The following is a 60,948-nucleotide window of genomic DNA, read 5'->3' on the forward strand; positions in this document are numbered from 1 at the left end:
GTGTTTTCCACTATTCAAGCACAAGATTCGTATGATTGATATCTGGCTATCGAACTAAGTGTTTCCGGGAAAATCTACGTCAATGAAACATCAATGGATGTGTACCTGTACGCGTAGCAACGCGAGTTTGAAGTAATTTTTTTTTTCAGGTCTTCTCTAATTGCTTTGAAATGTCAAACTTGCGAAAGCTACGCAATTTGAGTCAAACTTGATGTCGATTAAAACTCAGGTAACAAATTCAACAGTGACGACAGTCCTTTTCAACCGCTAAAGCCAATTCCAATGTTCAGCCTTTGCAGTTGCCTTTCCCTCGCACCAGATTTTTACTTTTGATTCCGGGAAAAGCTCCAGCAACCCGGAAGAAAGTACCTTTCATTATCAAAGCGCAAGCAAGGGGTGACTCCGTTTCCCAAACAGTGACTTTCAATCCTGAATTCGGTGATAGAAGCTTTGATCTGTCCACAACGAACAACTCATGGAATTTCTCATTGTCAAATTTTCAGAAGGGTTACCGTCACCTGTCAGCCATTCGTACTTCAACAGTGTTGTGTCCAGTGCCGGACTGGCCCTATGGGCGTTCGGGCGATTCCCGAAGGGCTTTTTGATTTTTGGATGGATAAATGACGACGAAGGGCTTTTTGGAAAATTTCTTCAAGCAACGCCCGAAGGGCTTTTTTGAACCAGTCCGGCACTGGTTGTGTCAAATCAACGACGATCAACAACTTCGAGAGTGTCGATTTGTAGGAATGTTCGAAAAGCAACCGTACAAACAGCCCCATTGCCGATGGTACGGGTGAGATGACCGATGATGATAGAAAATACCTGGTTGCCATGAAGGAGAAGTGAAGAGACAGAATGCTGCGTGGAAAGGAATGGAAACGTGGATTGTAGGTAATTTTTCCTGGCTGTCAGCTAGTACTTTGTGACTAATTTATTATTTGCTCTTGAACAGAGTTGGCAATTTACCGACCACTAATGTATTTTCGGTTGTGGCTGCGCTGTAAGTCTGTATGGGTAAGGGACTCGTTCAGAGTAATTATTATTGAATGTGATTATCATCAAGGTACGCGGTGCCAGCTCTTTTGTTGAACCTGAATTGGCCGTAAAATAAAGCTCAGCTCAATTGAGCAGCAAACTCTTTTCTCTGTGTCGAGGTGGCGACCAGTAATGATATAAAATTTTGCATGAGTTTTAGGCCTTTAAGAACAGGTGTGCGTGCATCTCACAGTGACATTGTCACTGTTTGATCAAAAATGGTCCTGTTCGGAATTACCTATCGAAAACTGTGTTACTAGATGATTGCAATCAGTTCAATGAGCAGGGCTGCCATTAAGTTAGAAAATGACGTCATTTAGTTACGTTAGAAAATGACGTCATTTAGCTACGGTAGGAAATGACATCATTTAGTGATGTTAGGAAATTACGTCATTTCCTAAGGTAACTAAATGACGTAATTTCCTAACTTATGTAAGAAAATTCCGCACCTTCTGCGTGTTACGATTTTCAGTGACATGGCCCTTACAAACAAACGTTGTAATTTCTCATGGAAATTGGAGACGTAATTGCTGGTGGGTGAACAATATATGCAGAAAGAAAATTATGAAAAAGGATAGACTCAGGCCCGGACTGGCCATATGGTGAATTCGGGGAATTCCCGATGGGCCTTTTGGATTTTTGTATGAGAATTTTTAATTTGTGGGCCTTTTTAAATTGAGTTGCATGGAGCCCCCGATGGGCTTTTTCGAGCCAGTCCGGTACTGGATAGACTTGAAACATTTGGTGTCATTTTTCGCGTCTAAATTGAAAATATGTTGTAAATTGAATACATCTATTGTCCATTGGCATTTGTCAATGGAAATAGTAGTGTATCTCTTTTGGATGATTAATTTTTGGTAATTTCGTGAAAGTGAAAGTGCCTAAATTCAATCGTTCAAAACAGATATTAAAAAAAATTTCATCGTCGAAAACCTTGGAAAAGTTGCGAAAAACCGCTGGTTTCAAAACTGTCACATAAAAAATATTTTATTCTGAATTAATGGCCAATTTAATACATCAAAAATACCGCTGTAATTCGACATTCAATTTTTAAAATTAATTTACATTTGCAGTGTAGAAATTAATTAATTGGGTGACGCAATATTAACTGTTTGAGCACGATAACAAACTTTGAGATCAAGAAAAGCTAAGTGCGATGAAAAAAAAAACTGTTCTGAATTTGCTATTATCTAAATATAATTCATGTTGTTTCCATAAATTTTGATTGAAGTTTATTCCAAACTTTAACATTTAATTCTTATTGGTCACAATTGTACGACATCAAAAACACTCAACCTGTAATCGCACTTCACCGTTTAGCAATCAATTAAAATGTTATTTTGAAGCAAAGAAAAATCTGCCTCTTTACAATTTTTTAAGCGGACTGGAGAGCTAAGCGGCGTAAGTACATGCACACTTAACATCGAGGCTTTACTTATTCAGAAATTTCTCTTCTAAAAGCACTGTCAATTTGTTAATGCTTTCAGTAAACTTTTGCACACAATCTATTAACACAGACGAACAATCCTTAAGTTCACCGAGTACATTGCGTAATTCGGTATTCGAGTCTCGATTGGGAAGGTCAGTGTCTGCAATATGACCAGTCGAATCGTCGTTCTTTTCGTTTGATTTCACCGTTTGATGATCGTTTGAAACAAGAGCAGACTCCTCTTCAAAGGACACTTCCGAAGTCGTTCCAGATAAATAAACTTGATTATCTGTCACAAGGGTCTCTTCAACGAATGTTCCTGCTTTGACTTTGGCTTTGTATGAGCCCCATACTGTGCGCCACGTTGCCCATTCATGTTTCGGAGGACCGATCTCGTTCAGCTGTTCGGCCAGTTTTTTCCATATTTTTACTTTCTCGTCGTTCGACAATGATTTTGACGGAGCTTTTTCCTTAAGGAGCTGAAGCTGTTTCTCGGTTCGTGGTGCAACCCGAGGCTTGTAGTTTCGAGAACGAGACTCATATTGTTTATTGTTCACATTATTTTCTTTGTTTGACTCAGAGTCACTGACTCCACCGTCTTCCACTATAATGTCTTCGAATGAAAAACTTGATGTTGCTATCTCCATCGTAGTGAGTAACGAAATGACAATTAATGAATCAACACAATAATCGATGCTCTCGAGCGTTCATACAACTTTATACAACTAAGCCGTCGGTTCTTACATGCCATCACATCCAACTCATTTTTTATCGTACAGAAAAATGAAAACAGACATGAAAACGCCTAATTTTTTACTAAGAGAAAGAATGGTTTCTTCAGCGAACCCACGGACTCTTGGCTTGTCCGAATTTTTATATTGTGCTTGAAAAGTACGGACAATTTTTTACAGAAAAGTTCAGACGTTTTCGGATAAACTTTTAAAGTGATTTTTACGTTAGGTATTCCGAACATAATGAGATTCAGAATTCTTGACACCGAAGGCATTAAGGATTTAATCTGAGGGAATGATTTCGCCGCAGACGACTTTTTTTTCTTTTTTGTTCATAAAAGTTCATACATTTCGTACATTTCGGGCATTTTTGTAAGAAAAATTCAGAGATGTGGGCTCGCTGTTATTTGTTAACCAAGAGGAGAAAGTAGGAACTTCCAACAAGAGCGAAAGTTTACTATTCGCTAGAGTTGGAATTAGCTATTTCTCCGCGAGGTGAACACATAATTTTCATCCGTGCGTGGTATGAATAACCGTTTTTATGCACACAACAAACACATCAATTTTCAAAACCAAAACATAGTGATATTTGCAAACAGAAAAACTCTTGTTCACCAAAAATTTCTCGCCTGAATTATCGTCAACAAAACGCAATCTTCTCACTGCATTTGAGTGGAGAAAATAAGGTTATTCACGCCGCACGGATGTAAAGCGATTTATTGCATCTCAATTCGTATATATCGACCATCCACATAGCCATAACCTCGACGCTTTCCAATACATTTTGTCAACAATATTGTTTGTTTATGTCATCTATGGCATAAACCTATGACCTATTGGCTTAATTTGTTCCGTGGACTGCGTATCGATAACACGTGTACCAACCGGAGAAATATTGTAATTGCTGTCAATTCAGTGTTATCAAATTCAATCCTTTATTCTAAACGTAAGAAAAATGTTTTCGCGATCTTCACGGCTATACTGGTGTGCCAAGTTACATGTTTTCCCGTTCGAGAAATGAAAAGTGAGTCACCCAAATAGATGGTCTGACTATTCTTTGATTGCCTGTGAAAATTGACCGAAAATGTACGGTCCAAACCTTTTTTTTTGTTTTGTTAAAAAGGCCGATAAAAAATGCATCAATTTAACAGTATCAGGGTTGTATCACGGTCTTACAATCGCAATAAATAAAATCTAATGCCAGCAGTCTAGATAAAATCGCCGAAATGACTTTTCCGACCATTATAATTCGACCAAAAATTGCAAATTTACGTGCGGATCAAGTCTTGAAATCCAGGCATAAACTATCGTGTGAGGTATGCCTGAATATGATTCAACGACAGATTATGCCTGGATTTCAAGATTTTATCCGCACGTAAATTTGCAATTTTTGGTCGAATTATCATGGTCGGGAAAGTGAGCAGAGCTACCCTGCTCGAATGGAGTGCTCGATCTCCAACGCGTCAGTACCATTAGGCTAAGACTTTAATCAATAGTAATTGATTTCATCTATCTCATAAGTGTCAGAGAACTGGTCAGCATAGTTGCCTTCCAGAGAACTCAACTTCAACGAAAATCAAAATCCTATCTGCGCTGTTGGAATTTTTTGAAGGTTTTGCTAATCAATTCTATGGACCATTCTGCGTACAACCTTGGGTAAGGCGTTTCAAAAGAAGTTTAGGCCCGGGACTCTTAAAATCAGTAAAATCGTCACGTTCCAACCGAACCATTCCGAATTCCATTCCATGAACAACGTAAACCTTATGCCAACACTACAGATCGACCGAATCGATTTTATTCAGATCGTACAATTCTAGAAACTTACGTCCTCCATTTTCCGTAACAGAATGTTATTCTTCTTGTTTTTCAGGCACAACAACTTTGTAGTTTTATTGTAGTTTTTAGTTCAGTTAGCGCGACAATTTTTATTAAATATATTTGAGACAATCACGACGCAACCTTTCACGGAAAATATTTAAGTAAAATTCTCTTTCAATGAAATCTGAACGAAAAGTGACTAATCTCTTTTGCTTTTTCACCCATTTAGTTCTATGCGGAGGTGAATATGTTTGAATTGACTTCCTGTGCTAAAAATCAATTCGAATATAATTTGATTATTTTCATATTCGCGCAATTGAGAGTTTCATGTTCTAATTTTAGATATCATTTGCATTAAATTATTATTAATAATAAGGCTCGGAATGCGGCACTTTATGCTAAACTGGTAGACTCAATAATATTCTCTTTCAATGAAAAATGTACGAAAGGCGACCAAGCTCTTTGCTTCTTCAACAAATTCAGTTCAAAGCGGAAGGTGAATATGTTTGAATTGTTTTCCTGTGCTAAAAATCAATTCGAATATAATTTGATTATTTTCGTATTCGCATTATTCGTATTCGTATTAAGCAATGAAAGTAGATAAGTAGGTATGGCCAGTCCATACAAGTCGGAGCACATACGAATTTGCATGGCGCCACCTCAAACGAACTCATTTCTAGTGGAAATTTGCACTAGAAATGAGTTCGTTTGAGGTGGCACCATGCAAATCCGTATGTGCTCCGGCTAGAACAAATTTGAACGTTTGGCCATACCTATCTATTTACTTTCATTGGTATTAAGAGTTTCATGTTCTAATCTGCGTTTTCATTTGCATTGAATTATTATTAACAATAAGGCTCGAAACGCGACACTTTAAGCGAAACTTGTAGAATCAGGTGCAATTTTTGGTATGCATTTATCGTTGGTTGCATTTCCAAGCAAATATGACTCTATTCAAGATTCAACATCATGTTTACGGTGCAGCCTCCAAGGCCTCAAACAAAACAAACATTATATTGTAATCAAAATAATCGACCACCGAAAAAATTATTTGAATTGGTTTTGAAATCTTTATCGTTAACTTTAAACTCAGTTAAGATCACTGCGCTAAATTGTAGACTGAATTGATGCGCAAAAATAATATATTTTTATGAAGCAATAAACGCGTGCGAATTCCACCGGACTGGCCAATCTAATCTGAACCAGGCCCATCGAGCCCATCTAATCGCAGTGGCCAAATTTTCCCGACATTTTTGTCGCGCGATACAGATCTTTGTGCTGGATGCGAGAAAAGTTGCCTTAATCATTCTTTTGCTCTTTCCTGGTTTTTACGAATCGGATGGTTATATTTGTGGGCGCTGTTTTTGGCTTCGATTGTGAACTGATAACTGGTACTTGTTTGACTGCCGTGAGAATTTTTGTTCGTCGGTGTGTCGGCCACACCTTTCTACCAGTTTTTTATCAAAGTTTCCCATAGACAGATCTGCTCACTATTCAATAGCTGCATTTTCGCAATTCGTTGACCGTCATACCGGTACTGATTTCCGTTCAATTTCTAACTAGATAATTTCAACATTATTTAGGGATAAAATAGCAAACAATAAATGCGATGTCAACAAGATGCATGTATTCATGACATATTAACTATGAGGTGCCGCTGTTAAACAAAATGTCGTGGACGAAATAATTTATACTGGGACTGCGGGTTGGTGTATCATTTTGTTCGGAAACGAACTCGGTCCATTTTTTGAGTGTATGGTAATTGGCGTTCTTCAGTAAATTTTAATAAATTTAACGTCTCAATAAAGTCAATTATTGCGGTTTAGTTTGTGCAAACGAATTTTGTCACTGGGAAATAGCAGAAAAGAACAGTCTCATAAAATGTATACACAACTTAATAAAGGTCTCATTTTCAATGCAGTACACTAGAAAAAACAAATTTCAGACCCCACCAGTGTATATTGTCACGACAGAGTAAAGTAAAACAGGCAGGAGTAGAGGACGCAAATACATTTTAGGGGGGGACCTAAATCCTGTTATTATCGTTTACGTATTCGTTTCACGCAATTGTATTAGCGAGCGCTTTGCACTGAAATCAACAGCTTACTTATGCATTTAGGACCCTCTTCAAATCGACTGCTACTCAGAGAAATGATAAGTTGGCACATCTCGCCACAGGCGTACCAGCTTACCATTTCTCTGCTGCTACTGCCTGGTTTATTTTGCTCTGTAGTGATTTTGTACAAGAGCAAAGCACCTTAAGAATCTCGAATTTTTTATTTTACAACTTAAAGAGTCCGACGGAAAAACCATCTCAATTCCTTTTTAGCCCCGTACGAAGTACAAAGGGGCTTATAGGATTACGATGCCGTGTGTAATTGATGGAATTCGAAGCAGACGGTAAGGGCAAAGTGTTTGCCTATGTTCATAGATGACGAATCCGCAATAAAAATTTTGTCTGTCCGTCTGTCCGTCTGTCCTTCTGTCCGTCTGTCCGTCACGTCGATATCTTGAGTAAATCAAATCCGATTTCAAAAATTTTTTTTCCCTGAAAGATAGTCAAAATAGTGAGGCTAAGTTCGAAGATGGGCATATTTAGGCCGGCCCTTCGTGAGTTAGGGCCGCCTAAGTGCTTTAAGGTCTTTTGGGGATATTTACGGCAAAAAAACGTTGGAAATGTAAACGAAACGGCAAAAGATAGGTAATGTTGATACCTATCCAGGAAAAAAAAGTTTATTAAAATCGGGTGAATGGCCTGTGAGTTAGGGCCCTAGAAGTGAAAGGCTACTCGGCCCTAAGTGTATTTTGCATATAACTCGAGTAAATTTCATCCTTTTTTCGTGATTTTTGTTTCATTTGAAAGGTAATCGAATACCGAATAGAATGTGGTGAGAAAAATGTTTGAAATTTGGGTCCTTGGACTGAGGCCGCTCCTCGGCCCTAAGTGTATTTTGCATATAAATCGAGTAAATCTCATCCAATTTTGCTAATTTTTGTCTTATATGAAAGGTAATTGAATACCGAATAGAATGTGGTGAGAAAAATGTTTGAAAATTAGGTCCTTGGACTGAGGCCGCTCCTCGGCCCTAAGTGTATTTTGCATATAACTCGAGTAAATTTGATCCGATTTTCCTAATTTTTGTTTCATTTGAAAAGTAATCGAACGAAGAATAGAATGTTGTTGAAAAAAAAAATAAATTTGGGTCCTTGGACTAAGGCCGCTACTCGGCCCTAAGTGTATTTTGCATATAACTCGAGTAAATTTCATCCGTTTTTCCTAATTTTTGTTTCATTTAAAAGGTAATTGAACATCGAATAGAATGTTGTTGGAAAAAAAAAATAAATTTGGGTCCTTGGACTAAGCCCGCTACACGGCCCTAAGTGTATTTTGCATATATCTCGAGTAAATTTCGTCCGATTTTCCTAATTTTTGTTTCATTTGGAAGGTAATCGAAGAACCGAATATAATGATGTTGAAAAAAAAAAATTGGGTCGTTGGACTAAGGCCGTAACTAGGCCTTAGGCCTCTCAATAAATTAAAATTTTAGGTCAACTTGAAATTTGTGTTACATTTGAAAGGAACGTCGTACGGGGCTTCGTAATTGCGCTATGCGCAATTTGTAAGATGTACACATTTCATAATAATTTGACTTCAACTAGGGTGACAGACGCACTAGGGTCACGTGCGCAATAGATGTACGGGTTCGTACGGGGTTCAGTCGCAGCAAACGCTCCGACTGTTCTGACGGCTCGTTTATTTATAAAATCTCCTCATCTAGGCAGTGAAAAATGTAAGTTTCCATAAAACTCTTTAAAACTATCCAGTTGCTTACTGCGAAGCTCAGGTAAATTGATACGATACCATCACACAATATGTTTATTGCATAAAAAAATCTGCAAAAAGAAAAGTCAGACACGACGTTGTAAATGAGCTGTCTGCAGTATCCGAGCAATCAAAGAGTAATTTAAAATATTTGTGAAAGAAAAAATTCCATTGACAAAGCTATGAAAACCTTTGCTGTAGAAAAAAAAAACTTTCTATATTATGCCAACGACGGTATATCATTTTCTGTTGAGCACCGTAAATTTTACGCTGTTAACATTCAGTGTCAGTCAACCATTCCATTTGCTTTGACACATAAAATGGAAAAGATTGTTACTCAGTGATCGATAAAATCGATTATATCAAGCGAAAATGCTGATCAAACGCCTGCATTAAAGGGATATCGAAAATATTGTAGTAAGGTAAGTAATCGCAGCGTTTGGAGAGAATTGATGTTGGTTCTGGTTATATTTATTAGTCAAAATAAATGAAGTAAAAGACGCCTGGAGAGAATTGATGTTGGTTCTGGTTATATTTATTAGTCAAAATAAAAGAAGTAACAGACGCGATATATACATTACGTTGCATTGGATATAGGTTTCGGAACCTTTCATTGATGGTTATTAAATTCAATTTCAAATCAAGAGAATTGTTTTCAGGCCAAGTACACTACAAGTATAAAAAATCAATTACCAAAACATTTACATATTTTCATCCATTGATGACGTCGGAATTTTTGAGAGCAATTACGAAACAATCAACTTGATTCAGTGTTGTTTTGCTATTAATAACTTGTAAAAAAACGGAAATCCTTTTTGACTTTTCATTCCATTTTCAGATTCCATTTAGTATCATCGATGCACCCTCGACTATACATAGTTTCGACTTGTATTACACACACACACAGGGCAAAAAATATGTTCATACAACTCCTGTTGTGTGCCTATTCTGTACCACTTCTCCAACATCAATTTCAATTAAAACTTTTGATGTCCTTTGTGTGGATATTGTGTATCTCTATACCCTTTTTCCTCAACTTTGATACAAAAAAAAATATTTCCATCGACATCACGTTTCCCGTTGATGAACTTAATAAAAATAGACTACGACCGTCCATTTAGGATATTTTTTTTTCAATCCTTTTGACATTCATTTCAAAAGTCTATTAAAAACGCTTTCATCTAATTTAAGTAGCCATTTAGGGAAGAAGCGTCCCTATATATTTTTCAATTTGTAATAAATTGAAAAGTATTGTTGTTCTTTTTCCATCTATGTGATGGTGGTGGTGGTAGTATTCCCCACCTTCTCAGCAATTATGGATTTTGTAATCAATAATGCTAATAAATTTTAAAATGTAATTCAGCTTTTGTAGTTATAGCTCGGAAAGAAGAATCTCCCCATGGTGAATTCAATTCAATTAAATTTGAATTTGTTGTGCACTTTCTTGGTGTGGCACATTAAGAGCTTATGCAAAAAATGAATGTTGCAATTGAAATCATTAATGCATCATTACACGGAATTATAGCTTGGAATAGGTCGACCACGGTAAAAAAAGTCATTTTTAACTGAAAGAGTTCAGGTCACGTAATTTTAGAGGAAAACCTGACTTGTATATGGAGATTTATTCAGAAGTGACATCTGCTATCGACAGCAACGACAAAAGTAAGCGATGAATCCTAACTTATATTGTATTATATAGTAAAAACTAATTGAAGTAAAAGGTTCTGAACATACCACGATATTCAAAACATAGAACAAAACATTTAAAAGTTAATTAATTAATAGAATGATCTGCGTGTCTGTTAACAAAAAACGTAACAGATACAAACGTGTTGTAACATATTTACAGGCGAAATGAGTGAAAAAGGCAACTTTAAGAGCAATTGACCCTTTGCAAATTTGTAGCCTACATTTAGGCGGAAAATCTTTCTTTATTTTTTGAAAAAGTAGATTTTGGTTTAGAGAAATCATCAAATGTAGGCTACTTTCCAGCGGGTTCATTGCAAAATTTCGTAGATGACAACTTAATCTGTTAACGAAAATGCCAACAAAAATGCGCGATGAAGTCTGGACAATAGTGTCTTATATAGCAGAGCGCGAGCATATATTAACACAAATGAAGTAATAGATTTTGCATCCACTAATTGAAAATAATTTGGTGAAATGAACATGAACATCGCAAGCAAATGTTGGTGTGAACATGAAAGAACAGTTATATGAACAAAATTTAAATTTATATTCAGTTCATTCCTGCTAAAACATGGTCAAAATAGTTGCACTTTCTATGTATGTATGTTTTGTTTATTGTTTTTGTCAATGACGTCACGTCAGTGTTTGCTTCAGCCAAGTTTCTGTTGTTTACTGATGACTTGATGGTGTTGCCGTAACCGCCTTCCGCTAAATGTTGATAAATGTAAGGTTATTTCCTTCCACCGATCCAGAGAACCAGTGTTGTTCAACTACTGTATCGACGCTTCCATGTTGGAACGTGTGACGCTTATTCGCGATCTTGGAGTCTTTCTTGACTGTTCTCTCAATTTTAATTTTCATTTTTAATTGACGTCGTAAGTGCGGTCGAAATTCAAAATGGAAAGTGCGTAATACTTTCTAACGCAGCGTCATTTTCATTCAAGGAAGCGTTGAAATTTACTTCTTGGTTCATTTTTTCATCGAATCGTTCACTTGAAATTCAAGTTTTAGGCACACTTACGGCGTGAATATGTTGTATCGAAAGCGTACTCGATGCTCGTATTCATGAAACGAATGTGCTTCACCAGCTTGAGAGCGCTTGTTAGTGTCTACAGTGCCCTCGTTCACTCGCATCTCGAGTATGCCTCAGTATGGTATCCCTGGCAGACTGACAGCGTAGCCAAGGTCGAGTCGATACAAAAGAACATTGTCGTTTCCTCCGTAGGACTGTTAGGAGAGACGCTAATTGCAGGCTTCCCTCCTATGAGTCTAGGTGTAAAACTCTCGGGATCGAGACTCTGTCGAGGCGAAGGCTAAATCTGTGCGTCTTTTTCGTGCACGATCTTCTCAACGGTCATATTGATGCTCCCGACCTCGCTTTGAAGTTCGTCGTTAACCGACCTTTCAGGTCCCTCCGTTTTCATGAGTTTTTGCACGTTCCGACTCATTGCACGTTTTACGGCTTTTTCGAACCGGTTTGCAATTTGTCCAGGATTTTTTTTTAACAATTTCAGTCGTTTAGTTGACCCGCGAGCCAATAGGGCGTATCGCCGTCTGATCAAGTCGCTGTCAATTAATTGTGAACTGAAATTCGCTGTTGGCTCGTATGTTTTCTGATACCATAGCCGTGCAGTTGGATGAATATTGGTTTCAGTATTGCTAAGACGCGATCGTTTATTTTTTTATTCAAGTTTTTTGTAGTAATTGTTGGCTTTCGTTCTAAGTTTCATCAGGTTTCATTTGAGGAATTGTCTTGCTGTTTATAATTTTTAAGAGTTTGATTGTTAATCGTTGTAATCGTTCATCATCAGTTGGCAAACATGCTGTCGATGATTATTCAAAAAAAAAAAAAGTTCAGCGAATTCAGCTTAGTTTGAGTAAAGACACAAAAATTTAGAAGGAAACACAGAAATATTTAAAGTAAAAGTTTATATGCATACACTACACTCACCGTCCGAAATTCGTTTCATTGGAAGGGATTAAACTTGTAATATGATACACTGATATGTCTTGATTAAATGGTTCCATTCTCAAAAAATAAAACATAAATTGCTATGTTAAACGGAAAATTTGCATGTCGATCGATCTCGATTTACAAAATTGCTATTCAGATAATTCAAAGATGATTTTCGACGATAAAAAGTTCCAATGAAATTCATGGAAAATCCTTTTTTTTCTTTTCATAAATATTTTATTGTATATTTATATGTTACAATGAATAATTTTCCATGCAAAACTGATATTCTATACCCATCCGTACACATACACACAGGCCGATAAAATATTAGCCTGCTTCCATTGACGAGCAACATTATACATCCAACAAAAGCACCATAACCATTTTTGATGAAAACATTCCCAACCCTAAATCCATGTCATCTTCAAGATATGACAAATATCCCATTTCCTTGTTACCCGGCATATCCATCCACACACCCATACAAACACGTTTCATCATTTAATATAATGTGACAATAAAGCAATGCATTTGGTTAAACTACATCCTCTCACTAAAAATATTTATTTATTTATGCCGAACAAAGATGCGGAAAGAACGACCTCATAAGTAAATCACCCATATATTTATCCCGTATACACATCACCCATATCATATCTGAAAAATATTTTTATGTAAATTCACATTTCACTTGATGTGATGTGGTTATTCAATATAGCTGATTAACAAAATGTCAACCCCATATCTTATATCTTGTCGCTGATATGCTAGCTAAAAGATATAGCACACACGAATACAATGTCATGGATAGAAAGAAATGTAATAGATTTCTTTGCGAAATACATTTTTTTGCGTTCATTTCTTCCACGAAAACCTTCCACATGTTATGGGCCGAAAATCTGTATTTTCGTTTGTACACAGAAAACGAATACAGAAAATTTCATGAATTATTCATTAAAATATCTTTAGAAATGAAATATTTACATGACATAATATAAAAGTTTACGACAAGAAGTATGCAAATAACGATTTTTGAAGTTACATTTTATATGGAAAAAATAAGAAAAAAAAAAAATCGTTGGAGAGAATGCCTATGATGTTATGGTAGCTTCTAGCTTGTTGTATACATATTTTTGAGTAATGTATTCGAGCGATGTTCCACATGACGCTAATTTAATAAAATTATGAACATTATTATATCCCTTTTTTGTAATGCATAGCAATAAATATTCCGAAATGATGTTGAATTTTGAGATATTCTTTTAGCACAGGAGAAAATTCAATTTTTAATTGGAATTCTAATCGTGTTGTCAACATGTTTTATTGCAAGTCACAATTCACAGCAATATATACACAGAGTAAGTTCTACATTCTCGATTTTTCACATAATGTTATTGCGCCGCGCCACGGCAAAAAAAAATGTATTATCCACCAATCATGGCTCAAGGTGTGTAAAGATATGGAGTAGCTAGATCATCTCCGGATTATTTTACAGTTCTACAAAGTTTTGATAAACTGATAAATATGGCTCACTGTAGAGATGCGTAGGCATTCCAAGTTTTTATACCCGCAGCCCAGATGCCCACAGATAAAATAATAAAGTTGAATATTCGCGTTCGAATCTGAACTGATCTGAATTTACCTAAGATCTGAAAATCAATTAAAGTTACGGATAATCAGGTCAGATTTCAGGTATATCTGAAAAAATCCCAGAGAAGAAAAATTCATCAACTTCGACGGGTATACACCTAATGAGTTTTTTGTGATAAATTTGTCATGAGAGTAAAATTTATCTGCGTTGACGAGCTCTGAGGGAAATTTACCTGGTATGATTGGTTAGTACGGATAATTGAACTTTGTTGTTTGAATTTTATCAGCTAAGAATGTAGCATAAATCTTTCGGACAAGATGAGGCTAGAGGATGTTGCAGAAAAGAAAGAAAATTGCAGCAGTGAGTTCTATTTGATTTCAACATTGTGCAGATCCGAAGTGCTTAGATATCTAACAATGAAATCTGCTTCTGCTACTTCTCTTGTTAAAAAAAAGTGCCTAACCTTTAACGCAAAGTATATTTCACTAGTTTTAGCATACATTTTGCTGTATAAAATATAGTTAGTGAAAGTCGTCACTTATTTAGGTCCGTGCTGATAACAGATGAGTAGCCGTTAGATCTGAAATGTGAATATTGAGTCCATGTGTCAATTCGAGATCATACCCGCGTAATTCTAGTGAACTACAACTCCCCAAGTGTTATAAATCCACAATCGAGAGTTACGTGTTAAAACTTTAAACAAAAACTTTTGAACAAAAGAACACATCCACAGAAACCAAACTTTCTCAACTCAAATATCCGCTTTCCTTTCGTTAATATCCAATGAATCGATTTTGTGTAATCTCTTCCATTTATTTACATTACCTGAACTACCCGTAAGCTACATGCACAGCTATGCTTTTCTTCCATCTAATTTCTCCTTTTCCACAACAAAACCAATATTTGTCACGTTAATATTATTTCCCATTTTTCTATAATTTTCTTTGTATCCAAGATTACATAATCTAAACCAACACTGTACGTCTTATTATAACTTCCCGACGAAATAAAAAAAAATGAATTTTTATGCAAATATTATTCACTTTACAGAAATCAATATTCAGTTTTCTTTATTGGAAAATGCGAAAATATTTACTCGATCTCTTTTAGAAAAATGAAGAAGGAAAAAAATTGTTTTGCCACAGGATATTGTATATAGAATGTGAACGTTAAGTATAAATTTGGCAGAAATGATAAAAAGATTTTAGCTTTAAGCGGCCGGAAAACCGCAAAATCAATTTTTAATAAACTTTACCATTTCATTAATGCTAAATATAATGACGTAAAAATACCCATGTCTTACTGATTTTCCTATTTTCTTCAGGCTTTTACAGAAGAACAAAAAAAAATGAGAAGAAATTCCGTGTACTGTACAATATGTACATGTGTAATACAGTCTTTTATTAACAATATTATACGCTAAGCATTTGTTTTGTGATCATAAAATCCTTGAGAACTTTTTTATGTGTTTAGGTAGTAAAAAGGTTTTTAGCAGACTAGAGGTTGTTCAATTTTCACTTCTTCATTTTTTGTTGTTTAATCAACGAAGGTGTCTAATGAATATATTATTTTGCTCTGCATCTATATCGTTCAGATATTCTGTTTGAGAGTTTTACAGGTAAATATTTCTTTATTTGGTGGTGGAAGAGTATTGAAATTCTTAATTATTTTTCAACGAAAATTGATTTAAATTTACACATTTTTCAAGAGGATATAGATGGTTTAAATCACTGTACCTGTTTTTTTTAATAAAGAGTAGATTTTTTTACATTCGATAAGGACTTTTTCAGTGCCTGATTCGGATGGAATCAACTCAATAATTGTGTCAAATAGAAAACTAAGGACTACTATCACGTATAATTCATACAAAATCGACCTCTAGAGATCTAGAGCTCTAGTGCATGTACCACAGCTCTTAGGTCACGGACATTTCGATTTTATCTCTCACGACTTAAAGGATTTGACTTTTGTTGACCTATTCCTTATAACGTAAAACTACATGACTTCCAACTTTTATGAGCTCTTATACTTGGAAGAAAAACTTCACAATCTGAACAGGCCCAAGTCCCACGATAAATGAATTTCCTTTGAAATATCTTGAAATTGATAGAACTTTCTTAGAGCTTTTTATCTGTTATCGACAGAATGAAGACAAGGAATGAGGAATTTACGATGTTCGTTTCGGTCGATTCTTTTAATCGACTTCTTGTTTTGAGATGTGAGGTCTTTATATAGCAAAATGTGCAACAAAACAATGTAAGTAACAGATCTTATTTCAATATCTTATAAGCAGTGGCTAGTATATGGTTGGGAAAACATCAAAATATTTGAGCAATTTCTTTCCACAAAATTGTCCCTGCTTGTAAGTGAAAGTCGAAAGGCTTAAAGCTGTATAGACGGAAAAGGAGGTGATCGCAAAAAATAAAATAAAGTAAAAATGGTTGGACATCTGTTATGGTACTTAAATAAGCAGTGAATTTCGTCAGCTTACTGTTTTCATTCGGCAACTATTTAATGAAGTACAAGATTTGTTGGTCACGCCCGTCGCGATACTTTTAATAAAAGAAGTAACAGATTTCATCGTTAAGTGGTGATACGATTTTTCAGAAATCGATATTTATCTTAATTGAAAATGCAAGTTTTCAAAGTAATCCAACACTAACACACGAATCGGATTTTCTTATTTTCGAGATTCGAATATTGTCATGTTTGGTCCGGATCGAGTTTTTGCTTTCGTCAGTGTATCCCGGTTTCGGTTTCTAAAATTTTATTGGTCTTCGAAGAATTTCTTTCTCCGAAACATTCTCACTAAAATATTTAAACTTTAGACGTAGACAAAAACGCAATTGAGAAAATGAAAATACAATTTCACGTACATAATGGCACAAACGGTACATGAACAGCTACGCTCAATTAAACGAAAAAGTATTTCCAAAGTTTTTTTCCTCCCAAATCGGTCTCCAATGAAAAATAAATTCGAAATGTTACATTCATCGTGTACAGCTAGCGTATACACCAGGTCATGTCTGCAGGCAGTTAACTATATCATATTCTGTCAGCAATAATTTCCGAAAACCACCAATAACTGTACCCAGTCACGTGTTGTGCATGATATATTCAGCCCAATAATTACATTTTCCTTCGTAGACAACTTATAAACATTAAACGATATTCTTGACACTGTGATGATTTCCCTTTTGCTTCCATTACAGAATTTATGGAATGAAAATGAAAAACTGAAAGATCTCTCAAAGAAAGAATGTGTTGTACACATTGGGTTAACCCGAACGAAGATTGGTTCGAATCGATGTGTGTATGTTGACATAAATCATTTACGTCGACGTAAATATATCTTCGGGGCTGTATTACAATATATATATGTATGAAATAGACTTATGTATACAACATCGGTGACGGTTATGTTTATGCGAAATTGTCTAGGGCCAAAAGACGAGTATAATGTCTTGAATTATCAATCTGTCTGATGTATCCAGTTACAGGGACGACATCGCCCATACATAATATACAAGAATGAATTGGAAGGTATAATTTACATTATCTCGTCTGCCAGCGCGTTGTCTGTATCTTTCGTGAATTTTTATTCGCCATACATAGGAAATTGGGTACACGGTTTAGCAGAATTTTTTAGTATTCCAGAGAAAAACAGGACATTTTTCACATATCCATCCATTTCGCACACATCCATGGATGTGTGTGTATATTAATACCATGTTCATCAAATGGCATCATGTTTCAAAATGTAAAATGTGTCTGTTGATATAATATCCATCTAGCAATGTGTACGGTGTATATATATACAGCAAGCACACGATAGAGAAAGAAATCGAGGAAGATGGAAGAAAGCATTTACGATATTTTCAGCACGTTTACGTCTTGTCTTTTCGTTCGGGTGGATCTACTATGGAATTTTTGATGACAAGCTTGCTAAATGTAGCGTTTTGAAAATATCATTTTATATTAAATTAGAGAATGGCTTGTGGCTTTGGTTGAAAGAAAATATATCTGCATGTCCATCATCAGCAACCACGTCAGTCAAATTGACATACCGTTACGATTTACTTAATGCAACTCTCGTATACCTCTTCAGCGCTTCTTATGTTTATCAATTGTCGACGACAGATTGCATACGTCATCGTACAACTTGTTATCGTGTTGATGTCGTTTAGTTCAAGTTAGGTGTTTGTACAGAAGTTACCACCATTGTGGTACTTATATATACAAGAATGACAGCAATCTTTTTGCGCACTATAAATTCCTACTATTGCCGTTGCGCAATTTTTAGGTCAGATCCACAGGAATTCAGTTTATCCGATCACAAATTTAAATTTGATTACCCTATCAGGTCACAGTACTCTAACAGGTGCATAAATAGTATGTACGTATACCCATTTGAGGGACGTTCAGATGTTTAATGCAGATACGACCAATTGAAAAATTTAGTTCTAGTATGTCCTCCAATAGCAGTAACGTAACTCGATTTAGGCTGTCCAGAATTGGATCCTAGTCGAATGACGATATACCGATTGGGTCAAACGACAAGAACTACCAATGTTTTTCTTCTTATCAAAGCCATATGTCTTCCCTTTAATCAGGATTCTTGGGATAGGTCCTTGTAACTTCGATAACTCAGGTCATGCAGCGATGGTTGTTCGAGTTCGGGGCCTCAGGTTGCAGTTACAAATCAAACTATTTTCGAGCACCGCACGACTGAAATACGACATATTTTGCCATGATTTTTTGGAAGTAGGACCAGTGTGGTCGATAGAGTGGCTCACGGTGGGGTTGAACAAAAATTAAATAGAGTCGCGATACCACCTCTGATTTTTCTTCATGTTCTTATCGAGGGACTCGAGTACTATAAGGAACCACATTCAGTTCGCGGATTCATCCAGCCGTTTCAGAGAACCGGAACTCATGGCCGTGCGGGATCGACGAGTCAATTTGAATACAGATTATTACAGCAACGTATAGAGGGACTAAGTGTAAGCTAATTCGTGGTAAAATGGCTTCCCTCGACAACCTGACCACGTAGCCGCAGCCAGCTGCAATCGACATTTCGACATTTTGATATGTTCAAGATGAAGAGAGTTTGAAACTATTTGAATGTTAATATTGGTAAAGGATTCCATGCTCTATTAAGCGCCGAGAATGGATTTTACAAAATTTGTGAAAATTTTTATTTTCACCATCCTCTGCAAAACTTTGACTCATCTGTAATACACAGGTTGACCCTGTCTGCAACAAAACAATAATTCCTGATCAGCCTGCAGTCTAAGCATTACAATGATGCCACACTTGCCATACCAGCCTCACAACAAGTATCTGTTCCGACATTTTGTTTGCAGCAAGGTCACTTTACGACGAAATTTTCAATTTATCATATATCTTAAAGTGCCCGTTCAAAGCACTGTCAGTGCGTTGGCCCTTTAGGATGAGTGGAATTGTTATCCATTCTTCATAAATAAGTGATTTAAGTAATTTGAAGCAATTCTTACATTAATTACGTGTTAAATCAGTCGGTTAAAGCTGACTTTGGAAAGAGGAAATTTACCACAAAAATATGTAGAGGCTTAGGTGCTAGGGTAACTACCCTACTCACTTACACTAATGGTTTGCTAAATTTGTGGAGTAATTTCGATATAACAAAGTAAGTATCCGAGCGTTATTCAGTTTTGGGTGAGCGTTATAAATAACTCGGTTTACCAATATTTTCATCGAATTGGTACAAATTTGATGAAAATATTATTAAAGTGATTTAAAAATTTTGTAAAGGGAGAAATTCCATTGGTAAACCCAAAGATTCCGTCGCAAAGCTGGAATATATTTTCGCTTAAAAGTCAAGATGCACCGGTAAACAAGACATTAACATTATTTCAAATTTTCCGTTTGTTTATAATAAATAAAAAAAACATTTACGACCTGGTATGGTATATCCCAACCGTTATGATCTCGTTTTTTTCGTATAACGGGGCATGTATTGATATCGTGTAATAAATAAAGTTATATGTGATTTGGCGCAGCCGGTTTGGTAGAGTGTTATTGTCTATGACTTTTATTTTCAATGTTTTTTTTTTTCGTTCGTTTGTTTTATTTATTTGAGTTATAAGGAAAGTCATAAATTGGTTTGATGTTATCGACTGACAATCGTATAAATGATGATGTCTTAGAATTGATAATCGTATAAAATTTTATTGTTTCGTTTTTTTTTGTCCTTTTTGCCTTTTTGTGGATTTTATATTTTTCACATTTAATAGCTCAGCTCAGACGTTATATATTTTGAGGTCGTTGAAGAGAAAAATTTATGAAAATTGCATTTGTTATTATCTGAATTATTATTGGATGTTATTATACTAAATAATTCAAAATATTTGTTATAGATACACTCACTCAGTTAAGTATCCTCGCTTGTGTACCAGCAAATAAGCCCATAACAACCGCAATTTTTTTATTGTTTTTTTTACTCTGGTGGCAATGTTGAATGTTGGATGTGAACCATATTTAAGATAGGGGTGAAACGTTGAGCCAATCTTATTTCTTTGTTGATGAAGGTCTCCAAGTCAGAGAGAACGTCGTCAATATAGTAGTCTTAGACAGAACCTTATACCTTTGAGGAACTTAGAAAGGAAGACAAAGAATTCACCAAGTTTGAACGAAAGGTTTCATCAAATAAGCTTCGTTTGACCTGGTTTAACGTGTGGCTGCTGTGTTACGCCAAAAAAAAAACGTACCACATTTCTGTCTTGGCTTTTAAAGCTTCGAGTTTCTCTTGGAAAAGTGGAATTTTTCGGTGGAAAACCAAAAAAGCTCACACTTTGTCTCCAGGTAATGTACATCATCTGCCACAGCTGTACTTTTTGTATGGGGCAGTAGGCCTGCTCTGACTCCGGGGAGTGTGGGATATTGGGCTTAATGAGGTGAAGAGAGGAGAATGATGGTGTATATCTTTTTTACTCTTCTAACCAACGCTTTCGTACATTTGTACAAACGCCTCGCTCCCCATGCCTAAACTATTTTTTAAAATTCTAAAAAAAGATATGGGTCCAATATTTAAGCCTTCCGGACCAGAAAAACACCTCATTGAGCCCAATATCCCACACTCCCCGGAGTCAGAGCAGCCCTAGCCGGGCAGCTATGACAGCTTTTGTAGATTATCTGAATAAAAAGTTAACCGCTTTAGGTAAGATTTTCAATGCTTTTCTGTCAGTGCACAAAAGCTCTTCAAAGACAAGGTCATAAATGCATAAATGCATAAACGTGGTTTCGACTAAGCTCAATTATTGAGCAGGGTGGCTCGGACAGCTATGGGAACAATAACAAAGATTATAAATCATAAATGTCATCTCTCGTCACTTTACACCTTAGCCCGATGTAGTATTCCCATTGGAAATTCCTTTTTATCTGGTAAATTATGCCAAATCAAACTATACCTCTGAAACTCACTCCTTTCCAAATTTTATGTTTCTTTGAAATATAGAAAAATATTTGAAATTGTACGACGGAATTGTTCAACTTACCTTCACTCTCTTTCGATCCTTTCAGTTTTAAAATTTTTCGTCTCTTTGCCTGTAGCATCCATACATTAAAAACTCTAAAAAACCCACAAATTGATTCTAGAAATCTGGATGAAAATATTATTTTCCAATTTGGTTCTTGAATCAACCAAAATTTCCCTCTTTCCGTGATTTGTAAAATCATATCACACTGTAACTCGAACATGTTTTGAACGACTCAGTTACGCTACAAAAACGTTTCTATTTCAAAATTATCTGGACAGATCATGCAAAACATCCCAACTTTCAAATTTAACGTAGCAAAAATGTGGAACGTGAAAGGATTTTACGTTTTCGTATAGTTAGTACATAGACAGACGGCTTTGTAATAGATGTACAATTCAACAATGCCGTGCGTTCCTTGAACACGTTAAAGTGTGTTGGTAAATGGTAAATAATTTTCCAGTTAAATTGCTGTGCTTTCTTCAAAAAATAGAAAATTCCACACTTTCTGCCAAGCTAATTCTTTTTTCGTACGAGATTTATGGAATACTTGCCCGTTTCTTCGTTTTTTTTTATTTTTCATATTTTTAAGCTGCAAGAATTTCGAAAAAATGTTTTATTTGAATGGAACAAAATGAAAAATTAAATTGCATTTAATTGCACACAGAACGCAACACGTATATATAACACATCACAAATTTATCGCTCCATTGCCTTCACTTGTTCTTTCACGTATTCCAATTTCTTTGCATTTTCTTCGACTGCGTCGTATTGATATCCCATTTGTTGACGAATTAATTCCATCCTTTTCAGGTTTTGTAGCGTATTTTCAATAGTTGACTCTTGTTGTGCAAAGCCCTTAGCTGCTTGCATTAAGACCTGCGAAATTAAATGAAATGAAAGTGTACTTTCAACTGGAAATCAATTTTCTAATTAATAAATTGAAAAGGGGCTAAAGTGAATGGATTCAGACTGCACAAAGGAAATGATCCGTCCAATTATTTTTTTATGTGGGTGGGCACTCGGGCATTGGAAGCTCCTTTTAGAAACTAGTCATCTGTTATCGACTACGACGACAAAAACAAACCATTAGCGTTGTCTACTATTCATTTTATAGCAAAATTGTATATAAAACTGAGGAAGTAAAAGATTTGGTATTGAACATGTATACAAGGATGTGAGCATAATTATTTTTTACTTCATTCATCGTATTGTTACTGAATCTAAATTGTGTATTCAGCTTCGAAGTTTTGGATAGTCCGTCCTAGTTCTACTTAAGAAATTTAAGAAATTTCTTGTCATCTATTATGAACAAGAACAAAAAAAGTAAACATCGAACTCAGGCTACTGTCATCTTATATAGTATGTTAACCAAATTAATTAATAAAATGTTTTAAAAAATATAGTGAAATGTATGGTGAAACTAACGAAGTACAAGATCTGCTGTATAAAACACTGGGTGATATTTTAATGAAACTATTTTTTTTTTTTAATATCTGACCACAAATAAATAAGTTAAGAGGCGTTGATATACCAGAGTAAAATAACAACAACAACCTCAAAAAGTCAATTAGTACAAACCTCATTCGATTTTGACCCCCTCACGATTTGTCTTGCAACCGACGCTGCATTGTTAACGTTAACGTTTACTCGTTCTGCTAAGCGACGCTTCGAATCACTAAACAAAAGTCTAGCACTACTGCTTGACGCTGATGCCATCTTCAATATTAATATGAGAACCAATTATGCACTGTCTAATCTGTCAAAGTTCTGATATCGATTTTTTGTTGTTGTTTATTTTCATCTGACGGATCTGTTAAATGTTTCACTATAAACAATATTGTTCACGTCTTCGCCAGTAGTCACACACAGATGGAACACATATTCTTACTTATATCGAATATAGAAACTAGTAAACAACTAAACTCCTTACTTCCATGATTGAAAATATAAATTATTCTAAGCTAAACAATATTGCAGAACCTCACATCTCTTCGTTTGAACGTTGTAACACAGACTGTAGGTATAATACAACGAATGTACACTGTTATTTATTGGGAATGATATCGCAAGAATGTTGACTTTTTGTAGGTAATTCGATGATAACAGATGGCGCTTGACAAAGCTTTGTATGCTTTCGTTGCTTATGTTTTCCTATATAATGATATATTGTTAGCAGAGTAGAGTTTTAATCTAATTCATCATTCATCACCATCACCAATCAAGTAAAGTCGACAATAATAGAACCTTTCATCTGTTAATGCAAGAATTTGCGTCTGGTTTTCTCCATACGAACTTTATGTCAAAACCATAGAGGTAGACTACCAGGAATTATGACCCGAAATTCATTGAAAAATTATATCACACACGAAAACGTCAACTTTGCGTTATTTTGACGTTTTGGATCCCTTTACTTTTGACATTAAGAATCCCTTTTTACTCAAAACTTTATACTTTGGGGAGGTCACGCAGATGCAGATACGCGGGTTACACACCACGTTTCATACAAAAAATTCACCACGCCATAAAAATGCAATTTTGGTGAATTTGTTTGTATAGAAAAGGTGTGTTCCCGCATATCTAATAAAATTCAATGAAAGTATAAACCAGGTATGGTCTATTTATACAAACAGCTGGACATAGCTATTTCATATAAACAAACTCACCTCTCATGAGAGGTCAATTTGTCAGTTTGTTCTATTGAGAGGGCCCTTGGTCAAAACAAAAGAAGTAAAAGAATTTGTATGATTGGCAATAACTTGAACAGACATGTATGTAACAAACATTAAACTGACTGGTTCTACTCAATTTCAAATTCTTTTCAATTGAAGTTCGAAGATTGTGTTTGTGAACTGGTGAATTTTGAACCTCGAGATGACGCCGATGCTTGTCAACTTAATAAATGGAATTATCATCGATCAAAATACAGAAGTAAAATATATTGGACTGACAAGTTGAACTGCTCTGTCAAAAATCGCATCTGCGGATCACCAACAAGATGATCTGATACAATGCCGTCATTCTGTCTAAGATCTCTTACGCTTCGTCGGTTTGAATCAGCAGTGACATACCTAAACAAGCTTCAATTGGACGAAGAACAAAATTCTGAAATATATTTTTGGTGCCCGGAGGAAATTCCCGACTGACGATACTGATATCGGACCGAATTGTTGACTGTTTTCATTAGAAAGTGTTTAGAGTCGGAACACCGTCTCATAAGGCCGATGTGCGAACGCGTTGTCTTTGCAGTGTTTCTCTTTTGCAACTTTATTTGCTAAATTTGTAGTCTACATTTGTGTGTCGCGCATTTTATTTTCAATCATATCATTTCATCAGAATTCTTTATGAAAAAACACATTCGCGGTCGTACATTTTCAAAGAGAATTCTGATGAGAAGATACTATCAAAAGTAGTCTAATATAAGAGTCTAAGGTTTGTATGAGGTTTTTTTTGCTAACCACTTTTTCCTCAAATTTAAGTTTCCTGTGATATTTGTTATCGACTGAATTGCTGTTGAAGGATATTTAAGGATGTTCGAGACATTGGATTATAAAGACGATTGTAATCTTTAAAAGTGTTTGACATTATGTTTAAAGAAATGTGTGATTGACTCCATTCGAATCAAAAGGTATGGAACTAAGCGTTAACAATTCAAAAAATGAAGGGATGTGACAGAGATATAAACGTGGTTGCATTTTAATAAATTTCAATAGATTCTTCAAAAATCACTTCAATAGTATAACAACTGAACAGCCGGCTACCCAAAAAACCGGTTTTTAGTGAATGCTGTTTTTTAATGCCCGAAATGGACCACTTAAGCTGCGAGCGCACTTACACCGTTTAGCTCTCCGTTTACGTTTTAACAATGGAAAGTGGGAGGAGCTTCCATTGTTCACTCGTAAACGGAGTGCTAAACGGCGTAAGTGCGCTCGCAGCCTTAACCGAACGACCGATTATGTTTAAATCGGTTTGCATCACCTAGTGCAAACGTTTTCTTTTGTTGATGAGAACATAATTTTCTAGCTTTATCGAGTACTGTGGGTTTTTCTAGCTTTATCGAGTACTGTGGGTTTTTCTAGCTTTATCGAGTACTGTGGGTTCCATTTTTAAAAGATCAAAAAAATGGTTTTGACTTACGTTTTGGCAGGTTGATGAACTCCCTCACTTTAGCCTCCGTCTCATGCATATCCTCCAAATGTCGTGCCAGCTTCGGATACAACTTCAGGCAAAATGGACAGCAAAGCTTTTTTACTGTACCATCGGAAGAGGGTCTCACAAACATCTTCGTGTTGTCGCACGATCCCTTGACGTCAGCATAAAGATTCATTTGCAGTTGGCCCGCACCAATTGAACCCTAAAAAGGTTAGTATGTCATAACCGTGTATCATAAATCAATGAGTCAAATTTAAATGGTGTTTTGAGGTCAAGTTTCATTTGCAAACAAAAAAAAACTCATCAAAGCTTTAAATTTAATGGGAAAAAGTGTGCTTTCGGACGGTATTGACCGCTAAAAAACTAAGGTAAGTAAAAGCGGCTTAGAATAGAATTCTGACTAGAAATATCAGGCCATTCGAAAGTTTTGATCAATCCAAAATGAACTAACCTTTTTGCGAAAAATACGTATTATCAAAGCAGCTATCTAACAAAGTCATATGCTCAAAACAAACGAGGCATTGAAAACGTGTTTTGGTCCTATTTTTCATGACGAAATTTTCGAAACTGTCAAATGAAGTTAGAACTTATTCTATTCAAAATCGCGATTGCTGCATCTGTCAATGAAAACTAGGACCAAAACACGTTTTCAATGCCTCGTTTGTTTTGAGCAATACAGTTCGTTTATATATTGATAGGGTCAAAAAGCGGACAGACAACCTTTGCATTTTTTTTTATTGACAGTGTCTGTTAGTAGTGGAACGAAATTCGTGAACACTGTTGGAAAGCCGTTTACAAAATACAGAAGCAATTTCGCATCGACAATAATGTTAGGGCCTTTACATTTGCAGCCTTCTCTTTAAAACGTATGGCTGGCCTAAATAACCAAAACGAAACTTTGTCAACGATAACAATGGGCCAAACAAAAATCTTGGTCAAAAATCCCACAAAACGGTGAATGGATATTTATTCTACTAGAACTGTAAAATGTTTTATCTGTCTAGAACGATAATCTCGAGCTTATCCGTCTAATGAGTTTTTGTTTATCTCGATATATCTGTTCTCGACAGATAAGATATGATATGCACCTATTGCCAGACTTTTTTTTTTTGACGTGTAGGCATTATGGCCCACGCCTTCGGCTAGGGCAATAATGTCCTACACATCAAAATACCAATCTTGGCAACAGGTGCATAATATATAATCTCGGTTCGAGAGTAAACCGTTCGATAACTGAGATTCCAGTTTCAAGTTCTTGCAGCATCAAGAGTTTTACATATCGAACGACTTAAAGTTCGCTTGCTCTACCGTAAAGTGCACTTTGCAGTAGAGAGATGTATAAAAGTCTTTGCATTATATTTGTATACGACATCGCTCTTTTTAGAATTTCCTATCCTATTTTCTTACCTCGGTAAACAAATAACCATTGCTATGTCGTAAAATATGTGCTTAGATACTTTATATATCTCTCTACTGTCCACTTTACGGTAGAGCAAGCGAACTTTCAGACGCTCGATATATAAAACTATTTATATAACTAGAAATGTGAAGTTGGATCTTCGTTCTCGATGTCGTAAACTAGGTTCTCGACTTCGTCTCCAACCATTTACCATTCCTCGAACATAAAACACCCTTTACAGTTCTTGTAGTATAAATAACTATTATATGTCGAAATTATTCCACACTAACACTCAGATTGTGTAGATCTGTCACCTTTCAGTGTGTCATCACTAGTATTTTGTTTGTAGGTACGTGTGGTCGAATATTTCGATACATTTCTTCATTGTCGCCTCGAATGTGACGACAAAAGGTGAGCGTGAAATTTCAGATAATTTCTGATCGTTGAATAGATTTTTAATTCGTATTTCTTGTGATATTTTAAATATATCTGACACCAACAACAACATTTGATAACTTTGTAAAATTGCAGTGATTATTCCTTCAACTGTTATTTACCGTAAATCTTAAATAAAGCTCGAATAAAATGAATTTGTTTTCCCGTAGACAAGTGCGTCAACTGATTTGATACAAGACAAGAATAAATCATTTCTAAGCCAAGAATAAAAATTAGTGATACCGTCCGTTAAAATCAGTTAAAATTTTGCTGGATGGTCAAGTTTATTATTGGGGGAAAGAAGTAGCTATTGCAAGTTTTGAATACAAAACAATTTTCCGTTTGCTCACTTAAACAAACATAAACTACCGTTCATTTACAAGTAATGTTTACCGTCGTCGTACACACAGATTCTGTAAAACTTTGACCTCGACTCCTTGGCAAATATGTTTCACAACGAAGTGACTATTTGCACCCGGGTGCAAATAGTCATATAAATACTATTTGCACCCGGGTGCAAATAGTCATATAAACACTATTTGCACCCGGGTGCAAATAGTCATATAAACACTATTTGCACCCAACTCCAACATAAATCCCGCTTTTGTTATGGAAAAATAGGAAAAAAGTTACCGTTTTACTAGGAGCGAACATACTCTGTTGGACTTTAGCAATCAGATTCTTCCTTTTACGAATCGGAACGAAAATACTGTGATGGACTTTAGAAATTAGATTCATCCTTTTTCGAATGAGTTCGAACATACTCTGTTGGACTTTAGCAATCAGATTCTTCCTTTCACGAATGGGAACGAAAATAGTCTGATGGACTTTAGTAATTAGATTCTTCCTTTTACGAATGAGTTCGAACATACTCTGTTGGACTTTAGCAATCAGATTCTTCCTTTCACGAATGGGAACGAAAATACTGTGATGGACTTTAGAAATTAGATTCATCCTTTTTCGAATGAGTTCGAACATACTGTGATGGAGTTTAGCAATTAGATTCGTCCTTTTACGAATAGGAAAATACTGTGATGGACTTTAACAATATTAGATTCATCCTTTTACAATTAGGAACGAAAATACTCTGTTGGACTTTAGCAATTAGATTCATCCTTTTACGAATCGGAACGAAAATAGTCTGATAGACTTCAGCAATTAGATTTTTCCTTTTACGAATGGGTCCGAACATACTGTGATGGACTTTAGCAATTAGATTCATCCTTTTACGAATAGGAACGAAAATACTCTGTTGGACTTTAGTAATTAGATTCTTCCTTTTACGAATGAGTTCGAACATACTGCGATAGACTTCAGGAATTAAATTTTTCCTTTTACGAATGGGTCCGAACATACTGTGATGGACTTTAGCAATTAGATTAATCCCTTTACGAATAGGAACGAGAATACTCTGTTGGACTTTAGCAATTAGATTCATCCTTTTACGAATCGGAACGAAAATAGTCTGATGGACTTTAGTAATTAGATTCTTCCTTTTACGAATGAGTTCAAACATACTCTGTTGGACTTTAGCAATCAGATTCTTCCTTTCACGAATGGGAACGAAAATAGTGTGATGGACTTTAGCAATATTAGATTCATCCTTTTACAATTAGGAACGAAAATACTCTGTTGGACTTTAGCAATTAGATTCTTCCTTTTACGAATGAGTTCGAACATACTGCGATAGACTTCAGCAATTAAATTTTTCCTTTTACGAATGGGTCCGAACATACTGTGATGGACTTTAGCAATTAGATTAATCCCTTTACGAATAGGAACGAGAATACTCTGTTGGACTTTAGCAATTAGATTTTTTCTTTTACGAATGGGTCCGAACACACTAGATCGCAGCTCAGATATTGAGTCTGAACCTTATCCAAAATTTATCTACTTCAAAAACAAAGTTCTGTTCTACTACAGATTATCGTATCAGTACAAAACCATCGGCAGTGCTTTGAATTTTGAAGTGGCAATACCTTAATGGGATGTTATTATGAACATCCAGCTAACAAAAACAAACTTCTAATTGATCAAGAATTAAGCTGAAGAATTTCCTTACCAATTTCAGAATTGTTTTGGACTGAACGAAATAATTAGTCGGTTGCTAATTAGACGTTGCCTTGAAATAAATAACGAAAATATTCTTACCAGCTCATCGCGATACAATTTCTTTTTCTGCGGATCGCCCTTAACACAAATCACTCCGTCTTCGTCAATTTCGCTGCAAAAATAAAATATTTTCCAGCATTGTGATCTACTAACTGATTATTTTGACGCATAAGAATTAATTACCTTTCGTTATCGGTTGCAGACGGAGTTCCTTCGGATCGATACAACACATTCGCAAATGACTCGGAGTTAGTGTCATCAGTTGCTGAAGACGGTCCGAGTTGAGATGACACTCCAGTCACATATTGGTCAATTGCTGTCATAGCAAATGTATTTTCGTTGGAACCTGGTCCAGGAATTCAGAGCTGGTGGTTCTCCGTTGGAGTGTTCGTAGCTGGAAATGAGTCTTCGACTCTCGTCAGGTTCCAATCGGACAAAACGCCATCCAATGACGTTTCGTCGTTCACAATGAGCTCCATCCAAAATTCTTCGGACTGCGATAGTAGGACGTCTTCCAGAAAACGAATACCGACTGGCGGCGCCTGTTCATAATTGATCGTTCTGCCGATACTTAAATCAGCCGCAGTTTCGCTGGCCATGATAAATGGTCGTCTTTGATTACACTGTACGCACAATATCTACAATCTTGAATTATTTTTATATATTTTATGGATGAAATACAATTTTTCACTTACTTTATGTGAGAGCACGCAATGGTGGTTCTTTCTTTTAACAAAATGGCCGAATGTTTTCCTATGGTTGCTAGATTTTTGCGATTTTTCTATTCATTTATATCAAGCATAAAACGCATTCAATTTGCGACGAAGTAATTTGATGAACTACCGTTCGAATTTTTAAGCGGATCACAACGGTCGTTCGCATTTTGATAGGTGGTTGGACAACACTCAATCAGACCATAAATAAGACTTTATCAAAATAAAATTTTCAATTATTTTCCTTGTGATTGTGTTACAAATGCTGTATTTCGTTAGCAGAAATTTCCATGGATGAATGAATTTCAACGAATGAGGTGTCATAACTTCCATTGAACATACATATAAATCTTGTAATGTTTAGGGCTTGTGGAATTTATTGAAAATAACAAAAAGCAATCTTACTTTGTACGCGTAATGCTATCAGCCTATTTTGACATAAAAACGTAACTCTAAATCAGACAAAAACCTCTTAGAAGAGGAAGAGTGACGCAAGTCCTTTACTTACAAAAGTATTGATATCAGAAAGGGTGACGCTCAAGGCTCCGATACGCAAAAATTTAACTTTAACACCAATTCTTTATATTAAAAAAATTACACACACACACATAAAACGTTCATTTTACATGTTTATATATGGGGCTTGTATGGGAACTTCCGAAAGCCCTAGCTCCTAAACAAGATCATGTCGACCCAAACTCTGACAAAGCTCTGATAACGAATTCAACGAAACCGCAATAGGTCATATTCTTCATATTACTTTGACGTAGGATTGATCGTTGAAATTGTACTGAAGCAAAAAATACAAATAAAATAGTTTAAGGGTCGTTGAGTGAAGTAAAAAAGTTGATGAAAATATTTTTTCAGTACACACAAAAATATTTGGATATTTTTTGTAGGAGAGGAGTTGCGTAACGCCTGCGGGCGGGCATAATAAATTCATACGCCAGATAACGTTATGAATTAATTGTGAAATATTAGTTATACGTTAATAAGGTGTATTAGAGGTTCATTGTTCATTGGGGCAATCGATATGTTCTGGGTGATGTGTAAGGTATTGGTGTTTGGGCGAAGGTTGTGTGAATAATAATGAGAAATACGAATTTATATTTCTGATATAATTTTCATTGATAAAAGTGTTTGTTGAGGGCGCAGCGCGAAGCGCTGCGCCCTTAACAAACGATTCGTTTGTTAACAATTTAAGTGTTAACGAGTTTAAGAATTAGAAATGATTTTGTTAAGAGAAGTTTATTATGAAAATTTGTGTAAGTTGCGCGCGCCGCGAGTTATTTGTTAAATACATGAATTTGTGAAATTTAATTGAAACACGACAGAGTAAAGTTAGCCAGGTAGGAGCGCTGATTTGACCTAGGGACTTGAATAATCTAGTAGCTTTATATTTTTTGAGAACAAATTTTTTAAATTTATGTCAGTTCATTGTTATTTTGTGTATTAGGTTTATTATTTGACGTTTTGGAAAATGAACCGCTTCTGCCTGGTTTATTTTACTGTGATGTGATTGAAACGTAAAACAATGCATTGCAATGGATGCACAATTTAAACATAATGTAAAAAAGCAAAGAAACAGTGGATTATGGGTTTTTTGTTTATTAAATGCTCACAAAAAAATTTGAGAAATAAATAATTAATTTTTTTACAAATTAATTTGTTTGTTTAAATGGTTGGTTATATAGTGTGTATGGGGCTGTGATACGAAGCGATTGCGACTATGTGCGGCCGTGTTGGAATTGTTTTGAGGTCGGTGAATGATAATAAAGATGATAGAGATATAATTGATGACGCTGATGCTTGTCAATTCCAGCGAAATCTGGAGACTTCTAAGAATCTGTGCCCAACCTGAACGAATTTAGTCATTTTTAAGTTTAGGGCCCTGTTCCAAGTGTTTAGCATTCAAATGGAACAACAAACAACCACATATCATCGTGTTTCCAATTGTGGAATGTTACCAGATTTCAGATCTAGAAATGTTGTTTTGGAAGAATTCTGAAACTGGTACAAACTGATAATATATTGCAATTTCAATGTCACACACGGGCAAAAATGTTTAATTAAATTCACAATACACATCGATACATCATAAAACAATTGAAATTAGATTAGACTTGTGAATTCTTGCGCATGAAAATATGAAAATTATTTTTATTCATAAAAGCAAACAATTTATTTCCAACAACAACGATACAATCGTTAATTCAATTTACAATTTTAGTTGATACATTAAACAATTTAAATTTATCAATCAAATTCGAATTAAAAACTCCATCGCATAGAAATCCGCAATCGGGTGAAGGTTATCAATCCATTTGTGAAAAAAAAAATGAAAAAAAAAAAATTGCCCACCGCGGAGTTGCCTTAAGAGAATCAATCGAAATATTTTAAACAATTTACTGTATGCAGAATGTGTCTTGCAATGTAGTTAGCGTAAATGGTTTACCATATGTTTGTATTACCTCGATGCTATAATTACAAAACAACAGTCATCCGAAATGTATAAATGAAAAAAAAATGTACTGAATGTGTACACAACTAAGTTTAGTTATATACTAAGCTTACGCGGCAATAATATAGATCAGTTTTGTACGAAATATTTGCAGCAGATATAAAATGAATGAATTTCGATCAAAGAGAAAAAAAAAACTTTGCCAACAACAACAGGTTGTTACAAATGAAATCCACTCCGTACGTTACAATTATACATACAATACAAAAGTGGATTGAAGAAATAAACTTGTGCTTCATATCAATGGGTATGGTATTCAAGGTTTATCAATCTAAATCCATGATTAATTGAGATTTTTTTCGCGTTTCTTAAATTGTTTTCGAGTAGAAATATTCTACTTTTGTGCTAATAGAATGGTGTCGTGAATCGAAAACATTCGTTGTCGATAAATTCTTTCTGCAAAACTGAAAGGGCCATAAAAATGGCAGTAGCAAAACGGTCATTGTCATTGGTATAACATTTCGATTGGGATCCTTGGTTTCTCTGAAACTGTCTACAAAAAGACAGCCGACGGAATTACCTCAAAATACTTTCGGTTTTATTATATAGATTTATTCCACTTTACAACAAAAACTCCTAAAAGTTAAATTTTACGCTTTTTAAGGTTGTACTATGAGTTGTAGAACTTGGTTCGATCAAAATCAAGCCTTTTAAAAACTTTTAATCCATTTATTTAAGTGCATCACCTCTCAGAGAAGTAAGGAAAATCAAGAAAATTTTAGAAAATATTTTAAGTGATACGTGATAAGGAGTGCAGAAAAGTCTACAGAGAATTCTTGGTAGAGGTACAAAGTAAATCAAATTAATGTAAAAGACTTAGCATGAACTTTTATTCATGTAAAGCCAAGGGTCTTACATCAAAAAATACCAAATGCCTCTTGAAGTTCACTATGAAATGAATGGCTTTACGAAATGTTTAAGTGTTGGCAAAACGCTTGATGGCACGATAACTTTAGGTCGGATTTTCATAAATTTGGCTTCAATCGACGAGGAATGAGATTTCAGATGTACAATTTCGGCATAATTATCTAGGCGTTTTTCCCAAAAGAGTTTTTGATTGGTTTTTTGATGACGCGATAACGATCTGAACCGATTTTAGAAATTTTGGTTTGAATTCACTAGAAGCAAGATTTCTGAGGTTCAGTTCTTTAATGGGCAATATCGACCTAATGATCTGAAAGTTACTCCTGATAGGATTTTTGCCTGATTTTTTGATGGCATGACAACTTTCCGCAGCCCTGAACCGATTATGGAAATTATATTTTTATTCGACGAAAAAAAACATTTTTGGGTATAAGTTCGTAGATGGACATTATGGTATTAATGATCTCGGCGTTATGGGACAAGTGGGTTTTTTTTCATAGTACTTCATTCTCTGCGGCTTATTTTCATGTGAACCAACTTCACATTTGTCATTACAGAACAAATGTCACCATATCAAATTGGTTCACATGAAAATAAGCGCAGTGACAGCAGTAACTTTATGACAGAATGTACTAAAATATGGGAAAACTCGATTACATTCCTTCTTAGTTTCTAAACATCATTCTCCTATTCACCAAAGAATTTTTTCCTTTTTTATAATTATGGATAGTTCTGAATCGATTTAAATTTTTTTTTTGTTCTAATCGACGAAGCATGCAATTTAATATGTCCAGTTCATGCATGTACCGTAGCACGTCGGACCAATTAAAAATCTGTCAGCCATATCTCATTATCATAACTATTGGGATGCAAAAAAAACAACACAGTGGCAAAAAGTGAGAAAGGTATTTTTGAATATTTGTTAACTTCTTGTGGTATTATCATCTTACATATGAAGTTCAAATAATATAATATGTTCAATGTCTTCTAATAACTTCAACAACCAAGAGATCTGAGATCTTGGGATCTACACGGAAAAAAATAATGTGGCTGTGGTACCCATAAGTGGACTTAGCACGGTCTTTATTTTGGCCGAGGCTGTGTGCCCCATATTGGAAAAACTGTAATGAATAAGGCTGTGAATTACTAATATTATGGGATTACTTCCCATATGATGTACACCTCTTAATATGGCATTTGGACCTATAATATAGATGTGTGCTTTATAATATGGGTAATAACTAGGGTTCCCATTTTTGAATTCTGAAAAAGAGGACATTTTGGCGTCAAAAAAGAGGACAAAAAGAGGACGCTGTCACATTCAAAAAAGAGGACGAAAAGTGAATCTATGACGCGGAATTACAACGACTGTACATGTACTTTGTACAACTATTGCGTAACTTACACCATAGTTCATGCTGAAAACAAAAATATTCAAAAATGCTCTGTTCAATATGCACTGAAGTCGTCCTGATATTCTTTTGGATTCCTTCTCAGTGATAACATCCACTCCATATTAACTGAATACAGCCTTCGTTTAACCTTATCCTTTCGTGATCTTTGGTATCTTACACAACGCTACACTATTTTATTTCTTGTAATGCGAGCGGAGCGAAATTTTTCTTTGAGATTAAGATTTCGTTGTATTACCTTTCAGAGATTCTCTGACAGAGAAGATTATTAGTTAATGCCGCGCAGCGAAAATTTTTCGTTCTTTCGGTATGAGCTGCATCAAATTTACTTAAAAAAGAAGAAGACCTGATAAAAGAAGGACATAGAGGATTCGACAACAAACCAGGGTCGTTGATGTCATGGAAAGAATAGCATCTCTGAAATGGAGCTGGGCGGGACATATTGCAAGAAGGACAGACGAACGTTGGACCAAAAAGATCATGAACTGGCGACCATATAAAAGACGAGCTATAGGTAGACCACCAGAGAGATGGACAAACGGAATTAAGAATATTGCAGGTACAAACTGGCAGCAAATGGCAATGGATCCTACGAAATGGAAAGAAGTTGGAGAGGCCTACATCCAGCAGTGGATAGAAACAGACTGAAAAAGAAGAAGAAGAAGAGATAGAGGACGTTTTCATCAAAAAAGTGAGGTTCTTAGAATTTTTGTGAAAAAGAAGAACGAGACCAAAAAAGAGGACATGTCCTCTAAAAAGAGGACGAATGGGAATCCTAGTAATAACCTCATATTTTGACGTTTAAATAAAAAAAATGTTATTATTTTGCATGTTTTTTGCGGTCACCGCGCCGATTGATGCTTAACCCGAGAAACTAACTGAACTGAAACCTATGCTACTGATGTGCTAACTTTACTTGTGCTATGACATGTTTTTATTTTGAAGCGTTGTTATTACAATATGGACTGTGTAGCTATATTATTCGATCACAACGAAGTTTTGAACAAAACTTATGAAACATTTTACATTTGCTAGCATTTACTAATCACCATTTTTAGTCATTTTATGGAACAATTTTGGTTGTCATAATTGTTTCGAAATAGTGAAAAACAACCAAATGGTTGGTAACTTAATTGTTTTGAAAGAAAGAAAAACCAACAAAATTTGTTCAAGTCTTTTTTGGACAACCGAAAACCGAAAAATTAAAAATTGAAAGAAAAACGACCGAAAATTTGACATCATTTTTCTGGGCTTCCAAATCGAAATCTTGAACACCGAGTGTTTTCAGTTTTTTGCACATTTCCATTTTAAAAATTTTGGTTTAAGAAAATGTTGATACGCAAGTATTAAAAAAAACACAATCAAAATGAAGCGGTAAACAAGTCGCGAAAAAAAAGTTTGAAAAGAAATATCAAAAGAATTTCCAACAAAGCCAAAGATTATGATTTTCAGAAGCCGCGTTCTCAGAAAAAGCTAGGAACCGACTAGTAACTGTCATCTTATGTATTCTTTGTTAGGGTGTTAGGGAATCTCGCGCCGGGTCATTCACAATAACTTACAAAGTAACATCTTCCTTATACAAAATGTGTCAAAATATGAATTATTGTTAATGACGCGGCGCGAGATTCCTAGCAACCATTCTTAGTGCCCGACGGTTTTCACGAATGTCAGTCACTTTTACTTCTACTTCACTAACTGTTCTTCATTTTTAACAAATACTATTTACTTCGACTCGCAAAACTCTCATGAGACTTTACAGAAAAAGCCAACATTTCTGCCACAGGTCGAGAGATATATGCAAAATACACCACCTATCTACGGCCGAGGAGCACATTTTTAGCTCACTACGAGGAAGTGGTGTATTTGCCAGTATATCGATCAAATCAACAAAAAGAACTACCAAAACACCTCGTTGGCTGGAGCTAGCCTCCATTTTCTTCAAAAAGTCAAGAAAAGATATGTACGAGACTTAGTCTCACTTACTTAAGATTTGTTCCTTTCACATGAATATGAGTCCCATACAATTGCTCAATTGCTCAATTGTGAGGCTAAGTTCGAAGATGGGCGATTTTGGGTCGACCTCTCCCGAGCTGGGGCCCCATAAGTGCTTTAACGTTTTACAAAGATTTCTCTGGCCATTTAAAGGCTACACTGGTAAGTGATACATCAAACGAAAGGTATTTACAATACCTTTTGACAAAAAAAAAGTTTATGGAAATTGGATGACCGGCTCGTGAGTTAGACCCCTTGGTGTGAACTAGGTACAGGGCGGCAAGCCGTTTTTGATTGCGCAATTTTTAAGACGTACACATTTCATAAGAATTTTACTTTACCGACGTTTACGGCCGCAGTAGACTTACGGTAAGAGTAGGGCAACGGACGAACTAGGGTCACGTGCGCAATGGATGTACGGGTTTGTACGGGGCTCAGTCGCAGCAAACGCTCCGACTGTTCTGACGGCTCGTTTACTTCTAAAATATGGGGTCTGTACCCTCATAATAAAGCATACAGCTATATTATGCGTAATGTACCGATAATAACGTCTACGCGCCGGTTAGTGAACACCTACCATATATTGAACAGACTCGTACAATATTATAAACGGAACGTTATTTCTCGATAGTGGCAATACCGTCAAGAAAATTAATAATTTTTGGTGGTAGGCCATGCCTTATTTGATTATTTGTCAAAAACCACTTGTGACGCTATCGAACTCAATATTAGTAAATTTACGTTTTATTTGCCCGGCATAACGATATATTCGGAAACAGATCTATAAGGTAAGAAATCAGTTTTACGAAATAGCGTTTTAAGAAGTTTAGCTGCAAACTTAATTACTTTCTATGATCGAGTTCATGGGAGAAATGTTAAGTGATCAATTTTTGAATAATTTTACTTGTGAAAATAGAACAGTTTTCTCTAAAATTAGAAATCAATTAATCGGAACTCGATTGCTCTATGTGTCCATAACTTTGAACGTTCATCCGGACGAACGTTTGATTTTTCAAAACATCGCCTAAATGGTTGGTAAATTCTCATTCCAGTTCATCATCATTATGGGACGCTGTAAGAAGCAACCAAAGAAAAGCTATTCGCAGCAACAATTATTTTCGGCGATACAGGCAGTAAGAAATGGCGCAAGTCAGTTTGCATCCGCAAAGAAATTTGGAATACCAAGATCAACTTTGTTCAACAAAATCACTGGAAAGACGTTGCTGGGAAAGAAACCCGGACCAGCAACTGTGTTGTTGCCTGAGGAAGAGCAAACAATTGAGAATTGGGTCTTTGGACTTGCAGTTAGAGGATTTCCAGTGACCAAAAGACAATTGCTACGATCGATTCAGTTTTACCTCAACATCAACAAGCGAAAAACCATTTTTAAAAACAACATCCCAGGCCGGAAATGGTACGATTCGTTTCGTGAAAGGCATCCACTAATATCGGAAAAACTGTCTCAAAATCTCACTGTTCGAAGAGCAGCAGTGTCGGCAAATGCAATACGAGCGTGGCATGCAGAAATCGTAAAGTATTGCGAAGAGCACAGTTTGATGGATGCGTTGAAAGATCCCGAACGCGTTTTCAACATGGACGAAAAGGGTTTTATTTTGACTCCCAACAATGAGGTTGTGTTGGTAAAGAGAGGTAATAAGGCTGTCTACAATCGATCCAAAAACGATGAAAAAGAGTGCGTCACGGCATTACTGGGTGGTAGCGCTTCAGGAAAAATGACACCTCCAATGATCATCCATTCTTACAAACGGATGCCTTCCGCAGTTTTGGCAAACAATCCGGCAAAGTGGAGCGTTGGTATATCAGACAATGGTTGGCAGACTCAACAAACTTTCCACGATTACATCACAAACATTTTTTATAAATGGCTGCTGGAGGAAAAGGTACCACTCCCAGTTCTATTGTTCATCGATGGACACAAGTCGCATGTATCGTTGACTCTTAGTGACTTTTGTGCGTCCCATCACATAGAGCTGATAGCTCTACATCCGAACTCGACCCATCTTACTCAGCCTATGGACGTTGGGGTGTTTAAACCATTGAACACTTCGTGGACCAATCAAGCGAAAGATTGGAGAATTGCCAACCAGTACGCAAAAATCGCAAAGAAGGACGTGGCTCCTATTCTTGAGAAAGCCATCAAGGCTATCAATTACGGAGAACACTTGAAAAATGCCTTCAAGAAAAGTGGCATTTTTCCATTCAATGTTGACAACATTGATCTGTCCCGAGTGCTGCCTAGCATTGAGGCTTCAGCAAGTGGGCAGGAGCAATTGTGGAACCCACAACAAGCAACTGATACGATACATGAAACAAGTGAAGAAGTAAACATTCAAAGCATGGCGCAACATCGTTTGGAACATTTTGAGAATATCTTGGGCAGCACAGTTTTGAATTCGTTTCGGTCGACTGATGTTTGGACAGGGGCGAAAGAGTATTCAATTCTCTTCACCATATGGAAACGGATGTACATCGAAGCGTTGGAGTCTATCGACACGGATACATCAGATGTGATTATTGTTGTGGATAGTGACGAAATATCCGAGAACGTCACTAAAGTCGATGGTGCAAAGTATTCATTGGTGGATGGAGCGAACAGAAGTTTGCTAATGGAAGGTAATTTAAGTCAACAAAGTTTCTGCAGCAATTTAACACTCGTTTATTCAAAAGTCGATTCACCAGTGTTCATATCAACCTTGTGCTCTGGCGACGAATCCAACGAAATTATTAAAAAAGGCAGATTCTAGTTTGTAAACAGTCCATATTTTAGGTGTCGATATCCATACTGAATCCCTTGATGCTGTGCAATTGAAACCTGATGCATCGGATTCAAATACAATTCCATCTGGTCCCGACACTGATGACCGTGACCATTTTTCCACTGACATTATTGGAAACCAAGCTGATACATCGAGTGCAAACGCACATCCATCTGCTGCTGACAGAGACGACCGCAAGCAATGTACTGAAAAGGGAATCTATCAGTCGAAGATTGCAAAACCTACCGGTACAGATGGTAGGAATTGTCATTTGTTTACATAACTGTCCACATTCTACGACATTGATTCTCATTCATATGACAATTAAGTAAATCATTTCGAACACTTACATTGCAGAATCCGTTGAGGTTGTTGACAAATTCAATCCAGCCGCATTCAAGGAGGCGTTTTTCTGGCCCATTGAGGAACCAAAGAAAGTCAAAAAGGCAGTTCCGAAGATTCCGTCAGTAATGTCGAGCGAGGACTGGAGAGATCACGAACGGAAGAAAAGCGACGAGAAGCAACAGAAACAAGTTGAGCTAGACGCTCGTAAAGCTGCTCGTGCAGCTAAAAAATTGGAGGCGTCCAAAATAGCGGCCGAAAAACTTGTTTTGAAGCAAAAAAAACAGGCAGAAAAGCTGGTGGACGAAAAACGATCACCGTTTGTGGGCAGCAAGCCAAACACCCGACAGCGTCGCACAAAGCCAATAAAAACTGGCAAATAAACACACGTACCGACTTTGTACACCTTTGACTGTAAAATGAACTTGAGAATAAAAGACTTATTATACAGTTGTGACCTTTGTTGCACTTGTTTATGCCTACTATTGTTATCACAAAATATATGCGGCTGGACCAACTAGTCTGAATTGATACTTCAATGCTGAAAGCATTATAGACCTTACAACCTTTCACACAAAATTACAACAAGGTCTAAGAGATGTTTAATTCGGATTCTCTCTCTATCTCTCTCTAAGTAAATTGTAAGGGCATGTTACGTTTGGAACATCCAACAAAAATATCTTTTTTTATAAAACGAAAGAGCAGAATATCGAAAATTGTTTAAAAACAGGTTTTATCGCTTTAGTATCAACCCGTGCGAAATTTAGGACACACGTTCTGAGTTTTTGGAACAAAGACGATCATTTTGTCTAATAATGTACACATATGTATCGGACGAATTATTTTTCTAATTACTGTCATAGGCTATATTTTCTCTGTAAAATTCCATTTACTTCGATTTCTAATAATATTGACGATTTCAAAATTATTACTCAAGGTAAAAAAATACGTCAGAAATGACAGTAAAACAAAACTAAATATGACAATGCATTACTCTTAGAGTAATTATACCTAGAGAGGAAATTGCGAACAGAATTACGTAAAATTTGTGGTCCCGACATGAAATACGCAATATTTGATAGTGTGAGTTTTTCCCTACTAAATTGGTGGGCAAATTAGCGCGAAAAATTTAAATGTGCCTACTAGAAGGATTAATTTTTTTTTAAACCAATTTGAGAACCTTTTACATACAGTTACCACCGATATCAACAAACACAACGAAAATAATGGAAATTGACACGTGTTGTTTTATGCAGCAAATTAGTTGTGCAATTGCACATTACACAACGAAGAGAAATGTCTGAAAATTGCTTGCATCGAAAGATGGAAGTAATAGATTTGATATGATGGGATTATAGTCCTGGGAAGGTTTTAATGAAATAAAACAAAACGATGTTGAAACAACATTATATTTTATTGGCCAGCAAATAAAGTAACTTTTGTGTTACTTGCACGCACAAATTTTCTGTGAAGCTCGGTGCTTCGCAATTTTCCAATGTGGAATAATTTCACTCGCAGATATTCTTCAATTATTGCCTTGATTAACAAATACCGGTGGTTTTCTAGCGGACCACACTCTTTAATATGTTCGTCCATATTATCAAGCAATTTAGTTGGAACATCGCGAATGCATTTATTCAATAGTCGCAGATACATTTGCGCTTCACTCAATCGGTTTTCTGTTTCTACTGTGTGCAGATTCTTTTCAGCGATTCGGCAGAGCACAACAACTTCCAAGACTGGATTACAAAGCCCTACAAACTGACCATAATTTTTTCGTTTCACGAGTGCTCGTCATCACGCACATCACCAGGATAACACAGACGTCTTCCTCGTCTCGGTGGGTCAATCGTCTCTTGCTTTTCGCTAATGTTGTCAATGTAGACGTGGCTACTTCCTGTCTTTGGAGTTGTCGGTGACCGAGTCATGCACATTGCATATCTATTATTTTTCAGTTCGATATTGACACTCTTGGGCTCATTTTGAATTGCTGCTGTTGATGATCTAACAAGAACGAATTTGTATATATAAGCTGTAATAAGCTTAAGTTAAAGCTCTGTCTTACGGTGGTTGAATTTGCATAGTAAGTACATCGGTGTTAATGTCGTCACCACACTCCATAGACTCTTCTTCTTCTAAATATTCAACATCGATGCTGCCAGAACCATTTTAGAAGTTAAAAAAATGTTTCTTTAGGTAAATTTGGTTTATGGATTCTAAATTTGCCAGACAGACCTCTCATCATACACGTAATTCAAACAAACTGTTGGTATGGCCCCTTTCTTCAGAACATTCCGTGAACCGTTCCTTTTAATATCCTGTTCTGCGAAGTGTTTCTCACAAACCCTAGCATATTTACTAGGCTCCGTTGTTTGCTCATTTAGTTGGAAAATTTTCTCCAGCCAATATTGGGCTTCAGTCTCATTCGAAGGAAAACTACAAATCAACAAACTAATACAACTCGAGCATTTTTTTATTATGCGGATAAAATTACCGGAAAAATGAACAGGCATTTCCCTTGACTCCTTTACTTTGGCATCCCCTGCTGAAGCACGTTTGCACCATATTTTATGTATAATAATAGGTATTTATTGCGAACGATTTGTCAACAAGAATTTCAAAATTACGCGTTTTGGAAAATACAAAACTGACAACAATCAAAATTTTCAACGCCTACATGTGTTAGTGAAAAGCTCTACGTAAAATTGTACGAAATGTGAATCTTACACAAACTGATGTCGGGACCACATTTTATCGTACGAAATTCCTCTCTAGGTATAATTACTCTAAGGCATTACTCGTTCCATATTAGGCGCAGAGACGTTATGTGTCTCTAGTCCATATTATGGGTATACAGCTTATGTTATAGGTACATTAACCATATCAAGCAAATATGGGCTCAGTTGCCATAATATTATGGATCTCTTACCTATATTATAAGGCATACAGCTCCAATATCCGTCACACAGCAATTGTCGAAAAAACTTTTTTTTAAGGGTAGTTGTTAGAATGGTTGAAAAGAAAAATAGTTGAAATGTCTTTGTCGAAGTCGATAAGTGTGAAAAATTAGGTAATTTTCGACCATCGTTTAGGCAGCTCAAACGCAGAGCCTATTTTGGTAAATTTATTTAAAGAAATTTGCCAAAGCTTACCAAAATTTTGGCTAAATTTAGGAAATTTTGATGACTTTCGGTAAAGTTTGTCGAATTTTTCATAGTAAATTTACCAGAAATAGACCCTGTTTCTCAATTTTTTAAAGTGGATCTGGTGACACTGATTCAAAGTAATCCTACTATAATCAGTTTAATCCTATCAATTTTGAATAGAACTGCTCGAGCATTAGCCTTTAGTAATCACTAAATCTGTTACTTCTTTTGTTTTAAGTGTAGCCTGGTCCTAAACGCAGAATTATTTATTTCACCTGTCTTAACATAAGTTTTGCTATATAAGACACCTATCTGGCCATAGACTATCACCTATTTTTATCTCCTGCAAGCTGATATTTCATACATTACGCGTTTCTGCATATAAACACAAACACATACATAACCACAGCCTATACGATTGGATAATTCACACATAACCCACCTAGGGTAAATTTACTTTCCATCACATATTTGAAAAAAAATAATCGCCAAACGGCGGAAGCGAACACGAGACCAGCAGCATATCAACCAAACATGCTGACCACTACGCCAACAAATCACATAACGCGATGCAATTGGTGTCGGTAGTGGTTCGTTAGTCACTTCTGCATCGATCAAATAATCAGAGTAGTCGGAATGATGTGATTTGAACGAAATGTTGAGGTGGATAGTATATGTTTGTGAGTAAGTAAATAAAGGATTCTCTGTTTTTTTTGTTGTGAATGCGTTTTAAAACAACATGCTTAATTAATTAATTTTAAATCCAAATTTTTGTGGTTATTTCGCTAATGTATGAAATATCAGCTTGCAGGATATAAAACATTGTTCTACCTTGGTGTATATTTCTCGAATCACTTCTTATGTACAATTGTATATACACTCGCTGGCGCTCGTTATATACAATTGTACATACGAAGTTATTCTCGAAATATACACCAAGGTAGAAAATGTACTATTATCTGTCTAGAACGATAATCTCGAGCTTATCCCTCTAGGGAGTTTTTGTTTATCTCGATATATCTGTTCTCGACAGATAATAGTACTTTATTTCATATGGAGTAGGATCCTCGAGCGACAGCGAGAATCCTACTCCATATGAAATACAATGCTTTATTGCATGAGCGAAAACGAGACAACAACATATGACTGTTTTGACAGCAACCTATTAATGTATGAATTAGCGCTCTAGATAAGTAATTTTTCGGGGAATCACACCGCAAATGCAATAAAATATGATATGCACCTATTGCCAGACTGTTATTTTGACGTGTAGGCATTATGACCCACGCCTTCGGCTAGGGCAATAATGTCCTACACGTCAAAATACCAATCTTGGCAACAGGTGCATAATATATATTGTCATTCGGGAAGTGTTTGAATTCAAATTTGTTTGAATTTTCAAACGATTTAGCCGTGAACAAATCTTTATTTATTGCACGGACGGGAACATATTTACTTCCGACTTGTTGTTGTTTCCTTAGACCGTTGCCAATCTAAGAATAGTCTCACGGGTGTTTGTAATGAAAATTCACGTACCCTAAATATGGACGACAATTCATTTGCAATATATTTGAAATCAAATTAAATATATGAATAAACAAATGATTGTGGTCCATTATAAAATCAAACATGTATACGATGGTCAGGTTGCATTATACACTTGTACATGACAAATCTGTGTAACATTATGCTGAGTAAACAGTACATGGTCCATAAACATTAAATTATTATAAATTTAGCTAATGTTTATGCATGTAATGAAATGTGATTTTGGTTTTTATGCGGTCGCATACACGTTTTTGTATTCAATCAAACCTTCGCTGTATTTAATATTTTTGTTTACAGAGCACTCACCGCAATCCAACATCCAAACTAATATCATAAATATAATAATAGACCGATAGATCAATTGCAAGGTTAAAAAATGTCCACTGTGGTCTGTTATTAAATTTTATGGCAGACATTAACATAATTTTTTTTTTTTTTTTTTTCAGAAATAAAATTCAATCAAGCGGAACTTTTCTAAGCACTTTAATTGTTGCTTGTGTTGTGAACTTTGAATTTAAAGCATTTCCAAACAAGTTTTAAATCCTCTCAGATCAGAGCTGTCCAGAGCTCACAAACACTAATTGGAATTTCTTTTGTAAATTTTAATCCCCAATTATAATCATCGAAAATGTCGATAAATTTACAGAATTTGTTTACACTCAACGATATCCGATCTAACATAAATACGTATTTAGCTCCGCAATAATCTTTTGTCAAACCTCTTGTAATTGCATTTTAGCGATTTCGTTAATTAATTTTTCAATGCAATGCTTATTGAATTGTCTCGTTTTCATCCTCTTAAGCCTATTGTCATGATTTGATCGTAATTTATAGAACGATTTCCAAATGTTTTCGAAAATAGAAGCGATATTTCATCATTCATCAAGGATAGTAAGCATTCAAAAACTCGAATGGTCAGTTTCAAACGATTCACAACTGTCTGTCAGATCTTAAGCTTACCTCTATAGTCATTTTGTTTGACTTAAACTATGGACTAGAATTAAACTTGATTTCAATTGTGAGCTTTAAAAAAAAATCGAAGTCTTGACGTAGATAAACGTGTTGTTTTATGTTTGTATGAATGCGTAATCTTTACAGTATTGCAGTCGTAGTTTTTCAGGCAATAGCACATTTTCAATTTTTTTTGCTGATTTTTTATATTCGGAATATCCACACGTGTTTTCTAATATCTAATGTGTCATGCCAACTTATGTATCAAGATCTAACAATCTGCAATCTAACGAAATACAAGATTGTGTATCCTACTATTGAAAGTGCTTTGACCAAAACAAGTAGTAGATTCGACAATTATATTTGTGGTAAACAGGACATAGTACAGACACACCGAATTTGCTCTAACTTGGAATTTGTTAGTGTTAACGTATTGATTCAGAATCTTGTAGTTCATTCGTTTTAACACCAAAAAATTACTATATAAGAGCAAACTAGCCTGGACTTTCGCCGATGTCAATGCCAGATGACTAGCCTTTTCTTAAAGGTTTTCGAAGCTTGTTCTTAAACGTGAAAACATTTTTATAACGAGTGAAAATTTTTGACGTGTGGAAATTTTAATCACATGAAATGGTTCGTTAGGGCAAAGTTATTTTTGACGTGTGAAAAAATGTTATGGGGAAAATTTATTTTTGGCGCGTGAAACTATTTTTGAACCGCGTGAAAATTTTTGGCTAGTGAATATATTTTCGACGTGTGAAAAATGTTAATGGGGAAAATTTATTTTTGACACGTGACCGAGCACGTGACACATTTTTAACGCGTGAAATTATTTGTAAAAGTAAAATGTTATTTTGGCACGTGAAAAATTTAGGCCGATGCTAATCGCACACAAGTACGATTAGTCTATTTAGGACTATTCGCACGCGAACTCAGATAAATGATTTGCGTAAATATAAATTTAAATGAAGGTCCGTTACTGATTACGACAAAAAGGACCTTCATTTAAATTTACATTTACGCAACGATATTCATTTATCTGATTTCGAGTGTGAATAGTCCTAAATTGACGCCGTAAGTGCAGTCGAAATTCAAAATGAAAAGTGCGTAATATTTTCTAACGCAGCGTCATTTTCATACAAGGAAGCGTTGAAATGTATTTATCGGTTCATTTTTTCATCTAATCGTTCACTTGAATTTCAAATTTTAGGCACACTTACGGCGTGAATAGACTAATCACACGCGCGTGCGAATAGTCCTTCCTATGTAATACATCAAAATTAAATCTTAAATAGCTCGAGAAATACGTGGCCTGCGACGTTAGAACTGTACGCTGAAAATACGACGAAGAAGACGTTAGAACTGTACGCTGAAAATACGACGAAGAACTTAAAGTTTTGGGTTTTCGTTTAAAATTGCAGTTCTTTCACATGAATTTTTTGGATAGGTAAAATTTGTACCAATCGATCGGATATCGCGGCAGCTTAGCTTCTTAAGTAAATCGGCGTCAGTGACGACGGCGATATAACTGGTGAAAAATAAAATCGAAAAACTTTGAAATACATAATGTAGTCTCACCGTTTTAACTTCGAATGTTTGAGACTTTCATTTTTACCCGGGATTGATAGTTGACCGAGTATCTCTCCGAATCTTTGAATATTTATTATAGAGCTACTGTAATGTTCTACCGGATAACACGTTAAAAAGACCAATTTAACAATTCATTTTTGCATCACAAATTGACGAGAAAATAAATAATCGACAGTTTTCTTCCGTGTAGGTAAGTGTGTACATTTTTTGTTTTGTTTTGTTGTTTCGTATTGTTGAAGACTAATATATTCTTCACAGCGCATCCTATTCCTACCGATCAATCATTTAATATTGTTACACCCAACCATTTACTATATAAATATAATATTCAATTCAAATTCACGTCCTTGCCAATTAATTACCTTAAATTATTTTATTGAATAATCACACATTTCAATTTATTGATTTAAAGCATCAGTAATAAGTTACTAAACGCAAAAAAAAAATTTTTTTTTCAACTTTCCTACACAAGAAACATTTTATATTACAGAAAGATGTTTCGTATTGTATTTGATGTACTTGTAGATATTTTACATTATAAACAGAAAATCACGAAGAGAGAAAAAAAAATTGTCGATGGAAAACATTGAACGATTCAATATAAGTTCAAGTTTGGCATATTATTTTTCAGTTTTCATTTTTAATAATAATTAATGCGCGTCATATTTTGCACTTTTTTATGAATAACGTACACAGTGTACTCATGCCAGTATACGGCCTGGAAATTTTTAATTAACCGGAGAAGGATTTGCGAGTTTTTCTTGGGTGTGTGATTAAAAGTATAGATAAATAAATGAAAAAAAAAAAAAAAAAAAATTCATTACGGTCATGACTTTTGACGGTCTCGATAAGGTGTGACAGTTTTTTTGTGTGTGTTATTCTTCTCGTCTTACAATTTAATTAAATTGTTGCTCGCCAAATACACTTCATTTGTGTCGTACTAATTCAATAATAGTTACCAATGGCACACCCTTTCGGTTAAATAACTTCCACAATTCATTTGCAGCCGACTATTTGTTATTGATCCAATTTCTGTGACGAATTTGCCATAATTAATTACGTTCGCAAAAAATTTTTTAATCAAATTTATCCGACAGAAACAACAAAAAAAATGCTTAGTCTAGACTAGTAACTGGTATGGAGACCAATCTAAACATCAAATAACGAAACAATAAAAATGTAAGTAAAGAGAAACAGAAGAAAAAAAATTATTGCGGAAATGTTTAACAAAATAAACAGACAATCGATTTTTTCTTCATATAAATGCAGGATCATCTATTTAATTTATTTTCAAATTACAAGATTTTATTGTTGCGCACGATGATGATGATGATGCTACACAATAAGTACCTCTGCGCATGTAACAATATAAAACACACATCCATCAGTACAATTTACTTAGCTTTATCCGCACTATCTCTGAGCAGCGATCTTTGGAAAAACGTAAACATGCCATTAATCATAAGAATTCGAATTAAAAATTTAAAAAAAACTTTAATTCAATTAAATTTACATGCGGAGATTATACTCAGCCCATTCAACAAAGGAGTTACTTTTAAAAGTTTTCATCTTTTTATACTGTCGAACTATATGGACTATAAAGCAAAGTGTTGTTGAAGAGAATGGAAAATTTCAAATGATTTCACAATTTGTGATTCAAAATTCAGGGTGAGTGTGAGAGTGTTGAAGGCATTATAAGTATTTTCGGTTAATCTGCGAGATGAGGACTTAAGGATTCTCCAAGGATTTTGAAGCATTTTCAAGCGATTCCATCAATTTCCTTCACTTTTAATTAATTAGTTAGCCTTTTAGAAAATGACATACTGAGATGCAATCAGTAAATATTTTACTTCAAAGAATCGCCAAAGATATTTTCTACAAAATCTTTTACTTCTTAAGTTTTAACATGCATTCTGCTCTATAAGATCACATCAATCGGAGGTCATCGCTTATTTTTTCATTGCTGGTCGATAACAAATGATGTTTCTGAAAAGGTTGGACTTCTTTCGGGAAATTTTTTGTAAAAGAACCTTCTTAGAATTTCGTTTTGGTACACAAAAAGTGCTTCACTTAATCGGCCCCAAAAACATATAACCGTCCTAAATTGTCACTGTAAACTGTAACTCGGTCAAAGCTTGAATCCTCATTCAGTGATACTATTTGAAGTAATTGTATAATGATTTTCCAAACGAGATAGAGGAAGCTTTTCGTATTATCAACCTCAGGGTACTTCTAAATGACAACAAAGATGAGAAAATGTAAAATATTGCCTTTCAGTTACGAAAAATTAAAACAATATCGGCCCTAGAATGTTGACTATAGGGTTTATTCCATTGAAAATACATGCAATGCCTGGTCTAAAGCACAGCGTAGTAGAAATATATTTTTGCACATTCATGTAAATTATCTACAATTCGGTAGTAAATGTCATAAATGCCGTTTAAATCTAATAAATTAAGCTTTTTTATAAAGTTTGGTTAGACTTACACAAATATTCTTGAATTTATTGTTTTTTTTTTCTCTCTCTCATTTCATGCAAATTGTATTACAGCAAGTACAATAAATATTAATAAAATAAATAAAATAATTTTTCATTCACAACAAATTAATGAACTTAAGATGCTTTTAATGTTATGAAAATGACTAATTTGTTACGGTGGCTCATATCGTCATCATACACTGGAAGTTTTCCATTTAATACAAACAAAAATTTATGCGTCGACCAAACTTGTAATTTTGTAGTTAATATCTTGAGTTTTATTGAACTTTATACTGTATGCTAATTTCATGATTCAAACATAAACTCACCTCAATTTAACTTTTCAGGTGATTCGTCTTTCAGTTTTATTCGTTCCGCACCAAACAAGCTCTACTTGCTGCTTCAATTACTTCTCCACTAAGAGAACTGAGAGTAGTGTAGAAGCTGTTTTAACGATTTCTGTTAAAAAATTCTTTTAACCACAAAGGGTAATGGAATTGTCACCAATTGCGCTATGGCAAAAGAGTTTTTGAAAAACGACCGAGAAGTGAGAACGGAGAAACCCCTAAGGCTTTCTGAAACTTCGAAAAGCTGTCGAACCGGGAACGTAACTGAACCAACATGTTTATAGAAAATTCGTCTTATCGCTCCACAGATTTTGGTTAGAATCAAATGACCTGACTGGTATTTTGTTTGACCAAATACTTTCGAGTCAAAATTTATAGTTTTTTTTTTCAATCGACGCGACAAGTGATACGATACACTGATATAATAATGTCAATTTTTTAGGCATACAAATTTAGGGCATACAAATTTATAGGTTCAGGTGTAATTGACAATCTGATCTCTGTAGTTAAACAATAAACAAAAAAAGTACACGATTGTGATATCGCAACTAATTAAACTCGATTAAACCAATTGATGTTGATTATTGGGTGAAGCAAAGGTAAGTACATGTTCAAACCACAATGTTTGTCTTTTTAATTTGCTTATTGAAAGGATAAAACATGAGAATAGACCCGTACGAAGGAGTGTCCGCAATAGTTTGTTGTCCATAAAAGCCACGTATATCTTGAAACTGCACTGAGCCTTTATATCTATCTATTTGAAAATATCTTTATATTACCTTCCACTAAAATTGAATCCTTAAGGGTCGTACTACCAATTTTGATAGTCTTTGTCTAATTGGTGTGGTCAGTAGTTTTCATTATACACTACTACATCTGCTTTTCATAGTAATAGTTCTGCAGATGTATGTGAAAACTCGTGACAATCCCTCTCATACATCAATTTTCCGCCCATATGTCTGAGCCCACTCAATCATTTTTTTTCATCTTCGAACCTCGCCTTCTTTTGTCATTAGCAAACCGTACAAATTCCCTTTACTTAGAGGTTCTTATTTGGAACAAACGTGATAGTAAGCCTATAACACTCTTGAATATCGTACGAGTTTAAAAACGGCGTCTAATTAAATGGTATCGTTTGCGCGACCTATATTTCCTTGCTATCGAAATAATTACAAAATAATTTGCCTTACGTTCGAAATCACAAAGTTTCCAATTGTTTATATAAATGTAGCTTCGCTGACTAGTTCAGTTATGTATCAAAAATGCATTCGTCTATTGCAATTTGTTTTATTATTTCGATTTGGGTGTCTAATTCCGAAACTGCACAAGAGAGTCGAATTTATGATGGCTACGCAATCGACATTTCTGAAGCACCGTACATGGCTCAAGTTTACTTCTTGGACAAAAAACATTTCGAACATAGATGTGGAGGAGCGATTTTGAGAGAAGATATCGTCATTACTGCAGGACACTGTAATTTCTTTAAAATAAACAAACTTAACTTTGTTCAACGAATTTTTTATTAATTGAAGGTGTCAGGGATAGTCATACGTTGGAAGATCGCGATGCTAAGGGCTTTAGCGTTATGGTAGGTGCTACAGAACGACATGATCCTAAAATGGGACATACATTGGAGGTACAAAACGTTTATCCACATCCAAACTTCAAAGGGCACAAAGGTGGGCTCCATCATGACGTTGGGATTTTGCGATTGGCAAGTAAAATTGTGATGGGTGAAAATACGGAGTCAATTAAATTGGCTCTTTCAAGTGACGAGACTCCAGTAGGAAGAAAGATAATAACAAGTGGCTGGGGAAGAAATCCACAACATCCCAACGACGAGGGTCTGTACCAAGCCATAATGGCAATCAGTTCTTATCGGGAATGTGCCAAAAGATACAATCAAGACATAGAGGAATTAAAAAAACACGAAATTTGTGCAAAGCCAGTGCAAGGAAAGACATGTCCGGGTGATTCTGGGGGCCCCGCTATAGACACAAAAACAAATCGCATAATTGGATTGACTTCGTTTGGTAAAGGTGGTTGTGACGTAAATCACGCAGTAGTTTTTGTCAAAATCACCGACAATTTGGATTTTATCCACAGTATTATCAGTCAAAATGTTACGAATGACTCTAGTGTTGCATCGGATGATGGATGTGACGAGCCTTCGCTAGAAGAACACTAGAATTAGATTTTGTTCAAATTTTCTGGGTGATGGGAAAACGAATTGACATGGAAAGTTCAAATAAAAGTTATTGAATCACAAACAACAGTTATAGTTTCTCAGGCATTCTAATATCGTTCTGACCACTTTAATTTTCACTTTATTTACCAATATTTAATAAAAATATTGTAGGAATTCAGATTAAGTGATTCTACACGCTCTCCCTTCATTTCCAGTCTTTGGGTAATACCATCAGTCTTTCACTGTATGACCTGCAATGCCCAACATTTCTTCAACGAAGACCCAGACGTGGGAGACTATTTGAGAAAACCCACCGAATTTGCCAGTCTAGGACCTGTCACTCTAGATAGGTTTCTTGTGGCGAAGGAAAGGCTACCATGATTTAAAAGATGATCGGAAAGAAAATAAAGGACCAGATCTGTATTTCGAGATCATTACAAGACATTCGAGACATCTCACTGGAGCACCAAACTAACTGGAAAAAAAAATCATGGCCTTATCACGGAAGCAAGGACATTAGACATTTACGTGTGTTCTAATTGAAGGAAGCGAAACCGTAACAATATTGAAGAGCCAACGGTCTGACGCACATATATGACGATGTCGATAACCAGAAGTGTTTAAATCAATTTAACAAAAGTTTCAATGTAAATATGCCGATGAAACATTAGGCTGTGAGGAGGAGATGAATTCCATTCTAAATTCCGTTCAAATGTTAATAAAACATGCATCTTGTATATTCAAGTATATTTGAATTTGAAATGTAACTAATCATCTCAACCAGTTCGCATACAGTAAAATGTTTCGTGGAATATCAAGTTAAATTGAGATACACTTATTTTAACACCCAATTGATTACATAAATTACGCCTATTTTACATGGCTGTTAAAATTTAATTAACACGTTTTACATTATCGATAATCTACATTAGATTGACGCCATATCCACTCCACACATCATAACCGAATCGTATTTACAATAAAAGTTTAACAAACTTCCATTTAACAATAAATAAATCAAAGACCGAGGCAGTTTATAAAATAGAAATTAAACTGAATCTCAATTAAAGGCCTTGAACAATTAACGCATTTAATTTTTCGTATTTGGTATGGTCGAACTGAGTGTGACGTTGTGTTATGTTTAAACAATTTATAATTCACAAAAGATTTGTATTTTATGATTTTAGCAACACAACACGTCCATATCAAATAACCAATCGAAATATAAAAATTTTACAAAAATAATTAGTTCAACATCAACAGCTATACCAAATCGTAGAAATTTTAATTGCATATTTATTTGAAAAATTTATATGGTCTGGTCACCAATTTGCCATAGATCTTAAGATAGTTTTGTTTATGTAATTATTCCGAGAACTGCTGGACCGTGCACTTCAATTTTTTTTTGAGTTTAAGCATTCTGTGAAGTCTTTTTGTTTTCGTTTTTCAATTGAGGAATAACCAGCATTGCGAGGCAAGGTTATTTTACCTTAATCATTCTTGCATTTAAATTGGTGGCATTTAAATATTGTTTCACCAATCACATTATTTCAGCTTTTTATGTGCAATTCGTAAGATCATTTTATGATTGAAATTTTTTTCTGCTGAAACTCGAACCAATAGTGAGTATTAGTTACAAAGACAGTTAAATGACAATGCCATCATCGAAAAAATTCAACGAGAACTATATCAGTGGAAAGTAAATTATCAAGAATTTTATGGCAGATGGAAACATTCCAATATTTCCAAGTTGGCTCTACAGTTGAGTTCCTGGATTGCCAATGAATGGTCAATAAAAGGGAATTAATGTAAAAATAGCACAACCGCTCCTGAAAACTTACTGTTCACTGCTCAGAAAAAAATCTGTTTATGGCGAATATTTTTGTTGTTTTTTTTTCACTTTTCAACTTGTTTTTACTATTTTACAATTAAGAATTTCCTCGAATCTTCCTTTATTTTGCATCGTCATACCATATCTCTCTGTACTAAAGTGAACGAGACTTACTCTACTATTCTACTAATAGACTACGATTCATCTGTTATTGACGATAATGACAAAAAAAACGAAGTACTTTGGTTTGTATTGCATTATGTACAGTGAACGACATCTCAAATGTCTCACTGACATTTTTTTCAGAGAATGTCATTGTGAATTTGCAATGACACAATAAAATTCTCAGAAAAATTTGACAGTGAGACATTTGAGATGTCGTTCACTGTAAGTAGTTAAATCAATGAAGTAAAATTTTTTGTAACAAACTCCAAATGATAGAAAGAAGAAATAGATTTAATACGTACAGTGCGATGCGCTGACCGTTTCTATATGATCGTTATCATACTCAAGTTTTGCATTTAACACATTCTAGTGCGTTTTCTAATGTAGTTATTAGTGGCCCGATTTCATTGCTATTTTGTCCTACGTTCAAGGACGTTTCAAATGAAATCCACGTTAAAAAATTCATACAAATGAATGAACGAAAGATTTAACGAAACTTAAGTGAAGTTACGTCTGAAAGTACCGTAGCTTGAAGATGATCTATTATTTTTAATCAAGTTTTTAATCGATTATCAAGCCAGTGCTTCTCTCTTTGATTGTATCGTTCAGTATATGTGGCATTATACCAGTTTTCGATGTATTCTTGATTCTTCTAACATTAATATTAATAAACTCTATAATGACGTCGGTGATAAAGATAGGCAGCGACAAAATAATAAGGCTTTATTTCCAATTACCAAAATTTCCCTTTGTTTACTTGACAGCTTGCACTCTCACGGCTCTCTCACGTAGTAATTTTTGTTGAGTTTTTACTTTTATTGCCTATCCACCCGGAATATTGTTGTTACACCTACATTTCCCACCCGCGGAAAGCGATCGTTACATGTGGGAACTTTTACATTACATCACAAGTGAAGGAATATTCATATGAAAATTCATTACATATCAGGAGATTTTCATTACATACCAGCAGAATTTCATTACTTCAGCAAAAATGTATCACATGAAATATTCTTTAGCACTGAAATCGAAACAATGACTCGCGATGTTATTTTAGTTTTAATATCACAAACTTTGTCACTTGAATTAAATGCACACCAATCTAAACAAATTCATTAAAAACTAACACAAAAATAAGTGACGGCCATTTTATTTTGTCTCTAGCCATAATTTCAATTTTTTCAACTTCGACGAACACCTATGGCCAAACAATTTTAATTTTAGCATTTTTCACTTATTTTCAAAAACAATCAACACTTTTGTCTTTATTATCATGTATTCACTTCACTTCACAGCAAAATTTATTGTAACACCACCAAAATCGACAAATATTACGCAAAATATGAATCTAGCACTTCACAAAAACAAAACAGTCGAAGTAGTTTGTCAACATGTCACCAAAACAGTAGTGTTGCCAGTGATGCTTTCGGGATTAATGTTATGAAGATGTGTGAGCCGATTTCATGAGCAGACTAGATTCGTTTATAAACGTTTCAATGCAACAACATATTTTTTTTGGTTTTTTGCTAAGGTAAACGATGGTGTAGCTGACCGTGCAGGTGTACCTGACCAGCTACATTATTTATCAGTTTTGGAAAATAATTACGAATGAAAATACGCAAATTAACTATCTAATTAATCTTTAGAGCCTAAAGATTAATTTTTTCATGAAAATAATGCGATTATTATGTTTACTTATTTGATAAAACCATAAAATGAAACCAGTGCACCATCTCAGTACAAAGTTGCACAATTCTTAAGAAAATCGTAAGATCGGTGTGGTCTAATTTAAGGTTTTTATTGACAAAAGAATTATTAATGGACAAAGTTTTGGTGTTTTTAGGTAGTAAATAGTTCGACAATTAATATTATTAACATAAATAGCGTCTAAAAGTTAATATTTGATTAATTACATGGTGGTCAAAACATTGCATCAAAAAAAATGCCATGTTTGTGTAGTTGACCGCACCAAATTCCGAACATTTTTCTTCATGTGACAAATTCACCTTCCATGTATGTGCATTGTTGTGTACAAAATGATGTGATTAAAATTCGTTGATATTTTGTGTTTTTATGCGTTTTTATAATAAAAATTAATTAATTGTCAATAGTTCTGATATTCTACGGAATGGGAACAGATCAAATTAAATTCTGACGAAGGAAAAACTTAGCTTCATCCAAATCATCTTGAGATACTGATGACCAAAGTTGAAAAATTGCTTAGCCGGTCAGCTACTACCTCACTTACCTTATCGGTATTTTTTATGTTTAGTATTAGTCTGGCAGTGAATGAAATAGCGCGACATAAATGTTGTGAAATTATACATTAATTTAGAATATTCAAGAGTCTGCCAGTTGTCTACTGGAACAGTGTTCCAGGAACACTTTTGGTTTTGCACTCTCAGGTCCTTGGGTGGGAAAATGTACTCGTAACAACAATATTCCGGGTGGATAGTCAATAAAACAGCATACATTGGATGCTGCTTGGTAGTACATTACACTCGGAATCAATTTTGTGAACTCGCGAAATCACTCGTGTGGTTTTAAGCAACTCGCTTTGGAAACGATTATTTTGACTCGTGTAGTTGCATACCTCGCCTTCGGCTCGGATATGCAAACTCTACACTTGTCAAAATAACCGTGTCCAAAGCTTGTTGCTTATAACCACACTTGTGAGTTCGGCTCGTATCACAAAATTAATCCCTCATGTAATGAACTACCTCCGCAGCATCCAATGTAATCTACTATATTACTCTAACTGTCTATCTGAGCAATTCCAATAGATATTCTATTTCTAACTCAATTAACTACTACTAAACAGTACTGCTGATGTATTCGCTAGGAATGTTGATGATCTCAGATTTCCATACGTAACCTATTATGTCATGTTAGTGGCACATTGAAGGTGTAGTTATATTTATTCGAAGTACAAACATCGATCGAACCCATTTTCGAATGCTTATTCAGATCACCTATTCGTGTTGAAAAATGATCACAAATGCTAGCCATTTGATGGTATATTAAAGTTACATGCATCTCAAGCATCTCACTTAACGTTTTATTATTTGAAAAAGACCATAAAATTGTTATAAAGATGCGACTAAATATTGCACAAAACAATTTAAGCTCATTAACTTGAAAACGTTACGTTAAGTAATGAACTCCATCCCATTACCACCGTAACCCAATGACCATCATCAAATCAACAAAAATTTTACATCTTTAAATTACCAATTTTCGGTTACATGATCTGCTTTTCTTTCGTAATTTTTCTCCTCCAACACGTAAGTATATCTCATAGTTAATGTAAAAGGTCAAAAAATGACAGTAAAAGCTATGAATATACCGCAGAAGAGGAGAATTAAAAAAAAACCATTTACTATACTTTTTTAAATGAATCAATTACGATGATTTGAAAATTATCAGCATTGTTGTGCGTTGCTATAAATATATCTCTTGAAATCTATACAATATCTTTTTAGCGGATAAAATAAAAAAAAAAGTTTTTCAAAAAGAAGTTCCATAACTTTAAAAGCAAATTGTACTTTGGTGTGTACGCGCAGGTTAATAATAATAAGAAGAAAAAAATTATTATTATCGCGTGTGTGTATTACAAGTAACAAGTTACAAGATAAATTATTGTTTAAAATGTTGCATTATGTCAACATTCGGCTTAATTTTTGCTAGTAATACACCGTCTGTACCGCTGTACATACAAGAGTATTAAATTGATAGACCTATACAACATTTCGACACAGTTTTTCTTCATTATTTATAAAGATTTCGGTTGTTACTATTACAATCTTAATGAAGAACACGATAACTTTTCGGTGTGATTACATTGCAAAATCTCGAGAGAGAGAGAAGAAAAAAAAATTGTCTAAATAATAAACAGATTGTTTTGGGACTTATGCAACACCCACTAAAATTTGAAGAAAAAAAAAACACGGCTAATGGAATGCTAATGCTGGTCGATGCTGGTATATATTAGAAATGATGATGGACTGAACTGATTACAAATAAAATTTATTTTGAGTTATGTGATGATGAGAGAAGTCTATTTTTGGTCAAAGTACTATATCGTATTTCTCTAATTTATTTTTTTATTAATGAAAGTTCACCATACACACAGAAATCATTATTTTTTTTCTACCTCTTCTATTAATTCTTGAGCAAATAAATGTTGTTGCTTTTTGCACCAAGGTCTCAGTATTGAAATTTGCAATATAGTCTCCATTTATACACAACTTCCTTCATGTCATTTTAAACAAATGTAGTAACAATTATTGATTACCTCTATTGACATATCTGACAAATTTTATAAATTGTATTATAATTCAAATGTGATCTTCCAATTTGTCAATTGATTTCACCTTAAATGTTGAGTTGTGAATACGATCAACCAATAATCTTGTTTCGATTACATGAACGATTATATTGGTGGAAGGATGTATTATGAGTATATTGGATGATTCTATATTCTGTATGCGATTGTCATGGTACAATTTCCTTTTACGGTGTGTAGCTTCTCTGTAATGACACGCTTAAAACAAGATTGTAATCTTATTTCTGAGCCTTGAAAGTCAGAATTTGGATTTGTAAGTTGACAATTTTAAGCTACCTCTTATTACATTTCGTTTGGATAAGTGACTTATGATTTCCAATCAATAAGTTAGAATTCATTAATGAAACATTTTGTCCTTCAACGTATCTAAGTCGAAAGACATGCAAAATTGAAAAACTTACAAAAATTTGTTGTTCTATCATGAACAACTCACACAAACTACTGTGAATGGAAAGTTAAAGCCTCTGAGAAACAGTAAATGAATCGAGATGTAATTGCAAAATGTAAGTAAGACCAAACCCAACATAGTTCTTAGGGGTGTGCGATGGGTAAGGGACCGAGACTGGCGTAGTCCACAAAAAATTGTTTTCATCCCTAGATGTCAAATATCGATTTTCAATTTTTTTTAAAATTGATTTACAACTTGCGTAAAATCAAAGAAGCTAAATTTGCGAGTTTTCGGTTGCCCACATATTTTGACCTCTACCAAAAACTTACTTTGAGATTTTTGTTAGCTGCATTAGTCTTATTCGACTAATTGGGGTCCAATTTAACTGGAAAAAATAAAAACCGAAAGACGTTTGTCGAAAAAGTATGTTTCGTGAGTCGTCAAAGTTTTTGAAAAAGTGTATAAAATCTTCGATTTTAAATTGTTTGATCGAAAAGTGACCACAGATATTAAATTAAATTAAATGAATCAAAAATAATGTTTTTCGTGTCAAAGATTCGATTTTCTCAGTTGAGGCATTTCCCCCCAATTTTAGGCCAAACAAACACTTACGACACAAACGATTCTCAGATTATTTTCAAAAACTTTTCTGTTCCGGGTAGCCTACAACATTTCCAATAGTTTAAGCTCACTTGAGCGAAAATTGAATCATTTTCCCGATGAATTTACGAATTTTTTAAATTCAAGATCCACTCAATTTTTCATAGTCGGCGAATTTCGACAAATTTCTTTCAGTTTTTATTTTTTCCAGTTAAATTGGACCCCAATTAGTCGAATAAGACTAATGCAGCTAACAAAAATCTCAAAGTAAGTTTTGGTAGAGGTCAAAATATGTGGACAGCCGAAAACTCGAAAATTTAGCTTCTTTGATTTTACGCAAGTTGTAAATCAATTTTTAAAAAAATTGAAAATCGATATTTGACATCTAGGGATGAAAACAATTTTTTGTGTACTACGCCAGTCTCGGTCCCTTACCCATCGCACACCCCTATAGTTCTATTTTTGCGTCGCTGTCGGTAAAAACTGACATGTGGGGTGAGCGCACCAATCTCTTGATATGTACCAGTAGTCGGACACCTATTGTTCTTTCATTGATCAGAAATAACAATATGTGTCCCACAATCGTGATTCGGTGAAATTGGAAACGGTTACTTAGAGACGACATAAAAAATGTTTAAACAAATGAAGTAGCAGATTATGTTTCCGAACACTTCAGTGATTTTGTGGACATAAGTAATAACAGAATTAGAGATGAACTCATCGAAATTTTTCGAAACACAATCTGAACCCAACCCGAATTATCTGTTTTTTAAACCCACAAAATTAGTATTCCTATGAGTAACTGGACCTCAATAAACACAGGAAAACGGTTCCAGGATATCTTCTGCTACTTGTTTTTAATAGTTCAAAGTTCAATCTTTTTCCGAATTTTGTATGGTTTTTCAGTACAGTAATTCAAAAGGGTACCCAAGAAAGGAGTATTGCTAGCAGTGAATGGATTTCAGGGGACTCAGAAAAACCGTTCCAGTATATCTAAACTGATCCTTCGAAAAAACCTTTTTTCCACTTGAGGACCACCGTGTATAATGATCTTCCTATGGGAA

The 60,948-nt window shown here is 35.0% G+C and overlaps 5 protein-coding genes and 1 long non-coding RNA gene across 7 annotated transcripts; 3 read left to right on the plus strand and 3 right to left on the minus strand.

The window, feature by feature from the left end:
* Nucleotides 1-22,201: 22,201 nt before the first annotated feature.
* Nucleotides 22,202-23,609, minus strand: LOC119071694 (BLOC-1-related complex subunit 7). The gene is made up of 2 exons (XM_037176682.1): nucleotides 23,169-23,609; nucleotides 22,202-22,466 (listed from the first exon to the last, which is right to left on the minus strand). Exons 1-2 carry the CDS (start codon nucleotides 23,304-23,306, stop codon nucleotides 22,287-22,289), a joined length of 318 nt encoding a protein of 105 aa, XP_037032577.1. The 5' UTR covers nucleotides 23,307-23,609; the 3' UTR covers nucleotides 22,202-22,286.
* A 2,074-nt stretch (nucleotides 23,610-25,683) lies between these two features.
* LOC119071696 lies at nucleotides 25,684-30,033 on the minus strand. The gene is made up of 3 exons (XM_037176684.1): nucleotides 29,869-30,033; nucleotides 29,725-29,797; nucleotides 25,684-25,941 (listed from the first exon to the last, which is right to left on the minus strand). The coding sequence occupies exons 1-3, from the start codon at nucleotides 30,006-30,008 to the stop codon at nucleotides 25,702-25,704; spliced, it is 453 nt and encodes a 150-aa protein (XP_037032579.1). The 5' UTR covers nucleotides 30,009-30,033; the 3' UTR covers nucleotides 25,684-25,701.
* LOC119071697 lies at nucleotides 25,937-30,395 on the plus strand. Of its 2 annotated transcripts, XR_005086710.1 has the most exons (3): nucleotides 25,937-26,107; nucleotides 27,488-27,549; nucleotides 29,888-30,395. It is a non-coding gene; the product is annotated as an uncharacterized LOC119071697 (long non-coding RNA). The 2 variants fall into 2 exon arrangements; XR_005086709.1 differs by lacking the exon at nucleotides 25,937-26,107 and having other exon boundaries at nucleotides 27,417-27,549.
* A 7,820-nt stretch (nucleotides 30,396-38,215) lies between these two features.
* Nucleotides 38,216-40,689, plus strand: LOC119072027. Its single transcript, XM_037177146.1, has 3 exons — nucleotides 38,216-39,821; nucleotides 39,976-40,221; nucleotides 40,322-40,689. Exons 1-3 carry the CDS (start codon nucleotides 38,216-38,218, stop codon nucleotides 40,687-40,689), a joined length of 2,220 nt encoding a protein of 739 aa, XP_037033041.1.
* A 1,398-nt stretch (nucleotides 40,690-42,087) lies between these two features.
* Nucleotides 42,088-42,871, minus strand: LOC119072028 (THAP domain-containing protein 1-like). The gene is made up of 4 exons (XM_037177147.1): nucleotides 42,801-42,871; nucleotides 42,542-42,742; nucleotides 42,372-42,461; nucleotides 42,088-42,310 (listed from the first exon to the last, which is right to left on the minus strand). The coding sequence occupies exons 1-4, from the start codon at nucleotides 42,869-42,871 to the stop codon at nucleotides 42,088-42,090; spliced, it is 585 nt and encodes a 194-aa protein (XP_037033042.1).
* Nucleotides 42,872-51,615: 8,744 nt separating this feature from the next.
* Nucleotides 51,616-52,635, plus strand: LOC119071451 (chymotrypsin B-like). Its single transcript, XM_037176301.1, has 2 exons — nucleotides 51,616-51,840; nucleotides 51,900-52,635. Exons 1-2 carry the CDS (start codon nucleotides 51,630-51,632, stop codon nucleotides 52,553-52,555), a joined length of 867 nt encoding a protein of 288 aa, XP_037032196.1. The 5' UTR covers nucleotides 51,616-51,629; the 3' UTR covers nucleotides 52,556-52,635.
* Nucleotides 52,636-60,948: the final 8,313 nt, after the last annotated feature.

The sequence above is a fragment of the Bradysia coprophila genome (genome assembly GCF_014529535.1).
Source record: "Bradysia coprophila strain Holo2 chromosome IV unlocalized genomic scaffold, BU_Bcop_v1 contig_5, whole genome shotgun sequence".
Lineage (NCBI taxonomy): Eukaryota > Metazoa > Arthropoda > Insecta > Diptera > Sciaridae > Bradysia > Bradysia coprophila.

What these genes read in the sequence shown, in the direction of transcription:
- LOC119071694 (XM_037176682.1), bottom strand. Translation starts at nt 23,306, where the DNA reads ATGGCATCAGCGTCAAGCAGTAGTGCTAGACTTTTGTTTAGTGATTCG. An exon ending in GGGGGTCAAAATCGAATGAG is followed by an intron (nt 22,467 to 23,168) that starts GTTTGTACTAAT and finishes TTAATTTCGCAG; the next exon opens with GTCTTAATGCAAGCAGCTAA.
- LOC119071696 (XM_037176684.1), bottom strand. Translation starts at nt 30,008, where the DNA reads ATGACAGCAATTGACCAATATGTGACTGGAGTGTCATCTCAACTCGGA. An exon ending in TCTGCAACCGATAACGAAAG is followed by an intron (nt 29,798 to 29,868) that starts GTAATTAATTCT and finishes TTATTTTTGCAG; the next exon opens with CGAAATTGACGAAGACGGAG. An exon ending in AATTGTATCGCGATGAGCTG is followed by an intron (nt 25,942 to 29,724) that starts GTAAGAATATTT and finishes TAACCTTTTTAG; the next exon opens with GGTTCAATTGGTGCGGGCCA.
- LOC119072027 (XM_037177146.1), top strand. Translation starts at nt 38,216, where the DNA reads ATGGTTGGTAAATTCTCATTCCAGTTCATCATCATTATGGGACGCTGT. An exon ending in CAGAAGTTTGCTAATGGAAG is followed by an intron (nt 39,822 to 39,975) that starts GTAATTTAAGTC and finishes TCCATATTTTAG; the next exon opens with GTGTCGATATCCATACTGAA. An exon ending in AAAACCTACCGGTACAGATG is followed by an intron (nt 40,222 to 40,321) that starts GTAGGAATTGTC and finishes CTTACATTGCAG; the next exon opens with AATCCGTTGAGGTTGTTGAC.
- LOC119072028 (XM_037177147.1), bottom strand. Translation starts at nt 42,871, where the DNA reads ATGGTGCAAACGTGCTTCAGCAGGGGATGCCAAAGTAAAGGAGTCAAG. An exon ending in AATGCCTGTTCATTTTTCCG is followed by an intron (nt 42,743 to 42,800) that starts GTAATTTTATCC and finishes GTTGATTTGTAG; the next exon opens with TTTTCCTTCGAATGAGACTG. An exon ending in ACTATGCAAATTCAACCACC is followed by an intron (nt 42,311 to 42,371) that starts GTAAGACAGAGC and finishes CGTTCTTGTTAG; the next exon opens with ATCATCAACAGCAGCAATTC.
- LOC119071451 (XM_037176301.1), top strand. Translation starts at nt 51,630, where the DNA reads ATGCATTCGTCTATTGCAATTTGTTTTATTATTTCGATTTGGGTGTCT. An exon ending in CGTCATTACTGCAGGACACT is followed by an intron (nt 51,841 to 51,899) that starts GTAATTTCTTTA and finishes TATTAATTGAAG; the next exon opens with GTGTCAGGGATAGTCATACG.